The 71529-nt window shown below is 47.6% G+C and overlaps 2 long non-coding RNA genes and 1 other non-coding gene across 4 annotated transcripts; 2 read left to right on the forward strand and 1 right to left on the reverse strand.

Annotated features, from left to right (window-relative positions):
• Positions 1–15705: 15705 nt before the first annotated feature.
• Positions 15706–15778, forward strand: Trnaa-cgc. Its single transcript has one exon. It is a non-coding gene; the product is annotated as a tRNA-Ala (tRNA).
• A 2390-nt stretch (positions 15779–18168) lies between these two features.
• LOC125615603 lies at positions 18169–20325 on the reverse strand. 2 transcript variants are annotated; one of them, XR_007346260.1, is made up of 3 exons: positions 20030–20325; positions 19496–19686; positions 18169–18930 (listed from the first exon to the last, which is right to left on the reverse strand). It is a non-coding gene; the product is annotated as an uncharacterized LOC125615603 (long non-coding RNA). The 2 variants fall into 2 exon arrangements; XR_007346259.1 differs by lacking the exon at positions 20030–20325 and having other exon boundaries at positions 19496–20003.
• Positions 20326–37729: 17404 nt separating this feature from the next.
• Positions 37730–42566, forward strand: LOC125615551. The gene is made up of 3 exons (XR_007346161.1): positions 37730–38071; positions 39235–39332; positions 39749–42566. It is a non-coding gene; the product is annotated as an uncharacterized LOC125615551 (long non-coding RNA).
• The last annotated feature ends 28963 nt before the right edge of the window (positions 42567–71529 follow it).

A 71529-nucleotide genomic window follows, 5' to 3' on the forward strand; every position in this document is an offset into this window, starting at 1 on the left:
TTCACTTCTTTCAAGACTCAGCTTGGATAGGATCATGTGACGGGGCTCTTTGTGCTGGGGGGAGGAGGGGTCAGGTGGAAACCTTCCTGTTTGCAGAGGACGTGGAGATGGGAGCCCCACGGAGAGCGAGTGGGGCGCGGGTCCTTTCTCTTCCTAATCTCCAGGAGCAGGCACACTTGGAGTTGACTCTGAGGGCACAGCACTTCACCAGAGGAATCTGTGGCTGAACTCTTGACCGAGTCTGCTGGTGAGGTCCAGTGTGCATCAGAGTTTCCAGAGCAGCCAGGCCTCGGCAGGGCTGGGGGATGGAGCGGGGCTTCTGCTAGGCTGCAAGGGAGGGCCCAGGAAGAACTGGGAGCCCAGGGACCTCCAGAGAGGAGAAGTACAGGGGAGCTCACCCAGAAATGACCTGGGGCCCAGCACCGGAAGCTTCTCGCCTCTGCCGTATGTATCCACCTGGGCCATGGGCTGATGCCCACAGGTGCCCCCTGTTGCTCAGTAAGTGCTCAAGTCCAGGGATGGGGGACATTCTCTGATGCTTGTTCGGCTTAACGCCCATGGATTCTAGGATACACAGGTTGTTTTGTGCTGATAAACCTGGAGTAGCTTAGTTTGTGTGTCAAAGTCCCTATTGTGCCCATGACTTATTTTAGAGCACACGTTGGATCACATATTTGAAATCAGAGTTAGGGGCCAATAATGAAAAAGTTGGGGGAAAACCGACTCTTCCTTCTGATAAAGGCCATCATGTCATTGTGTCGTGGACGCGTGTCCCTGGTTGAAGAACCTTGTAACCTGCCCGGGAAACAGCAGACTTGTTCTGTAAACAAGGGGCACTGTCGCAGGGGGTGGCAGACACAGGAGTGACAAGGTGGTGATTGTGGAGGTTGAGAGACTTTCTGATCTGAGTCATCAGGTCACCGACGAGGAAGTGAAGTCCCAGGGTGGCGAGTGACAGGTCCTGTTGGAGCAGCCTATGGAGCTGGTCAGGGCCCTTGACCCTGGGCCCTTGACCTTGGCCCTTCGTCCTTTCTATTGCACCAGGCCTTGCCCTGCTGGAACCACAGTCTCAGACGTGGTGGGTGGGGGGGAGCCAGGACAGGCCATGGGGGTCTCCAGGCACCTTTATAAACAAGGAAAAGGGGTTTGCAGAAGAGACGGAAGGGGACGTTGCTGGCACCCATCGGAGCCACCAAGGACAGGGTAGGACAACGGGGAGATCATAAGAAGGTCATAAGGAACCACATCTGCTGGAGGGAACTTGGAGAGTGCGAGGGACATCAGAGTCCTACGGAGAGCAGGGTGGGACAGGAGCCCAGAACACCATGGAAACACTGGAGATGCTTCAGATTGCTTGTTGTCATAGGTGAGGCTGAGAGACTGCTAGGGCTAGCACAGGGCTTTGTGGCCAGTTTAAAGGTGTGTCCATGTGGGTCGAGTCTGTGTTTGAACAGGTGAATACAGTAGTCTTCCATCTGAGGTTTCACTTTCCAAAGTTTTAGTTACCTGCAGTCAACCACAGTCTAAACATAACAAACGGAAACTTCCAGAATATAGAATGCATAGGTTTTAAATCATGAAATTGTGCATTATCCAGCCCTGTCCCTCCTGGGATGTGAGTCGCCCTTTAGTCCAGTGTATCCATGCTGTATATGCTACCCACCCACCAGCCACTTAGCAGGCATCTCGGTTATCAGATCAATGGTCCCAGGGTCCCAGTGCTTGTGTTCAAGTTACCCTTGTTTTCCCTAACAATGACACAAGAATAGGGCTAAGACACAGAGGGACAGATGAATAGGGGATTGTGTGGCAGTACTGTGGGGCACAGGGGGTAAAACTCGGGCTGTTCAGGGTTCGGTACTCTCTGTGGTTTCTGCAATCCCCTGGGGTCTTGGAGCGACTGGAATATAATCAAGCGCATGTTTTAGGAGCACAGGTAGGCGGGCTCACACAGGGCCAGAATGCAGTCTGAGCTGAGAGGGTCTTGTGACAGTTAAGGGAAGTGCCCGTTAGGGCCTGGACTAGGGAGTGGCAACGCTGGTCTTTGGGACATGAGCTGAAATGGAGCTGGCACTTCAGGGAAGGGTGAGTTTGGTTTGGGACCTGTTGTATTTGAGGTGATAACAGGTTGTCCCTATGGAAGTGTCCAGTTGGACGTGCTACTGCCACCAAGGGGTGCACTGAGGACAGCGAGGATGGCCACGTGCTGTCCTGCTGCACAGTGGGATGCATCTGAAGGGAGAGAGTGGCCTTGGTCTTTTCACCAGGGGAAGGTGGGGTGAGAGCTGACAGTGAGAGCAAGGGAGGGGAGATGGGAGGCCCCCCAGGATGCCTAGGAGGCCCCCCGGGACGGGCTGCAGGGTGGGCCGGCTGCAGGGCTGAGGAGGGGGAGCCTGCTTTTCTAGGGAATCCCAATCCCGTCATGACCCTCCTTTGCTTACCTCTGTGGATGGTGCCCACTTCTCTGAGGACAGGATGCTGGGGGGATGGGCGGTCGCTGGACCCCACCTGCCTCTCCAGCCCTGCCTGGCACCCTGCCCCTGAGACCTCAGCCGGGGCCTCTCAGGCTGCTCCCCAGGGCTCCTGCCTGCGCTGTGCCCTTTGGAGCCCTTTGGCTTTGCTCACTGGATGCCTTGGTGGACGGGTCTCTCTTTTCCACCCAGTAAAGTTCTCACCCGTGGGGAAGCCTGGGAAATACCTGCTGAATGATGAAGGAAGATCAGCCTCTTGAGAGTCTGCAACACTGCCCAGCAGCGTGGGCACGAGAGGAGAGAGAGCAGATGGTGCTGACCACCCAGGACTGGGGATGAGAGCTGGGAGGGCAAGGGGCCTGGATGTTGGGCAGATTAGTGGAGGACGGGTTCAGAAGGCCAGGGCGGAGGTGGCAGGAAGCCAGGGAGAGGTGGGTGGGCTGGGTTAGCGAGCACCTGAAGTGAGGGAAGGACGGTCACCCTCATCAGGAAAATTCTCTGTGTCTCGTGTCTGGTTTTCTATGTGCTGTGCCAAGTGGAGGTGGGCGGAGTTGGGGATTTGAACAAAACATAGGAACCCACTGGGACCTTGCGTGGACCGAGAGAAAAATACCCAAAAAAAGAGATGTGGATACCTGTGTTGCTCTGAATTTTGTGCTCTGCAAAGGAAATGAGGGTTTTCGGGCCAAAAAGCCCATTAGATTCTCTCTCTGGATTTACCCTGGGCCTAACACCCAGCATCTGGAACACACCAGCAGTACAAGCAACTACTGAGCCCTGCTGAGTCCACCCTGGGACTTTTTTTTAATTGGTACCAGGGATTGAACTCAGGGCCACTCAGACACTGAGCCACCTCCCCAGCCCTATTTTGTATCTTATTTAGAGACAGAGTTTCACTGACTTTGCTCACTGGATGCCTTTGTGGATGTGTCTGAGTTGCTTCGCGCCTCACTTTTGCTGAGGCTGGCTTTGAACTCACGATCCTCCTGCCTCAGCCTCCCGAGCCACTGGGATGATAGGCGTGGGCCACTGCCCACCCCACCCTAGGACTTTCCCCCTCAGCCCCTCCGTCCTCAGGACAGACCTGAAGGCAAGTGCTTTTCTAAAGATCAGACAGCAAGCGGTGGCAGAGGCCCCACCCAGCCCAGGTCTGTCTGTCCACAGACACCTTTCCCTGGGTTGTCTCCAAGGGCTCAGGGCCCCACGCTCCTGCTCAGAGAGCCCCAAAGCTATTGCAGAGGGGATGGAAAAGGAGGGGCCCTCAGAAGGCCTGAGGAAGACATGTCTGCAGTGTCCTCGTAGGAGACACACAGCATCAGGGGCCATGTTGCCTGTGGCCTGAATCTTGAAGACTGCCCAGAAACAGCCTCGAGTGGCTCCTGGCTTCCCTGCTTGGAGACCCCTGGAAGACTGCGTAGTGAGTCCCACCCGGCCACAGCCACTGTCCCCCTCTCAAGGACCAAATGTTGGCTATGGCACTTGGCAGGTTGGACATGAGGTGTTGCCCTCAGGGACAGGAAGGGAGACTCATGATTCTTATCCCTGTTTAATGCTCTAGCTGTTTTCTGTGATGAACAGTATCAGGCTGCAGTCGTGCTGGGAGCGGCTTTTGGGTGGAGTTCTGTTGAAAGTTCAGCTTGGGAGCTTGGAAGGGAAAAGTCAGATCAAAGGGAAGTAATGTGAGGAAATGTAAACGCTGGGGACAGGGCCTGGAGAGGATGATGAAACCCCGTCCTCCCAACGGCACATTTCCAAGAGCAGCGCCTTTTCATGCCTGGCTCCCACGTGGATAGTCACCGCAGGGATCATGTCTGCCACAGCGAATCCGGAAAATCGACTTGACAGCACCCAGTCAGCCGCCTTGCCTTCCTGCGGATGGGTTTTCCAGCCCAAGGTGCAGGAGGATGCGCAGGAGGTGTGACTCCAGGCAGGAAGGCTCCCAGGTCAGTCTCCTTTGGGGAAGGGAGACCTGGTTCCATTTGGAACCTGCTGCACACGTTGGAATCCTGGCAATCGCAATCCTAGGCCCCAGAGATTCAACTGCACTTTGAATCTTCCTGCCTCTTCCTGACTCTTGCGGCACCCCTTAGCGATCAGCAATGAAGATGTTAATGCACTGGAGGGTCTGAAGCAGCCCGCTGTGGCTGGAGGAGGAGATGTTGGTGTCACGGATCTGGGACATATTTTTCCTTATTTTCATTCACATCTACACTGCTCTTTGGGGAGGTGGTCAGCACAGGATAAAGGAGGTTAAGAACCCAGGAGGATGGTTCTGGGGTTCTCCTGGGCTTAAGCGGACCATCCCATCCTTATCAGGCCACGGTTGTGTGGTTGTGTGGGAAATAAGCCGATCGGGTGACAACCAAGGTGGACACGTCTTCCTCAGAGGGGAGGGACTTTTACGACTTTACATTTTGATTTTATCATAAACAATGAAGAGGTTTATTCATTTCTATGAGACTGTCACAGACTATTCTCGAAGAGCAGAGCTGATCTTGAAACCTGTGGAAAGTTGTCCAGTGACTCTGGTCATTAGAGTGCCCTGCTCACAGGTGACAGGATTTTGAAGTACAAAGATGTATGAGTTTGCTAGGGCTGCTGTAACAAGCCACCCCTCACACTGGGTGGCTTTCTCACACACGGTCTGGGGCCAGGAAGTCCGAGATGAAGGTGTTGTGGGATCAGTTCTTCCTGAGGGCTGTCAGAGAGGTCTGCTCGATGCTCGCCCCCCTCTATGTGGTTGGCTACTAATCTCTGGTGACCTGTGGCTTGTCCAAACAGCACCTGGTCTCTGCCTCTATCCTCACCCAATGTCCTTTCTGTGCGCCTGGGTCTGAGTTCAAATTTCCCTTTTTTGTAAGGACATCAGTCAGGTTGTATCAGGGCCCCCAACCCACAAATGCCCACAAATGCCTCAGTGTAGCTTGGTGACCTCTGAAAGTCTGATCTCTAACTCAGGTGACATTCTGAGGTACTGGGGGCAAAGACTTCAACGTGTGAATTTGGGGGTGAGGATCCACATAATGTAACCCTTAACGGGAGAGTCAGCCTTTTGACTTAGGAGCTGATTAACCAGTTCATTGGTCATCTGGGCTCTTGACTGACCCTTTCCACATCATTTTGCTGCCCCAATTCTTAGGATAAGCATTGGGGGAGGGAGGAGAAGATGGGGCGTTCAGGCCAACGCGTCTCTCTCGCCTGCACTAAGCCTGGGTATTGGGACGGGTTGGAAATGGGGCTTTGACTTCACAGTGTGTGCTGATGGCCTCCTTCAGGTCTGTGTGGGGCGGTGGCTGAATCAAATCTAAAATGCCAGACCTCGATAGCAATGACCAGGACCAAGTAAGGATGGTAATCTGATTTGACATTGGGACCCACCATGTGTAATGTGTTGTCTCGCAGCAGACGCCCACTGGTGGGTGTGCCAGCTTCACGGACAGTGTACAGGTGGCCGGCTCTGCTCTGGGCCCAGGGTGGGGAGATGGGGCCCCAGGGAGCCCACCCTCTGTGGGCAGAGCTGCGACAGTCCTGCCTGGAGGCTCAGGACCCAGGCTGCTGCATGTGCCCTGTGCTGGACACAGACTGGGGCACTGAGCAGGTGGGCAGAGGTGGGCTGCACCTGCCTTCTTGCTTGCAGGTCAGAGGGCGGCGTGACTCACAAGTCCTCCCCTGGCCACTCCACGCCCCGAGACCTCCCTCAGGTCAGGCGGCTCTCTTTGCCCCAGTCCCCACCCCACGCCCTTCTCTTCAGGGAAAAGTTCTAACGGCTTCCTCCGAAGGAAGCCACTCTGAAATCCCAACCACCAGGGTTTTTCCAGAACATTCTAGAAGTCAGCAGTAACTCCTGACGGCATCCAGGGGCAGGCGTTTAGAGAAGGAAATTTCATTTTGCTAACTGCCACGCGGCCCGGCTTCCCGAGGGCTGTGGTCTGGATTGCGGGAGGGGGCAGTGTGGCTCACCACTCAGGGCCGACCCTGCCACCCGCGCGCGGCAGCTCCAGGAGCAGACCACATCCCAGCTGACTAAGCTACCTGCGTCTCTTCTGGGAACACCCCCGAGCGTCCGTTTGTTTGTTTTTAAGGTGGTTTTCTTGCCTGGGAGAACAGTCCTAAACGTAAGTCAACAGGGTTTCCTCGCACTCAGCTCCTGCCTCCTCGGGCCGCTCGGGCCCTTCCTGCCCAAACACACGGCAGGCGCCCCCGATGGCGGTTTGTGCCCAGCCGGGTACGCATCTCAACCTGATAAATGTGAACACCGCAGGCGTGATTAGAGCTGAACAGGACACTTTATCTTTAAAACAGAGGAAACAAAAACAGCAACAAAGAAAAGAAACGAATCAGGGTCCTCTCTGGGCCATCGTGCCATTGTCCTGGTCCTGCTCTCTCTCCTGGTCTCCTTTCCACAGTTGTCATTCTGTCCCAGCTTCTTCCATTGAGATCCCGGAGCTTTAAGGACAAGCTGACTGTCCTGTGGCTCTGATAAAGCCTGTTTCCCTTCCCAAGGATGAAAGGGCGCTGTGGAGACGAGGTGCAGCCGGCGAGTGGAATGCTGTGTGGGGAGGTGGCCCTGGGTGGCCTATTGGTCTGCCCTGCGGGGACAGTGGCTGATGTCTCTTACCCTCATGGACGGTGCTTGCGTGGATGCTTGCCTCTGCTTTACCACAGTACGTAACGGGAGGGCTCCGCTTTGCAAGCCAGGAATTCGAGGGCAAAAGGAATGAGGTGACTTGGCCCCCGCTACTCCCCAGCCCCAGCAAAGTGGAAGAGGAACCAGGTCTTTCTGGCCTGAACATCCACTGTGCCCCACATCCAGTGATAACAGAGGAAGTGCCAGGAGAGCAGGGAGGCGAGAGCAGATTTATTCAAGATTCACGATGGCAGTGCTGGGAGAGTCTGTAGGCTCCAGCCCTGGCCATCCTCCTGGACCTCCAGGGAAGGGTGACTGTGACTCTGTCTACCTGGGAATCTGGAGAAAGGTGAAAACTGAAGGTAGAGCTTCAGATGCGGCACACCATGGAATACTACTCTGTCTTCAAAAGGGAGGAGGTTCCCTTCCTACAATAACGCAGATGAGCCCCGAGGGCATTTGGATCCAGGAAAACATCAGTCACAAAAGGACAAATACTTCATGATTTCACTTATATGAGAAATCTAAAATAGCCAAATACCTATTCGTAGTTGCCAGGGGCAGGGGCAGGGGAGCGGAGGGTGTGAACCCGTGGGTGTAAAGTCCCCTTTAGGCAAGGCCATCAAGTTCTGGAAGCCAGTGTTGTGCCTGTAGCTCACGGCACCAAACTGTCCCTGGAAGCACCTGTCAACAGGTCAGACTCACATCACCAAGCGGCCCACAGACATTCCAGGTGATGGAGTCCTTCAACGTGGCCGCCAGCTCCTTCCAGCCATGGATGGGGGTCGGAGGCTGGCCTGAGGGAGAAGAGCAGGGAGTGGAGCTGGAGGGTGGACCAGTGGGCAGAGCCCCAGAGGGAGACCCTGCGGGGAGGGAGGGCCCCACCAGGGAGGGGAGGGAGCCAGGGCAGCCACGTGGCCGCCATGTCTGTTTCTAGGAGGCCCAGGCTGTCAAGGACACCCCGGCTGACTCCTCTCGGTGGCCAGGATTATGACTCATGGCCACCCCAGGCTGAGGAGGAGGCTGGGAAGACCGGCCCCAGCTGGTCACAAGGAAGAAAAGCAGGAGCAGCCCTCTCCCACCAGCGGCCTCCAGGCCTGATTCACACCTCAGCGTGTCAGTGACTCCTCGGTGGCTCTGGTGACACCAAACTGGTGACACCACAAGAAAGGAATCTTTGACTGTGCTGAGGCTGCAGAGAGGGCTACAGGAGGAATGAGATGGTTGGGCACATTGTATACTTTAAGGGGTCTGTGAGGAGCTCAAGTGCAGACGGTTGTGAAAATGGAAAATAGCCAGGCTGCTGGAGGGCCCCGTGAAGTCCCCAGGTGAGGGACAGCGACGATGAGGAGCAGGGCACGTGAGAGCGGTGACCAACCTGGGTCATCCGGTGATGTCCCCAGGATCGACAACATCCCTGGGGTACCAGTCGCTAAAAATGTGCAGTAGTGTTTTTGCTTGATTGTTTCCTGACACACCGGCCCTCCCAGGTGCCTGCTGCAAGAAACTCACCTGGGGCCATTTCCCCAGGGTGCAGAGACCGGCAAAGTGCAGCTGTTGAGGCTGCAGGTGGGGGCACGGGGGACGGCTCCGCCTGGCTTGGGTCACATCCAGCCAGCCCCTGGGAGGTGTGGCACCTGGACAACCCCCTAGTAGTGGCTTCCCTGAGCTCAGGACGAGCAGGGGTTGACGTCAAAAGCAGGAGTCAGGAACTGGTCCCACCATGAATCAGTGCAGCAGAAAGAGCCAGAGGTGGGAGACTGAGTCCTTCCGTTTCCCATCTGTTCTCTCGCATTGTTCCCGATCCATTTTGTTTTACTTTCATTTTGGAAGTTTTCTGGCTGCGCGGCTGTGGGTTTCCCCTCTGGGGTCGGGCGCTGGGCTCTGAAGGACCCTTGAATTCTCAGTCTTGTGATGGACAGAGCAGCTGGCCGCTCTCAAAGGCAGACAATGACCCTTTGTGGACACCACAGTGGGTGGCACCTCCTGTGACTTGCCAAAGGTCACCGTGCAGGGGGAGGAGCTGCTGCCCCAGGACTCCTGGTGACCTTAGAAGGTTTTGTCCTTTTAGTGTCGCATCAGGTCAGTACAAGATGACTTTGAAAACTTGCCTTATTCCAAGAGATTCCACCGAGTTTTCCTATGAACGCTGCCACTTCAGACACATCTGTCTTTCTTCTAAGATTTTAACTCCTGAACATGGGTGTGTTTTTCTTGTGTGCCCTCAATGAAGCCACTCCACAAGGCACCACCCACCCCCTCTTGAAGTTGGACCCCTCTGCAAGGTGAGGCTTTTGTCCTTGGTAGTGGAATACCACACTCTCAGCCGCATTTACAGCAAGTTAAAAATGTTTTCCAGCAAATAAAATAATTTTATCTAGGGAAAGTCAGATCATGAAGACTGCTCTATTTATTTTAGAATTTTGATATTCAAATGAGGTTGCTATGTTAAGAAAGTTTTTCTTTCAGTTGCCAACAGCTAAGTGCAGTGCTAGAGTGAGATGTCAGGCACCGTAGAAAGAAAAAGTAGGGCTGGGGCTGGGGCTCAATGGTAGAGCGCTTGCCTAGCACGTGTGAGGCACTGGGTTTGATTCTCAGCACCACATATGAATAAATAAGACAAAGGTCTATTGACCACTGAAAAATATTTAAAAAAAAAAAAAAGAAAAAGTACATGATCTTCTTGGAGGTAGTTTTCAATCTAGGGAATAACGTTTTCTGCTCAATTCCATAAAATTGATTTCAAAGCCATTTGGAAATTGTCTTCTTTTCTTCCTCTGCCATCTTTGTAGATATCTCCATTCTGTCATGTGCCACACTGAATTTTAGCAGTCACTTATTTACCATTTTCTGTCCCAGGAAGTAAGTCATGAAATGATTTTGGACAAAAAAATAAATGTCTGGGAATGAGACGGAAAGTAAATTTAACAACTAGTAATGAGTTCAAAAATCCTTAAGAAGGCGGATGTTACGGGAGCAGAAATGCACGGTTCATGGCACAGACTAGGCACGAGCATAAATATGCTTACATCCTATTCCCTCAGATTCAGTGAGGCCCCTTCTACTGGTGGAAGACAGGGTGGCCCCAGGGCGGTATTCGCTCCTGGGACGGCTCCTAAGTCCCACTGTCATCCACACTCGTCACCTCTAGGGGGCTCCAAATGTAACAGCGCCTACTTTGATATCCCTGCTGTGAACTGCTGTGTGTGCACCCCCAGAGTCCCCTGGTCAGGAGGCAGGACCTTTGGGACGACTAGGCCATCATCCTCCTGATGGGGATGAGTGTCCTTGTTAAAGGGACCTTGAGTGCTCTCTGGCCCCTGGCCACATGAGGATACCATCGGAAGGTGCCATGTTCACAAACTGGGCTCTCAGCAGATTCGTATCTGCTTGACTTTGAACTTCCCAGCTTCCAGAATCTTGAGAAATAAATCTGTTTTTATGAGGTGCCCAGTTTACAGTGTTCTCTATAGCTGCCTCACAGGAACCCTCACCCCTCCACTCAAATCATTCTCCGAGTTACAGTCCTGATGCTGTCATCCCTCTATTTAAAAACCACCCAATACCTCATCTTTGGCTTGAAAGAAAGAAGATAAAGAAAATCTCCGATGACTCGCCTGACCCCTCACCCTCACCCGACTCATCGACTCATCGTCAACCCGACCTGGGAACGAGGCTCCCTGAGCCTGCGTGCTGGTCTCCACCTGTGGGTGGACTCACTTCCCTTTGCCCTGGTGGTAACCCCATCCCCAGTCTTCCAGAGTCCACTCAAGGTGAAGGCCCTTGAGAACCTTCCCTTCCTTCTCTTCCTGGCCTCCCCTGGGCTCCTGCAGAGCGGGTCTGATTCCCCCCAAGGTCCCGAGACTCACACAGCGTCTGCTGCGCTGTAGGTGCCGGCTGCACACGTGGAGAATGAGGTGGGAGAGGGATGTTTCCAGATGGGGGATGAGAGGGGTACCTGGACTTCAAGTCCAAATACCGTTTGTCAGTTTGGTAAAGTCCCCTTTCGGGTCCTAGAGTGGGGAGTCACCAAGTGGAACCCCAGTCCAGCAGACAGCCTCACCTGGGAACTTCTAAGAACTGAGAATTCTCCAGCCCCACGTCAAACCCACCGAGGCAGAAACTTGGGGACCAGCAACCTGGGCTTGAACAAGCTCCCCTGGAGATCGGGAGACAGCTCCAATTTGAGAACCTTGGCCCTCGGGATACGGCAGGCAGGATTTGATGACCTGCCATGGTGCTCGCTTGGTTCAGGGCAGATCGCGAGCGGACCCTGGTTCACCTGCGTGAGGAACCCCCCAGTGACTACCTGCGGTTGGCTTTAAGACCCCCCTCCCCTCATTCTGGGACTGGATTTCCCACACTGCTCTGATTCTAAAGGCAGAACAGAGAGTTCTAGAGGATAAGATCTAGAGCTTTTGATTAACGTGAAAAGAGAGACCTGGAATGAAAAACGCCTGCTTATGTTGGATCAGCTCCACTAGCCTCTGGGTTTACCCTGCTCCTTTGGGGAGCGGGAAGGAGACAGCTGTGAGCTGAGGACAGATCCACCTCCGAGCTGGGGACGCCCAAATAGTGTTTAGAAAAAAACATTGGTTGTCCTTTATCTGAAATTCAACTTTGACTGGGTGTCCTGTGTTTCTGTTTCCAAAATCTGGCGACCGTGGGGTGGAAAGACTCTCGGGGCACGGCTTCCCCTCCTCCCTGATGTTTTATTAATAAGGCTACGTTGGAATGGAACCTTCCGGGCACGCCTGATGGTGAGACCCAGCCCTGGACAGAACGGGCAGTGTGGAGCTGGAAGAGGAAATCCATCCAGTTGCTTGGGACTCTGGAGGGGCAGGCTGCTGGTGCAGGTCACCGTGCCTCATCTCCACCAGCAGGACGGGAAGCCACCCCGTCCCCTCGTCCCCTCGCTGCTCCCCCGCCCCCGTACCCCTGGAGGTGGAGCTGTGGTCATCATCCCATTCCTGTGCATCTGCCGCCCAAGTTGAAGGCAGATAAGGTAGAGAAGCAAGGCCTCCCCTTGCAGGATTCTCTGGTGTTTATTTTTATTTTTCAAGCTGGTATTTGTAGGGTGAAGGAGATTTACTACATCTAGCAAGCAGGTTGGATCTTAAAGCATTTGCTTATTTTCACCCCTTTGAAAATGGTTAGCAGTTGAATTATTTAAACTAGAAAAGGAGTTGGATGGGAGGGCCGTCTGCCCCAGGCACGGCCAGGGAAGGGTGCTAAATGTGGTTATCAAGAGATCAAAGAGCCCAGAAGAGACTCCTTTGATCTGATGCTTGTCAGAGTTGCAATTAAATCTTGCAGCCGCTCCCTCCCTTCTTCCTCTCTTCTTTCTTGTGGACACCTGGAGGTGCTAGGCCAAAGCCTGCCCTGGGCGGCTGGGGGAATCCAAGTGGGCCCCAGGGCTCCACAGACCTAATCTCTCCCTGAGAAAAGCCCCTTTTATAAATAAGTGGCTTTCATTCATTATTTTTGAGGGGTAAGAAGGGAAAGGTGACCCGCCCCCACCCCGGTTATACCTGCAAAAGCATGCCCTGGTGAGCAGATTTGGTCACGCTGTGGTTTCTGCCCCTGTCCTTTGATACAAGTAGGAAAGCCATCAGTTGGCAGACACTGACTTTTGGTAGCCTGTATTTTCCAAGTGTCTGTTGAGAGAAGACCCAGAGAGGATTGCCAAATCTAAGCAAAGCCAGCTTCCTTCCCAAGCCAAATGGTACCCTTCTGATTTCTGTGAACTTTTATTTGCTAAACAACATGGAACTACACAATCGCACCGAGAGCTGCTCTGTTCTTGCTGCTACCCAGCCAGGGCCTTGCTTCGGCAGGGCCGAGAAGATCTCATTCACGAAGATCCTCTGAGGATCTCAGCTTGAGTCTGAGGATATTCTGTGAAACTTGTTCTAGTCTAGAAGCCCGAGAAGAGTGGGTGCATTTCTGCAGCCGAGCCAAACACTTCTCTAACAGTCTCTGCGTAATACAGAATGTCTCGCGGTTTCGTGTTTGTTTCTCTAACAGACAAGATTGGATATGTGTATTTCCTAATCCTAAGCCATTGAAATATTGGTTCTCATCCTGACCTGGCCTCCTGGGAACTGAGCCAGCATATCTGAATCTTGGGCTCTGAATTTAGACAGTCTCCTTGCTGACCTGGCCTGTGAGCACCAGGATGAGATTAGATTTGTTTCAGGGGGTGGGGAATGTAAATCCCTGTGAAATAGCTGTCTGGCCTCATTTCCACTGGACAGACTGGGGCAGCCACAGCCGAGGTCTCAGCCCGAGTCACCCTACGTTTACCCTAATATCCTGTCTGCTCTCCTTTTTCCCATTTGATTTTAATGTACGTACACTGTTCCGTGAGAATAAGAAATCCTGGCTGGAGACTCATTGGAACTTCTGAATAAGATTGTCTGGAAAATGTAAGATATTTTATCCTAAAGCCCAGAAAGATGGATAATTTATAGCACAGTGGAGACGCGTGCTGACACGGAAAGGTGTTGGAGGCTCTTCCATGACTTTGTGATCTTGGAGTTCAGAGGACAATGTTTGGAACCATGCGGTCACACCTGGTGCTGGGCACGGCGTCTAAAGGGCCATCATCCCATCCTGTTGGAAGCTGTGGCGGTGGGGAGGGTGTGCCAAGTGACCACGTAGCAGCCGTCGATCCCCCAGCCTCTTTAGGGCATAACAGTGTGTAGGAAACAGAACACAGGCGAGCCCTGAGGAGACCCCTCGGCCTCCCCCTAACAGGCTCCTGTCTTTCCCTCATCTCTGGCTCTCACACACGGTTATTCACCTGGAGCAGGACGTAAGCCCCTAACAGGCCTCCCTTCTCCCAGTCTTGGTGTGCCATGTTCCTCCCCGTTACTACCTCCAGACTGAGGTTCTGAGAACACCTCCCTGTGTGGAGCCTCCTAGGGCTCCCCGTCACTCAGAACCCCATGATCCTCAACTAACATACAAAGCCATCCACCGCCGGACCCTCCTCCCTCCACACACCTGGCTCCCTCTGACGCCATCTTGAACTTCAATCCCCAGAAACTCTGAAGAGCTGTTCTCATGTTTGCCTCTGCTCATGCCGCTCATTTTTCTAGACGGTCCCTTCCTTTCTCTTTCCCTTGACTGTCCTCCTTTGGGACCGCCCTCAAGGATATCTCCTCCAGAGCCCTTTTCCAGTTGTCCCCCCTCCCTCTGTTAAATGCCCATCCTCTGTCCTTCCCCCACGGTCCCTGCGTTGGCTTCCATCACAGTCCTCAACGTATTTCCTGGTCCCTTGATTCATCCAGCCCCCTGACCACAGCACAAAATCCTTCAGAGTAGGAACACGCCTTATTTCCCTTCCCATCCACAGCAACACAGTGCATGAGCAGAGAGGTGCTCAGGGGTGTTGCCAAGATGAATTTAAGATACTTAGAGTAGAAAAGGAATAATAAGTCGGAAGGAAATGGGCCTCAACGCCATTTGATTTTGTTAACAAACCTTCAAGGAAAGATTGTCATCTCCATTTTACTGAAGAAGAAACCGAGGGTCATAGAGATCAGGAGCGGCCCGGGGAGAAGTCCTAACTCGATTGCGACCACCTTGAACATCTCCAGGAAACCCTCAGTAAATAACTGCTAAGTTTAAAAGGTCACTAGAACATCTACAAGCATTACTCCTGAGCGGGCTCATCATTGAATCGCATGTGTGGACGGATTTCCTGAAGACCGTTTAGTTGGTTCTCTTCTAAGTGTAGGGCTTTATCTTAGTATCAATGTGATATAGTGACATTAAGTGACAGTGTCCTGAATTAAAAACATCTCTTCATAAGCCCACTGGGCAAGTCCATGCTGAGTATTTACTGTATGCCAGATACCACGCACGGAGGGATGTTATTTAAAGCAAGAAAACTTGCCCTAGTGAAGCTTTGGTGAATGATAATCTGCCTAGAAAAATTCCTCTAATACTGAGGAATGCGCTAATCCTCCGCTCCCTGTTTGATCCACCAGACCGTGTCAATCACCACGCGGGAAGGCCTGGAGAACTCGAGCCAGAAGCACTCACCAACTGCCATGGGGTTCCTGGAAGTTCAGGGTCTGCTCATGGCAACAGAAAGAACCAAAAGCATAAAGGAGATTCCCAGAGGGCCTCTAGGACAGCTGGAGGACCAGACTTGGGGACTGGGCAGAATTGTGCTGCCCTGGTGTCCTCAGGTCACAGGCTCCTGCTCCGCATGGGTACGTCCCATTGGAGAGCCCTGTGCATGTGAGCCGTGTCCTGCTGCAAGGGATGCTGGCTGGGAACGTGGTACCCAGCCCGGTAGCACCAGAGAGGACGCTGCTGTGCCTCCCCAGAAGGCTCAGGCACAGAGCCACCTCCAAACACAGGAAGGGCATCTGGACGCCAGAATTAGGCCAATGTCCATCAGAGTCACAACAGGTTTTTTTTTTTTTTAAACCTGAGTATTAAGGTATTCCACCAATGGCCACATCATACAATATGAAACAAATATCTTTTTAAAATATTACTAATTCCTGGACTGCTTTTGGTAATTAGGTTCGCCTAATTTTATAAAAATAGTTCCTCTAGAAAGGGTTTTATAAGTAAGAGGGAGGGGCTGGGGATGTAGCTCAGTTGGTAGAGAGCTTGCCTCGCATGCACAAGGCCCTGGGTTCAATCCCTAGCACCCCCAAACAAATAAATAAAAGGGGGGGGGCGGGGAGGGAAGCATGCGGCAATAACGTATCCGGCTCTCCCTTCCTCTCCTTCCTTCCACAAATACAGGGACTGACCGACAGGTGGACTCCATGCAGAGATCTGCTCTGAAGTGTCAGCAGTGCCGGACAGAAACCACCCAGCACTCTGTGGGGGACATCTGGGGTGCTCCTTTTCACAGAGAGAAGAGTCTTCCTGGATTCTTATGTAGGTTGTCACCAGGTCAAAAGCAGAGGGACGGACCCAGGACCATGATGACAGAACAAGGGCACGCAAAAGAGGTGGCTGGTGGGGGACCTCCCAGGGCTTGGGTGGCTGGTCATAGAGCTTGAAGGAGGAGGGTGGTGGCCCTGAGGGCAGGTGTGAGTGACACCCGGAGAAGAGGCCACGGGCCTCGTTACAGCCAAGGGGCAGGGAGCCCCTCTTGAGTTCCCAGAGAACCCCAGGAGCAAATGGCAAAACCAGACTTAGGTGCTCAAAAGATTGCTCTGGTAACAGACAGCGGAAAGGCCAGGACCCATTAGGAGACTGTGACAGAGGACCCATTAGGAGACTACGGACAGACCGAGGAGGAAGGTGAGAAGATCCCCAAGGCCTTGGTGGTGGGAGTGGAGACAGGAGAGAAGGCATTTTTTAGGAGCTGGACTCTAGGACTTTGGCCCAGAGGAAAGGCTGGAGGTGCTGTTCACCAAACAGAGAACCAGGAGGAGGGCCAGCGGTTTGGCTGGGCAGAGGCTGGTGGGAGGGCCTGAAGCAACTCACTGGGAACTACCACTGTCCCTTTCCAGAGAAACACCCGCAGTGATTTATGGAAAGTCTAGAAAACAAACCAAACCCAAGATTAATCTGGACTTGATTGGCCATGTTGCTTTTGAAGGGCGCCATCCTGGGGGAGATAAGGCCTTGCGGTCAGATAAAGAGGGCAGGAGCTTGGGAGAGAGATCCAGCATCAGGGTAAGAACCAAGATTTATTTCTGGAGTTATCTTCGGGCTCTCCTAGTAAGGTCTCCGACTGGAAAACTGGAAATCCAGCCTTAGTCTCCAAATCCCAGTTCAGAGCTAACGTTTGCATCCTCCTAAATCTTCAGACTCTCTCTCTCTCTCTCTCTCTCTCTCTCTCTCTCTCTCTCTCTCTCTCTCTCTCTCTCTCTCTCCTTCTTCTTTCTCTCCCTCTTTCAGCTCTGATGATTGGACTCAGGGATTCTTCTTACTCAGTTCTTTTCAGTTTCTTGGTGAAAGGCTGTTACATTGCTCAGACCAGCCTTGAACTTGCAATCTTCCTGCCTCAGCCTCCCAAGTAGCTGGGATCACAGGCGTGTGCCACATCTCTCACACTCTTTAAAGTTGAAAAGAAAGACGCATTAGGAGGATTTGCAAGTTTTGACAGTGGAAGTGACCAGATTGGCAGCTGGCCGTGTGTCCTTCTGTTAACCTCCCAGCACTTAGGAAGGATGTAGATTAATCTGGACTTGGTTAGTTCTTCTGTGCCAAATCAGAACTAACCCATCTCTATGGTTATTTTTTTGTTTTGTTTTGTTTTTAATTCTAACTTAGCCTGAGTGACCAGAGTCCCACCTGCATACAAGTGAGGCTGTGTTCTTTTGTTCTTCAAATTAAACTTGACTTGAGCTTCCAGAGGTTGGCAGACACACAATCCTTCCCTTTAAATCGTCAGGATCACTAGTTCTGGCAGTAACACCTCCAGGAGAGATACAAGCTGTACGTGACCAGTCCCTGGGCAGCCCACGAGTGGCCCTTACCACCCTCTCACTGCAGGGCCACACTTGCAGCTTGGGGTGCCCTGCCCCCCAGGGACGCCCTGCCCCCCAGGGACGCCACCCCTGCTGGCCCAGACCTTGGGCTCCCCAGGCCTACAGCTCTTGGTGTGCAATTCTGGTGCTCAGGGGTCTCCCCAGGACACCTCTCTTGTCCCTTGGCTGGGCCTGGCGAACTTTGCAGGCCTGGGCACAGCTATGCCAGAGGGCTTCTTTCTCCCTCTGCTGAGCAGGGTTTGGTTTGTTTTCTAGACTTTCCATAAATTACTGCGGGTGCTTCTCTGGAAAGGGACAATGGTAGTTCCTGTGGAGCCTGGAGTTAGTTCTGGTGAGAAAGTTGTTACAAAAAGAGCCAACCACCCCCTCCTTGCACTCTGGCTTCCTGTCTAGCCACATGGTTTCCCCCTGCGCGCACCCCCACCTCTGTGATGTCATGTTCTGGGAAGTCCTTGCCACTGCGGCCAAGCCTTGAACCTCCAGAACCAGGAGTTAATAAACCTCTTTTCCTTATAAGTACCCAGCCTCAGGTGTTTCATTACAGTAATTGAAAACAGACTAACACAGCCAGTTCACTCCAGTTCACCAGAGAGTCTTTGTGGACTCACTCCTTTACTTTAAGTTATGTGTCCCAGATCAAGGGAAACCTCCCAGAGGATTTGCTAGCTCTGGGATAGAGAAGTGATTGACAAATTTTCAAAGGCTATCTTCTTTCACTTAAAATTAAAAGTTAAAAGGTTTTGATTAACAACCATAAGAAAAAAAAAAGGCACAAAAGGTGGAATGAGGAACTCTCACTCCGAGAAGTAAACATTCTGTCTGTCAGAGTCCCACTAAGCAGATTGCAAATCATCTGCCAGAATCCAACATTTCAGCTGAGTCCGTGGGAAATGCTTTTAGTCTGTGGGTAGCAAGTGTCCATCTTCATGACAGAAGGATGGGTGGTGGACACTGCCACCCACCTGGTGCTTCCATCTGCATATGGTGGCCACATGCTGTGGACGGCCCTTCCTGCTTCCCCTCTCCTGGGAGAGAGAGGTGCAGGCCCACCACGGACTGCCCATGGGGGCTGGGCGTGAGCACGTCCACCCACAGCACCACCCTGGGCGGGCAGCTGAGTGATTTTCATAGAAGACAAATGGAAGCTTTGCAAGGCAGCATGGAGAGCAAGCTGGGACCTTGTATCCAAAAGGCAGAAGAATCTAGAAGAGACCACCACGGCCCGATCTTCTCAGCATGTGTGCACCCAGCACGGGACCATCCCCACATGTGCAGGTGAAATGACCACTGGGGTAGAGTCCCCCTCTTCCTGGGCCCCACGCGGCCTTCAACACTTTCTCCTTCCTGACTTGATAGTCTGCAGGACAGGGAAATGTATATTCTTATTAATCAAATGACAATGTGGGCACAGAGCCAGAGGACAGGCTGGTCCTGGATGATTTTTGATGCCTGCAATTTAAACGGCTGGATCTTTTAAGAACGACCGCACTACTATCCTGGTCTACTTTTTGAAATGAAGGATTCGGGTTTTATTGGGAAATCTCTGAAATCTGGAAAATATAGTCTTTAACTTTGTTACTTTCTAAAGAGGGCTTCTTGGAACCCTGGGGGCTTTTCTACAGTGCTCCTCCTGAATATGGGGCCTCCCATACAGGTCTCAGCTCCCACAGCTCCCGTAGCTGTGGTCCCAGGACCCCGCACCCCATCTAGGGCCAACCTAAGGGGTGACTTGCTGATCCCTAGCTTCAGATTAGAAATCTGCTGGAACAAACCAAGTGTGGAGCGAAGGCACATTTCATAACTAGTGGTTTCTAGAATTACAGTTATCAGTTAGGGAAGGGCTGTTAAGACTTGGGGCCGAGCCATGAGAAGGAAGTGCCAGGGATGAAGGGATCTCACTGTGGTGAGGGTGATCCTCTGACCTTCTTTCTGCAGAACAAAATAACCTGGGGCCACTGTCCTCTGCTTCCAAAGAGCACGGTGACTCTGTGGCGGTCAGAGAGCAAACAGTGCAAGGGACCGGTGCTGTTGACCCCATCCTGACGGAGGTTGATCAAGAAGCTGTGAGCGGTGAGAAGCCGCAGGCTTGTCTTCAGTTCCATCAACGAGATCCCTGACATGGGCAGAACTGGTGTTTGTCCAGTACCAGGAGGAACCTGCTGGAGGCACTTAGGGGAAGAGGCTGATAAGGAGATCTTCAGGTGCGGCACGGGACGTCCCATCTGAACACAGCAGAGGGCATGGGTCTAAATTCCAGGTGCCATTTGGCTCCTTTCGGGGCCCAGCTCTGCCCTGCCAGGCACAGCCGTCTGGAGTAACCTCAGGAGCAGCAGCTGGGGCTGGAGGCTGGGTCTGCAGCTAAGGCACCATGTGGTGGGGACGGTGGGTTGGACTCTGCCTTACATAGGGTGTGGGGGCCTTCCCTAGAGTCCAGGCTCGGAAGCACCCTAACCTACCTGCCCGTGTAGCCTCTTCCTCAGGGAAGATGTGTTCAAGTCTCCAACGTGGGCTGGTGGGAATGCACAGCCCCCAGCGCCAGCTCTGCCCTGGAGGGGCTGAGAGAGACGGGTCCACCTCGCTGCTGCTGGGGTCCCAGCAAGGACTGGTGAGGGCCTTGAGAGCAGGCAGGGTTGGGGTTCCTACTTACAGGGGTCCCTGAGGCCAGGGAAGCTCCTGGCTCCCTGGCTGAGCTGTCGTCCACCAGCCTTGGGTTGGCTGTCCCTCCTCTCTCTCCCCAGCCATCTCTCATTCCCCTCCCCTGAGCTTGTCCCTTGAGGCTCCCCCCCACACACATGGACCCAATGTTGGGGACTTGTGAAATTGCTCAGGGGAAATGGAAATGGAGCAGGGAGAGCTGCTAGGCAGGAGTTGGCCTGCACTCTTCCTCCCTCTCCCCTGGGGAGGTCACCACTGGTCCATTCCCAGGCAGAAACTGACCCAGAGCAGAGCCACTAGAGAAGGCCAGAGAGAAGGGAAGCCTCTCAGGTGGCCTAGGAGGGAGGGGGACATGATCCTCGTCCCCGCTGTGGTTTAACACAGGCCACTCGTGACCTCAGATGCAAGTTTGCAGCATGATTTCTTTAGGCCTTGGCTGTCTGCCAGCATCTGAGCGTCTGTGATGACCTCAGTTCTGAATGTGACCCTGTGGGCATTTTTAAAGTCTGGGAAAAACTTCGACAAGGATGAGTTCAGAGATGTAAGAAGTAAAAATAAATTTAAACGATCTTACTTCCTGGGGTGCCTAGGAGCAAGGATATCGTGTGCCTGGGCAAAATGAGTGGAGGAAAGTGAGAGGCAGGAGAGACCTTGTGGGTACATGGAAGGGCCTCAGGGCATCCTTGGGGCAGTCTTCACAGCAAGAGCAGAGGAAAGGGGTGAGCGGAGCCCAGTTGGGGGAACTGAGCCAAGAAAACAGAGCGGGAGAGAGCTACTCACTCGGGGAGATGGAGTACCTCAGGAAGGAGGTGCAGGTCCAACCCAGAGTGCGGTTCTGTGCCCAAGGGGAGGAGAGGGCAGGACCCTTTGAACAGGACCTGAATGCTACGGCTGTCCTTCAGCCAGTGCCCACTCACGACAGGCCGATCAGAGGCAGGGAGAGGGCAGAGGAAGGCCCCACGTGCAGGGAGAGAGGGCAGCTAGTGAGACCACACGTCGTGGTCTTGACGAGAAGCCACACTCCTTCTGAGCACATGAACAATCTATTTCTACAAATTCTTCCTTTCAAGTCTCTGAATATCCAACGCTGATATTCTCATCTCCCTAAACGAAGTCCTGCGTGTCGCTTAGTGTCCACAAAGAGTCTGGCTGCTTTGCCCTGTCCTGGTGAAGGCACTTGCCCTCTAGGTCACATGTGTGACAGATGAACTAAAAAACACAGCCAACCTTGACAGTTCACGGAAGGCCCCGTGGCGACCGTTGGTGCCCGGAGTGGTCACTGCGGGCGCCCTCCAGGGCCAGCTCTTGCCTTCATTCCTTTTCCCTGGGAGCATGCTCTCATTCATGAATCTGCTCATCCCACACAGAGCAGGACTTGTTGGGCAGGTGCCGATAGGTTGAAGAATGATCCAAACCCACTGGTCAGAGATTGGTTCTGGAGTGTGACTCAGATATAGGAGTGTGCTGGAAGCCATGGTGGAGATGCCCTTGCTCTCGAGAGTCAAGGAGAGGGCAAATCTGTCTGGGGACGCTGTTGGGCTTGCCTGATTCCTGGGCATGAGCCAGCCCAAGGGTGGGAGAGCACAGAGGGAAGAAACTGGGTCCTTCGTGGAGCCAAGCTTCAGGGCAGCTTGCTCACCAACAGGCCAGCTCTGGGGACCCTGCCAGGGGGACCCCTCAGAGCCTCACGTTAAATCTGCTACAGCCAGCCTTCCAGCGGTTTCGGCCCAAAGCAATTTACATAGTAACATTTGTCAATTTTGGGTGGGTATTTCCCCCAAGGGTATGGTGGAAGGCGTGGTCCACAGGGTGTGCCATTGGCAGGAGGCGGGGGCCTCATGTAGGGTCCCAGGTGGGCCTTGAAAAGGAGTGTGGAACCCTGCTCTCCACTCTCTGCCCGCTTCCTGCTCAGGATCTGAACAGTCTGCGGTGTCTTGTATGCCCTCTGTCCCACTGCCTTCCCCAGAGGCCCAAAGTAACTTCCAGATCTTAGACTGGCACCTCAGAACTATAAGCCAATCTTTTCTAAGAGCCTCAGGAATTTTGTTTTAGTAACTGAAAGTGGACCAATACACCATTCTACCCTCATTTTCTGTTTTAGCCTCCTGCCTACCTGGAATCTTCAGTCAACACACTTGTGTTTCTCTACCGTTGCCCCCCAAGTTGCCTCTCTCTGTCCAGCTCCTGAAACTGTAGCTAGTGAAACCTCCCCTAAACCTCATTACCACAAAGGAGTCTTTCTTGATAACCTGCTTTCAATTCTCAGCAGCCAGAAAGTCTTCTGATCTTGGAATCCCATGGGCTGATTACTATGTATCCTCCTCCCTCGGCCTTCATGGGAAATTGGTTCCAGGACCCCCAAGGACACCTGATCCAAAGATGCTTATGTCCTTTTTGTAAAATGTCATGGCATTTTCCTAGAACCTATGTACATTTTCTCATGTACTTGAAATCATTTCTACATTACTTACAATAACTAATGCAATGGAAATGCCACATAGAAATTCTTATTCTGTATTATTTAGGGAATAATGACAAGAGAAAATGTCTGAACATGTTCAGTACCTAGGCAACGGGAAAACACTGCGATCCACAGTCAAGTAAATCTCCAGAAGCAGAAACCATGGGTAGAGGGGGCCAATCGTACAGCTCATAGGCACTTTTTTTTGTTGTTGTTGTTGTTACTGGGGATCAAACCCAGGGACACTCAACCACTGAGCCACAACCCAGCCCTATTTTGTGTTTTATTTAGAGACAGGGTCTCACTGAGTTGCTTAGCACCTCCCTGTTGCTGAGGCTGGCTTTGAACTTGCAATCCTCCTGCCTCAGCCTCCCCAGCTGCTGGGATTACAAGTGTGGGTCACTGCACTTGGCCTCATAGGCATTTTTGATATTCTAGTTTGCATCATAGTTATTTGTGTGAATGTCATGTTTCTGTTACCAACTGGAGAGTTGTTGAAAACAGGGACTTTTTTTTCATGTGTATTTCTGTGTGTTCACCCCCACTTAGAACAGAGTTTTGTGTTTAGCATAAAGCACTCAAAGTTGGTTAAAGGGAATCGCCTAATACTCGATTGATTTGCCACTCATTCTCTGTGAATTCAGCAAAAACTAATTGGTGTAATAATAAAAGTAAGAACACTGATTATGCAGCTGATTCTTAAAATGTCACCTCCACATGAGAAGTGTACTAAAATTAAATTTTAGCCATAGATCTCTCTGGTAGGTCTGATGGAATGAAATCTAGAGATCATAATTGGATCACACTGTAAACAATGGTGTGGATTCCCTGGGAGACCTCTTTGCATTTAAACTGTAAAAACAAGTCATCTTGGTGGCCTGGCTGTGGTTTTCAGTGGAGAGAAACAGTCAGAGGCCCAAATTCACAGCAAAATGAGAACAAAAGGCAGTCCAGAAAGTGTTCTCCTGACTCATCTGATGGAATAGAGGCTGATAAGATTTATGATTTGGTAATGAACCTGATGAATTTGGGAATTGCCATCTTGGTTTGAGATACAGATTTTACTTCGTGCCACCAAACAGCAAGAGCGTTACAGCTCTTCAGTCACAGGTCATGAGCTCTGCATTTCTGTTTCATGAAGTCTTTTTGAAACAAGGACGTTATTCGCCCATCTCTGACCTCTGCCTCCCTGGAAGGGTACAAGCTGGGTTGGAGAGACATTTTTTTTTAACTTCATGGTATTTATGACTTTATTTTTATTTAAAACATTTTACACATGTACCTAATCTCAGAGGATAATAGACACTCCACATCCAGCACCCTGATTCAACATGACAATGCTTTGCTATAGTTGCTTTCCATTTTTTTTTAAATGAGATGAAACACTTCAGCTGGGGCGGGCATCTCTCCCTATCTTATTCCTTCTTGCACCTCCCAAAGGTAACGAATGTCCTGAAGCTGGTCTGTCTTCCTGTCCTCACTTTCCTAGATTTGCTATGGAAGGTGACTCTACAAGGAGCACACAGCATGTTTTGTGGGGGACCACGTGTGCACTCTGAACTCATCTGCCTGGATTCACATTTAATCTTATTATTTATTAGTTTTTGTGACTTGGGACAAATTATCTAACCTCTCCAAATCACAATTCTCTAGTTTATAAAATGATATAATAATTTGCTTCCCAGAGCTTTTTGTGATCATTAAATGAGTTAAAATACAGAAAGGGCTTAACACTGTGCCTGCACACAGGAAGGACTATGTGAGCATTTGTTGGATGATGATGTGGACTGTGATGTGGATGATGTCAGTGTGCATATGGCACATGCTGTGATATCCTGTGACAACTTGCTTTTCTGAGATTTATCAGTACTGCTACATGTAGATCTAATCCCTTCATTTAATTATATATTAGTGCATTATTACTTGAATATGCCATACCTTGCATATAACCCATGGATTTTTTTATGTCATTTCTCATTTTTTAACTATTAAAAAGCAAAGCAAGCCAGGCACAGTGATGCACACCTGTAATTCCAATGACTTGGGAGGCTGAGGCAGGATAGCAAATTCAAAGCCAGCCTTAGCAACTTAGTGAGACCCTGTCTCAAAATGAAAAATAAAAATAAAAAGGACTGGGGGTGTAGTTCAGTAGTAAAGTGCCTGTGGGCTCAATCCATAGGACCAACAAAACAAAAGCCTAACCCTTTAGTGGTTATCTTTATACCATGGACATATCTTTATCTTCACATTTTAGCAATAGTTGGGCTGGGTGTAGGATTCTTGGCTCAGAGTTTTCCTTTCTACTTTTGAAGCTATTGTCTATTATATTCTTTCATTAGTATTATCAGTGTCTAATGTGAATCTGATTCTTGTTCCGTTGTAGATTTATATGTTTCTTTCTTGAAACTCTTATGATTGCCTTGGAAATTTTGCCATAAAATATCTGGGTAGAAGGTTTTTTGTAAAAAATGATTTACCATATTCATTCTATATCTGCTTTCACACAAAGACCTAATGTCTTCTTTCAAAATTGAGAAAAATATTTTTTTCTATTATTTTCTGAAACATTGGCTCTTTTAACCTCTTTATCAAGTTATTTAGAAATTATAAGTGAAGGTTTGAATCTGGAAAATTCCCCAACGGCTCCGTGTTGAAGGCTGAGTCCCTTCAGTGCAACAGTGTTCAGAGGTGGAATTTGGGAAATGATTGAGTCATGAGAGCACTGACTTCGTCAGTGGATTAATCCACTGAAGGCTGAATGGACTGATGAAAAGTGGTGGAAACGTAGGCAGGAGGGACATGGAAGGGGGACATGGACCCCTGGGGGTATGCCCATGGACCGGCTCTCCTCCTGGCTCCTCCTGCCCTCTCTTTCCCAGCTGTCGTGAGGGGAGCGGCTTCCCTGTGCCGTGCCCTTCTGCCACCACCTTCTGCTTTCTCAGGCCCAAGCAATGGAGCCAGCCGACCGGGGACTGAGACTCCGGAACTGTGAGCCCAATAAACCTCCCTTCTCTGAGTTGTTCCTGTCAAGTATTTTGGTCACAGTGATGAAAAGCTGATGAACACAACAAAGGTGTTTGTCACTTGCAGATCTGTTATCTCCATATTTTATATTGTGCATCTCTTCTCCTTTTGTATGATACTAAGGACAAATTTCTAGTCAAACTTTGAATTCATTAATGTCTGATTCAGTTATGATCTGGTGGCTTTCTTGAGTTTCATTTCTAATTTAGTAAAAATTTATAGAGTGAAATGTACAGCTATTAAGCACAAGGACTTTTGACAGATGTATATGCCGCTATAAACAACATCTCAGTCAAAAGCTACATCTTGGTCACTCTAAAAAGTTCCCTTATAAAGTATTGCTGCCAACTGTCCTTCCAGAGGCAAACTTTTGATCTACTTTGAGTTTTGTGTATAGTGTAAGGCATTAATTAAAGTTGTGTGTGTGTGTGTGTGTGTGTGTGTGTGGACACTCAATTGTCACTGCATCATGGTTGAACCCATATGGCTATTTAGGTACTCTTTGTATTTTAAAAAAAGTTCTTGCTCTGGAAATTATGTTATGAATTCTTATCAGATAAATGTTATACTACTTCATATAAGATGAGAATCTTGAAAAGGTATAATTGCATCTATCTCTACTCCATCTGTTATGAATTGCCGACATATTTTACTTCTGTATGTGTTATAAAGTCCAAAACACTATGTTTTTATAGTTAATTTAAATATTTGATTTTCTTTTAAAGGAATTTGAAAAATAAGAAGGGCAGCCTTCAATGCTTTCCCACACATTTACTCTGGTTGGTAGCATTCATTTCTTTCTGTAGAGCCGAGTTTCCATCTATTATCATTTCCCTCCAACCTGAAGAACGTCTCTTGTCATTTCTGCAAGTGGAAGACTGAGGAAGGCACAGTCCTCGGGCCCCTCTTGTGTGTCTCCGTGCAGTTCCTCTGCAGTTCTCCCCGCAGTTCTAGTTGTCTCCAAAACACTTAATATGGTAGAATATGGTATATTATACCACTTGGTAGAATATGGTATATTGTATATATATGGTATATGGTAGAATATGGTATATTATACCACTTAATATGGTATAATATGGTAGAATTGGGCAGCTTAATCTCATTTCTGATTTTAATGGAAATTTATTTAGTACTTTGTTATCGATTGGTTTCTGATGAATCTGATAAAATGGTTTCTACCTTTTAAAAGAAGTTCCTTTGACTTTACCTAGAACTTTTCCCACGAATGCCTACTGGGTTGAATTAGATGCTCTTTTGTCATATATTGGTGTACTCCTGTATTTTCCCCTTCATTTATTAATACAATATGCTGCTAAAATTTCTAGTGCTCAGTTATTCTTAGACTCCTGTAACAAAGTTTTACGTTATAGGCACTTAGGTGTGCTTTTCAAATTTTCAGGCCCTTAACATCGAAATTATACAACAGAATAGTAATAAGCTTTAAAACAGACAGTGCTTAAAAAAGGGAAAGCACTTAAACCTATAAAGGTAAGTTGATTGATTATGGTGAAGACCCTTATCCTGCATTTCTCTACCCTCCAAGACGATTGCCCGTTAAGAACGCGGTGACTACTGGGAAGTGAAAGAACTCAGCATCCTTGCTCTGCCCGCTTGGGAGCCAAGGGCTTTGGTTTAATCCCTTATGCTGTCTGAGCTTCAGTTTCTTTCTCTGTAAAATGGGGGTGAGGCCAGACACGGCGGTGCACACCTGTCATCCCAGAGACTGAAGCTTGAGGCAGGAGGAACTAAGTTCAAGGCCAGGGTGGGCAACTTAGTGAGAGTCTGTCTGGAAATAAAATAAAAAGAACCAGGGCTGTATTTCAGTGGTGGAGTGTTTGCCTGGAGAGCATGAAGCCCTGGGTTCAATGCTCAGTGCTGCAAAAGATAAGAAAAGGGGTGGAAATCACACCTACCTGGCCAGTAAGGGCTGCGAGCCTCAAATGTGGCGGCAGATGTGTGTTTTAAATAGTAAGTTACCGGACAAGGTCAATGGTCAGAGCAACCGCTCTCCACTGGAGGGAGAGAGGAAAGGACCCTCAGTCCCTGTGTGGGGAAGTGGAGAGGAAGGTGGAGGAGAGCCATTTTGGGGGATTGGGACTGCAGCCAGGTAGGGTTCTCACTCTGCTTCCGATATCCCTGGTAGGACTATTCCAATCATTTTCCCAAAGAAACAATGAGAAATTGCACGAGGACTCCAATTCGACTGCCTTAAAGTTCCAATCAATTTCCCAAGGCAGGCCTGGAAAATGAACTAACAAAACAATTTTGTTTTTAAGAACAACAACAACAACAACAACAAACCTATTCTGGATTTAAAACATTTTTACAGAGCTCTGACAACATAGCCCACCTTTTCATTTCCACTCAGGTCCTTTAAATGCGTCCAACAGCTTGCACTCAAAGTGCCTGAACGGGTGACAGTGATGCTTAGGAAGGGTTTGTGTGGGAGGGAGCCTTGGAATGGCAGAGAGTGGTGACGGAGCCTCACAGAGGACAGCAGGGGAGCCACGGAAGTACCTCAGAACAGCCTCAGGACAGTCACCAAAGCTCTAGGTGAGCGTTGGACGCTCAGAGCTGCCCCGACACCAAGCCATTCCAGAGCTCCAGGTGCCCCCACGCTTGGCCACATGGCCCGGGTTTGCCTGCACTCAGCCCAGTGGTTAAGCACTCACCCTGCTGAGGCTCTGGGCAGTTGGACCCCTGAGGATAACCTTGGAACTCGCTTGGACGGATTTCCTTACTTTTTTAAAAAAATTTTTGTTGTTGGTGGATCTTTATTATTTATTTATTTATATGCTGTGCTGAGACTCGAACCCAGTGCCTCACTCATGCTGGGCAAGTGCTCTACCACTGAGCCCCAGCCCCAGCCCCAACTTACACCTTTGATAATAGGAGAACCGGTCAGGGTTCTCCAGAGGAACAGAATCAACAGTAAGTATGTTTATAAAAAGGGCATTTATTAGGTTGGCTTCTGCGGCCAGAGGCTGGATAGTCCACAATGGCCGTCTGCAGGCTGGAGAGCGGGAGGAAGCATCAGCATCACAACCCAAGACGCGGAAGCCCCAGAACAAGAGGGAAGGACGTTCTATCCTAGATGAGATGGAAGGCTTCTGACAGAGTCGGCTGGCAAAGAGAGAGTCTGATATCCTCAGAGGATCACAGCAGCAATCATCTGCTGCTGCCTTGTTCTTCCAACTTTTATGGCCTCCAAGCCCCCTCCTATGGGACGGGGCTGCCCAGGCCTAGGAAGTTCTCCGTTTCAGGTGGCTATCCCACATGCCAATCATTCCTAGACACACTCTCATGGCCACACCCAGAAGCCCCTTAAACCTTGGCATCCCTGAATCCAGTGGAGTTGACCTCTCAAATTAACCATGACAATGGGTCAGTGAATTGCTTGGAATTCAACTGCTCTCCCTCTTTTCTTGAATTTAAATTCTTGTACACCTAGGGGTTTCTGTGTTCTAGGAGATGGATTTGCCAAAATTAGAGGCAAAGAGGAGTCCTCTGTAACAGTAACTAGAGCCGCGCATTGTCAACGGTGAGGGGAAGACTCCTGCCCAGACACACTGAGGAGAGCTGGGAGGCACCTAGGCACATGTTGGGGGGATTTACGACTTAGCACACCTTCTGCTTCCCATTTGTGATGTTGCATGTTCGGTTGGTAACGTGGCTTTTTGTTTTTTCAACATAATAGCCACAGAGATAAAAAAAAAAATAAGCTTCAATTTTGCCTGCTCTTGGCTTCCCCAAACCAGGAAACAGGCCTGCCTTGCTTTTTAGTTGGTGTCTCTTAGGAGATTTGAAATTGATTTATTACGTTGGATTAGCTTGAGTTAATGCAGAGAGGTCAGACATGTTGCCAAAATAGTGATGAAAACAGAATCTTTTTGTTTTTTTAATCAAAGATGACAAGAGAAAAAAATAAGGAAAAAAAGTGGAAATGATGATAGATATTGAGGATGTTGTTTTTAACTGAGACTTTTAAAGGCTGCAAAACATTGAGAAATCAAATTAATGACCTGGAAAATAAACTCAGATTAAGAAATGTCAGGTTGGGGAATCATCACGTTGGGGTGGAAATGAGAGAATTGCTGACCTTTCCTCCCTCCCCCCACAGACGACGTTGCAAAACTGCTTTGGATGAATGATTTTTAATTCTTTCCACAAGCCCTGTCATCATTTCCCCAAAGCCTGAAGCAGTGACACAATCTCTCCTTCCGATGTGGGAAGGGGTCCTAGCAGGGAGAAGGCCAGCGGCTTCATCTCTTGTGACTCCGAGGGCTCTGGTTTCCGTGCAGGGGCTGACAGAGCCACCCACTTGGATTGGGTCTAGAACACAGGACTTGGGCTCCAGTTCCGAGGGCTGCCGTTGGGATCACATGCTCATCTGGCCGGCTCTTCACCACATTCAGAACATCCAACTCCCTGGACCAGCGTCGTCTGGATGATTATCTTTTCAAGATCTTGCTGAGTCAAAAAGCTCCTAAGTGGTAAAAAGGGGAATGAGACCCAGAGAGAAAGTGAGATGAAGAACATTTTTTTTTTCTTCTGATGCCACCTGGAGAGTCCCAAGGTCTGTTCTGCAGCCCGGGAGTGAGTGGCGTGTGATTGGCAGCATGGGGCCTGGCACACCATACCATCCTGAGGGTAGATAATAGCAAGCAACTGGGCATTGAGTCGATACCAGACCTACTGCCAGTGCTTTGGTGGTACTACAGGAAGGTCTCATTATCCCCATTTTAAAGATGAGAACAGTGAGCCAGCAAAGGTTGAGTCATTGCCGGAGGTCACTCAGCCATTATAGGAGGGGAAGGATGGTCCCCATCCAGGGTTCTGTGGCTCCAGAATCCACCCTTTCAACCACAGCACTGTGGTCCTGCATTATATATAGGCCCTGAAATTTTAAAAATAACCTATTTCTGGCCAGTTTTGGAAAAATATATTCACTAAACCCAGAAATCGTTATTTTAGCAATAGTAAATCTCCTTTCTGTCACCCCTTCATTTCAGAACAAGCTTAAATACAAAACAAGCCAGAGTCTTGGGTCTGCCCAAAGAGTACACAATAAGGTGTGGATTGAAGAAGAGAAGCCCACGCTCAGGAGGGACTTTGGATTTCCTTCCTGGCCTGAGTGGGGTGACTTTTATATGGTCCTTTTTTGAAATGTGGAGATGAAATGTGAATAACTGATTTCAAAACCTCATTTTGGAGCCTCTCCTTGGACGGGATGCTGGGTTTACGTTAGCCGTGGTGAGTGACACTCAACATCTTTGTGAGGATGCCAGTCAGAGGCGTGGGACTCTCTCAAGTTTCCAAAGACACTCTTGGAAGAAAGCAGTGAGCTGAGCCCTCAGGGCCACAGGAAGTGCAGGGTCTCTGGCATGTGGGCATCTCAGCAGCCCGGGTTGAGAATGGTGTCCATCCCTCCCAAGATGGCCGGAGAGCCTCTACATGGGACAGTGTTCCTTGAGGGTGGGGGTGCTGTGTGAGTCCAAACAGACAGGAGTTCTAGGGGAAGAGATGGAAGGGAATGAGGGGAGGGTTGTGGAGAGCCAGGGACTTGGAAAGAGAGTGAGAGATAGCGGTTCCTGAGCTGGCTATTATACCCCTCCCTTTTTCTTTCTGCTTGAGGGATGACGTTTAGCATAAAAATGGAAGAAATCATCCTCGTGAGCTTGAGAGTGCTAATTGTTGAGGGGAACGTCACTTGAACTAAAAATAATAATTAAGGGGTATGAAAAGCCACAAAATTCCATTCAAAACTCAACAGCAAGAGCTCTCCATCTGCAGCACCGTTACTTGGAGTTGAGTTTTGGGTTAGGTCTCTATACTGTCTCTCCAGGTTGGTAAGAGGGAAAGCGTAATCTTCCTTCTTACTAAGGACACTGGCTGCACGGGAAAGAAACTCCTCAAAGGTATGCATGAGGGCTGGGCGGTGGCTCAGTGGCAGAGCGCTTGCTTGCTTAGCACGTGTGAGGCCCTGGGTTCCATCCTTAGCACCACATAAAAGTAACTACAGGCATCTGTCCACCTACAACTACGATAAATAAGTAAATAAATAAATATGTGGGATGTTCGTGTCCAGAGTGGAGAACTGGGGCCGGGAGGCGGGTCGTGTGGACCCTGATGGAGAGGGTCCACTGGCTCTTCTCAACCTGGGCGGGGGTGGTGGTGGGGGGGGCTGCACAGTCAGTGGGCTGTGTCTTTATTTCCAGAACATCTGAGAGCACAGTTTTGCATATTCTATTTGGGAGGGACATGAGTTCCTGGGAGGAATACCCAAGTAATAAGATAAGAACATGGAAACTTATTCCCTGGAGACCTCTGAAGTCAGAGGGGAGAAAACACCATGGCTCCAGTAGGGGTGAGCCGTCTCGCTCTAAGATGGGCACACGTGGGGATATAGTCACTATTTCTGACCTTAGATCTGTAGGGAATGGGGAAAAAAAAAAAAAAAAACCTCCATAAACCAACTAACTAGAACCATTCGACACACTCCTGTCAACAGCCAAAGCGGCTTGCAATTCTGGTATCCACATCTCCTTCTAGGTGTGGATCTGACAAATGCAGGGTTAGCATCTTTCCTGTCTCCCTCGGTGTCCTCTTGGGACACTCCTGGGAAGTGCGTCAACTGCTGAGTCTTGGGCTGTGCAGGAAACCTCTGGCTACCAACAAAGACGCACGTGTTCCCCGTCAGGGACGCACCTCAGAGGCAAATACACTCTACCGTTACTGGTGCATCCGACTCATTGAACAGTTTGTGAGTTAATTTCTAATTCCGTCTCAACCTCTCTGGCAAAACTGTTGTGATCCAGAGCAGGTCATGAGCCCCGAGTGGCGCCCACCTCCAAGCCCTGCAGAGAGCCCTGTTTTCTGTGCAGCAGGCCCGCCCGGTCCCCTGCTGACTGTCACTCGCCTTAGCATTGGCTAATCACCAATATGTTCTGTTAAGTGAGATTCATAGATGCTGATTGCATTTATTGCATAAATTACTTCATTATTAAAATCAGGTCATTTGAGCCCCCAAACCATTAACATGAAGGCTATTAACATAATTTCATAAGCTAATAAATCAAGCACAGGAAAAGAATTAAAGGGTTCTTAGTGATAAGTGTTTCTTCAGAGATTAAGGAACACAATTTTCTTATGCATATATTAACATTTACGAGCGGATTCATGCAAGAGCAGGTTCTGCTGCCTGGGTGCACGGCTCCCTTCATCTTCTCTGGGCTTGGCCTCTGAAGCTGATTTTCAAAATTAAGGATTTTTTTTTTTCCTTTTCAAATCACAGTAAAGCATTTTTGAATTGAACCCATTAGCCTTCTGTGATAAGCACTACCTATAAAATTCTTATCTCTTTACATTTCTTAGCCGGCCAAAGCTTTAGCGTGGGGAGAGGAAGCCAGGTAAAGTTGTTTTAGGGGAAACATTCCTTGGATCGGCCTGTGTTCATGCAGATTTTATTCTAGGTGAATATCAAATGTGTCCTAGTCTGAAGAGGTTCTAGTACAGTTCTAATTATCTCTCTAATTACAACACATACTGAGGTTAAGTGTTCTTATCAAATGGTGCATTAAAAATGGGTTTTCCTCCCTGGCTGGGTGTAATAGGCTGTGATACCGGCCTGCACACAGAGAAATGGGCTCCCTCACTCATTTCACCAGATTGTGAAAGATTCTGAGGGTCGGAGCCATCATCAGCCAGGGTGATGATGTTGCCTAGAGATGAAGAGAAGTTATGTAAATTAGACTATAACAACTTCATCCTTGGTGCAATTTGTGTAATGTTTTTAGCAAATAGCAACCTATGGATCATAACTGGAATATGTAGAATGCTGCTAGCAAGCATCGCCTGTGGTTTTATAGGTGAAGTTGGGAGGCCGGAGCGGACGGGCGGACGGTTCTTTCTGTGAACAAGGATAGTGACTACTTTCTTCTACAATGACTTTAAACTGTGCCCTGAATGGAGTAAAACTCCCCTGGCCCTCTCATTCTGCCCAGTTAAACCCTTCAGCAGTTCCTCACACTCTTGAATAAACAAACAGCAGCAGAGCTAGGTGTGGTGCCGCACGCCTGTGATCCCAGCAGCTCGGGAGGCTGAGGCAGGAGGATCCTGGGTTCAAAGCCAGCCTCAGCAAAAAGGAGGCACGAAGCAACTCAGTGAGACCCTGTCTCTAAATATACAAAATAGGGTTGGGGATGTGGCTCAGTGGTTGAGTGCCCCTGAGTTCAATCCCTGGTACCCCCCACCCCCCCAAAAAAAGAACAGCAGCAGGATGTGTCCCACTGTGGCCTACAAGCCCCACGTGGTCTAGCCTGCTCCCATGGGTCTAGCCTTATTGGTCTCAGGCAACCTCTGCTGGGCTGTTTTCTTTCAGCTCTTTATAAGAGCTGTTCCTCTATCCCAGGGCCTTTGCACAGGCTTCCCTCTGTGACGCCGAGGCCTTTCCTGCTCTTTGATCCCGTAACTCCCATTTATTCTTCAGATCCAGCTCAAGTGCTGCTTCTTCCAGGAAGAGCTCCCTGACCAGTGTGACTAGCTCAAACCTTTCTGGGCCGTGATAAGACCATGAACGTCTAGTTTGTACCTTTGCCACAGTTGTAATTTTAAATGCTGTTGTGTTAGTCCTTTTGACATTATTAACATATGTAAATAGTAAAGAAATATGAGTAAAATGGAAGAGTCTACGCTACACCATCTAGTTTTGATTCCTTTTCTCTTTCATCCCAAAACTCCATCCTGTAGAGGTCAATATTATTTATTAGTTTCTTATCTTTACAGTATTTTTTTTTCCTGCAAGAGAAAATTCCCCTACTGTGACACCAAAGATAACATATATCTCCATATTCACCTCCTCATTTCCTGCCTTTAACAAACACTCTGGAGTTTGCTGAGTGTGAGGACATAAAGAACCTCCCCTCTCCTTTTCACAGCTGTGTTGTATTCCACAGTAACTATTCTATTCCCCAAGCTGGCTGTTGGGTTGATTTTAATCTTTTGCTATAACAAATGATGATGCAATATTATCTGCATGTGTGCTACTTTGTGCACTATGTATTTTGCACAGAAGCTGGCTTGCTTTGCTGGTGAGAGGACCAAAGCATCAGTAGTGCTGGTCTGAGCCGCCATGTTGCCTGTTCTGTGTGATCCTCATAGTGTTCTGCAAGAAATAATCTCCAAGGGTCCACTGCTCCACACCTTCACCAGCACAGCAGGCTGCTTCTCCTCAGCCTGGTCAGTGACACTGTGCTCCTTCTGGTGGAGGTGAGAATGGCCATCAGTGTTGTTTTAATTGGCTTCTTTCTGATTTTGAGTGAGGTCAAAGATCTTTTCAGGTGCGTAAGAACCGTTTTCTACTTTCCCCTGTGTTGACCATTGGTCCATGTTCCTTGTCCGTTTTCTGGGGGGTGCTTTGTTTTTTCCTTTTGTCATGTGGGCGTTTATTCTTAGGGACATCAGACATTTAGCTGTGACATGTGTTGGAGGTAATTCCCAGCTTGTTATTTGACTCAGGATTTTCCATCTGGTGATATTGATTTCCCTACTAAGACCACTCATATGAGGGAGGGCAGGTGCACATCTCTTCTGCCACCATGATGCCCTGAAGTCAGTTTCTTCATCTCTAAAATGAAAAAAAAAGCGCCACTTGTTTTGGATGGTGTGAGGACCCCCTTCACCCCTGAAAGCCTACGGTCCTGCTCTCTATTTCTGCGCTGTCCTCCCTGGGCAGGGAGGGGGCGTGGTGGCTAATGCAGTGGTCCCCTCCTCCGAGGCCCCGCCTCATTCTCAGCTGACACTTCACCTTTGGTGACTGTCTCTTCCCCGCCCTGCAGCCTGCTCTGGTCTGGGCTGTCTTTTGTCTGGATCAGGGGAGTGTCCCACCTGCCCGCTCCTGACCTGCTGCCTTCAGAGGACCAGCCCTGCTCTGGGTTTTCCCCACCGAACTTTCTGGTGCTGCCGATGTCCGTTGTCTCCACAGTCCCAGGCCCTCCGTGGAAGGACTCCATCCACACTTTGAGTGACGCGTCCCCTCCACCTTCTCTGGACCCTCAGGCTCCATCACCTGGGCTGTTTGCCCTTGTCCCCCTCTGAGCCCTCTGCCGTCTGCAGCTTCCATCTGGGATGACCTGCTTCTCTCCAGGTAGGTCCAGCTCCACCCCTAACTATTGCCATCTCTCACCTCCTTCTCCCACGCTGGGACCGGGTTCTGCTTCCCCAGGGCCCCCGGAATCGTTGAGTGGGAGAACGTGTTGCGTGTTTTCCTTGGAAGGTGTGCATATGGCTCTCTCTCTACCAGAGTAGAACTTCCTTGAAGGCAGAAACGGATCATGTTCTTTGTGATCCTCATAGTGTTCTGCAAGAAATGATCTCCAAGGCATTTATGGACTAGAATGGAAATCACACTCACTCCTGGGAGATTTAATTTCAATTTAATTGGTGCAAGACTCCCGCATGTGTAGCAGCTGCCTTAAGGAGCTGAGAGTTAGTAGAGCAGATTGTTAGAGTTTTACATTATGGTTCATGGAAACATTAGTACACACCTCAGTGCAGGGTGTGTGTGTGTGTGTGTGTGTGTGTGTGTACATGTGTGCACCCACCATTCCATACTGGTGGGACAGCAATCTGTGAGGAGGGGGCACGAGTCAATTAGTATTGAAGGACGCTGAAAAAAAAATCCAAAAAACTCTTTTTACTTTGTTCTTTTTGTCAAAGAGCAAAATCTGCTCATTCTTGAAAGAAGCTTCCTCATTATTCTGTTAAATTTTACCTTTACCTAATCGTTTTATTTTAGGTAAAATTTATCCATGAACGCTTTTCTGGTTAACCCACAGCCACTGGTCACTGCCTCACCCTGGCAGGTGGACGCAGTTGTGCCTGGATGTGTTGGCATTAAAGCCATCTAATATCCCCTAATTTAATCTTGAAGTTTTTCCAGAAAAATATCTCATACACATTGACGGTGGAAGGATTCGTCAGGATGTGTGATCTGGGGGGGATTCCTGGGATCTTTCCCCACAATGTGCCCTTGACTGCCTGAGATGAAGACTACATTTCCCAGCCTCCTTGCAGCCACGTGATTGAGTTCCAGCCAATGAGATGTAACCGGAAGTGTCACGTGACCACCCAGAGCCGGCCTTTAAAGGAATAGGTACCACTTTTCAGGATGAGCAGGAGGCTGAGGTATGGATGATGCTGGAGCAGCCACCTTGGGCTCGAAGATAGACGTCCTGTGCTGAAAACAGCAGTCTAGCAAGACAGAAGAGCCATCGATGGACTTCCTGAAAATGTCCCCAGACCGCCTACCTCCAGCATTTCTTTATGTGAAAAAAGAAAGATTTCCATCCTTTTATTTAGTGTTTTATCATTTGCAGCTTCACCTGATCCTGAGTAAGTATAGTCATAGAAAAGAACAAGATTTAAAGAATTTTGAAGAGCTTTTGAATGAGACCCAAACTAATACCTTGTCTGGAAAACAGAGAATCATTAAAAGAGAGAGGGAAAGATCAGCTTCGTATGCTAACTGGAGCGTAGGGAATGTCAGCTCATGTGCTGGAAGCCTCACAGTCCTCACTGAAGGACCCCCTGGGGCCACTGTTCATAATTCAGATGGAAGATTCTGGATAGGCAGCCAGTACTGGCAGACAGCGTGGTGAGCAAGAGGAAGACCATGGGGTGTCGAGTGGGATGAACACTGGCTCTTGAGGATGGGTTCACAACATGCACGACATGGGGTCTGGGAGCGTGGTGTCTGTGTTCCCCTACCGTGGAGTGAATTCTCGTGGATGGTAATGAGCATAGTAGGGTAGCTTGGCAGTTAGATCTCTCTTCTCTTTAAGCTGTGTCCAGTTGGACGTTATTCCAGAGCACATTGCCCAAGGATGTCCTTGCAAGGACGTGTAACCTGGAGTGACTCACCAGGAGAGAAACTGGGGTCCAGATAGGAAAGACATTCGCCCTAGACTGCTCAGCCACTACTCACGGAGCAGGGCTTTGAACTTGTGCCCTGAGGCTCCTGGGCCAGCTCTGTCTCAGCACCCTGTTCAGTCTGCCCATTGAACTCACTCCTAATCAGGAAAGTTGCTGGTGCCGTAGAAAACTGCGCTGACCTGCAGTGGACGGCTCGTCCTTCCCATCAGTCCAGGGGAGCAAACCTGCAGGCTTTCACGGCCACCCATGAGACAGAAATCTAGCTTTCAAAATTTCTGCTGAAGATTCTTTCAAGTTCCATCTTTCTGGCTGTAAGATCATTTGTAATGAAGCATTTACCTCCTGAGAGGTGCGGTGCCTGTGGAGCACAGCACACCGTGTCTTTCCTGTGGACTCCCAGATCTCCAGGGGACAGGGACGACAGGTGGGCCAATCACAGTGGCAGGTACAAAGTTTTGCCTTGGATAATGAAATGAAAGAATTGGTATCACTAGCATCGTCTTTGGTACTGGATGGCAATTTCCCAAAGCACAGAGCTCTTCAATCAATCCTATTGCCATTTTTAAAAATAAAAAAAAAACCCTTATGTTATTTCTTTCTACTAAATCTTTCAGTGTATTCCTGACTCATTACAAATTTCTCACACCTGTTTTTGTACAATGGGGCTAACTCCAAGCTGGATGCCATTATCAATGCCGGTATCATGGAGCTGAGCCTTTGTGAAAATCACCTAAGTCGAAATCTCAGGTTTTTAACATTGGAAGAAGCCTCTTAGTTCAATGTATAAATAATCCAATCTCCTTGTTTACAAATGAGAAAGATCGAGGTCTCAAGAGAGGATTGTGCCCAAGGTCACCCAGCTACTTGAGGTTTTAAGAAGTATCTCTTGCATTCCTTTTATGTCTTTGCAGAGCAGATTAAAAAGAAAGATTTTCCCTCCCCCTTCTGTTTTCTCACCCTCCAAACATTCCAGATGAGGTTCTAGTTTGCAGCCGTAAATATGGCTTCACAAAGTACCACTATATACAATTTATCTCCTAACTTTTTGGGAGGAACAAAATGTATCATAACCTTTCCTTCTTTCTCACTTGTCAACTTTTGAGTGCACGGGTTGAACTGCCTGTTCTTTGCGCTGAGCTATGTGAAATGTCATGTGTTAACATCTAATTAGGAGATTTCAGAGAAGCAGTTCTTGCTAATGCAACAGGCTTCTGTGTCCCAGAGGTGCTGGAGGCGGCTGCTGCTCTTAGGCGTCAACAAAGCCCAACACAACTAGGGACATTGGCCCAGGGGTGGGAGGTTTCTGGAAGCAGCCAAGATCTTCTGGTGGGGCTGCCAAGTTGCTGTGTTGAGCAAACTGTGCGTGTGTCCAAGGTCCCTGGTAGCTCAACGCTGGCCCCAGCGCCCCTCGCAGACATCCTCTTGGTATAGACTGCTGGCACCCAGGAGGGGCAGCAGATACTTGCAGGAAGGGGCGGGGTGCTAAGGAAAAGAGACGGATGTGGTAGCTGCCATGCTGTCCCACGGGACCCCATCCACCCGGGTTGTCGAAATAGTATTTGACCGAATTTCATTCCATCTTAGCAGGAAAGAGCATGATAAATGAAACGGCGTGCGCTGGTGGAAAGGGGAAGCCGCTCACAGTCAGGGTCACCAGGAGATAAGAAGACCCACGTCCACTGCAGGTGACTCATGTGACTTGCCCCCACAGGGCAACCAGCATGTGACATAGCAAACTCTATCCAGTGCTTTCCAGAGAATTCAATATGTCGCCTTCATTGAAACTGATGGGGAGGTGGGACTTCTCACCACCCACTTAGGACATTTGGAATGAGCGGTGAGCTGCTCCTCCTAGCTTCAACACAGAGAGAAGCAATTAGTGACTCCATCACATCCTTATTTAGCACCAGCTCAGTATACGTGGGGCTGTGCTCAGAGGTATCGGGATGAAGGCCTGGACCCGTGTGTCTCTTGTAATTGATACAAATGCCCCATGGAGCACCTTCCTTGGACCAGGCAAAGGAGGCTATTTTCACATTACTATTTTGAGGTTGCCGCTTGGTAATTGCCACTTTTAATTCATTTTTTTTTTCCTTCACAGGGAATACAAAAACATCTAAACTCTTGTCACTGGTGTTTAATGAGAACTAATGGAAACTGGTGGCCATGCAGAACACAGAGGATATAATTGGTGCCACAATAACTGGGTGCTTCTCAAAGCCACACCGTGGGGACTTCCAGCTAAGGACAGAAGCTTTAAGAAAATGAGTTTTCCTCCAACCTCTCTCAGAGTCCCACTAGGAAGACAGTAAGGAATGAAAAATCACACTTCAACAAGACGGATTAAGAAAAAAGAGGAAAGAACAATATTTTGAAAGCTGAATAGAATATGGATGGCATAACTGGCGCGCTGGACAGAAGGCCACAGGAGAGTCTGTGATAAGCAAAGCCACAGATTAGGCTGAATGGGGTCACAGAGCCCCGGGCAGGCTCAGAAGTCCAGGCACAGGCCACTTCTGCAGGGTGTGGGCAGCACTGGAGATAGGAGGAGTGGTGAGGGGTGAGTTGGACCTTTGGATTGCTCATGGTATCTGGTGCTTCCAGCCACCATCCTTCCCCCTTGGCCATGACTGGAGGTTTACTCAAAAGAGGTTGACTGAGAGGGTCCGGGCTGGGGAACACTGGGCAGAGCTCAGGGTGCTGGTATCATCTGGAAACCTAGGAAACTACCAGGGCATCTGCCAACCACACAGTGGCATCACCAGCACCAGCTACCATCCTAGGATGCTGGCAGCCAGGCTCCTAGGGCACTGCTGGAGGAGAGGGGCTTCCTCCCTGGGTAAGCTGATTAGCCCAGGAGAAAGTGTCTACAGACGTGCGCTAAGCTAAATACTGTCCACATCCCTGAAACCTGGGAGATGGTAGGTTCCACAGCAAAGGGGAATTAAGGCGGGAGATGGAATTAAGGTTGTTAGCCGACTCTTACATAGGAAAAGCACCTGAGGTTATCCAGATGGGCTCATTGCAATTACCAGGGGGCTTAGAAATGGAAGAGAGGGACTGAGAAGGTCAGAGTCATGTGATGTGAGAATCTTGTGACACCTGCTGTGGTTTTGAAGATGGAGGAAAGGAGACAAAAGTCAAGGAATGTGGGAGGCTTGTAGAAGCTGGTGAAGGGAAGGACATGAGTTCTCTTCAGGAGGCCCCAGAACCTTAGGAACACAGCCCAGTCAGCATTCTAATTTTAGTCCAGTGAGACTGTATCAGACTTCTGACTTGTAGGACTCAACTGTAGGATGATATGATTTGTGCTGTTTTAAGGTATCAAGTTTGTGGAAATTTGTTACTGCTGCAATAGAAAGCCGATGCACTGAGAGGGACCCAGCAAAATGCATGATCACCCTACAGTGAACCTCAAAAGTTGAAAATCACATCTGTATACTCTGGGATACCATTAACATTTTAGGACTTCTCTTAAGTATTGACAGTCAAAGAGTAACAGATATTTGAACGAAATGCCCAATACAAAAGGCAAAGTTCAGAATTAATAAAAACAACAGAGAAAAGAAACCATGTAGGGAGCAGAGTTAAAAAAAAAAAAAAGAAAAAGAAAACCCTTCAGAGGTATAGAAGATATTGAACTTATGAAACAAGAACAGAGTGTTCTTAAAAAGGAATATTTGGAAAACTTAAAGAGCTCTTAGAATTGAAAAGAACCCACATCAAATATATTACATTAAAAAAATGAGAAATTAAGTTTAAAAAATTGAAAAACAAAACAAATTGTTTTAAGAAAAAAAAATAAGATTAGAGTATCTATGAAGGACATTCAAGAGGAGTCTCAGAGTAAAGTAAAAAAGTTATCAGATTGAAAGAGTCAATGTACCTTTATGAACACATAAATGATCTCGATTGACATATCACTTTTCCAAAGTCCAGTAATAAAGAGATGATCCTTAAAATGTCTAGAGAAGAAAATGTGGTTATTTACAAAGGATCAGACCTCCTATTGGCCTCAGAGGTCTCAAAAATATTGGAAGGAAGGAGATCAATGCCTTAACAATTCTGAAGAAAATAACTTCCATCTCAGAACTCCCATGCAGGCTCTCAAACAAGTCTGCCCGTGGGGTCAGCATTTTCAGGCATAAAAAAGTCTAAAATAATTTATATTTCTTAGGACTCTCTTGGAAGATATGGTGCTCCAAGATGAGGAGGAAGAAATAAGATGCTAGGAGCCAAGAAATAGGGTATCTAGGGAAGAGATCACTGAAGGGACTTGGGAGTGACTGCCACGTGGCAGGCCCCAGGAGCAGAGGGCTCCGGGAGGGGACCATCCAAGAAGGGATAATGGTGGTGGAAAGAACCTGCCGAGCCACTGACTGGGCTTGTGCTCAGAGCAGGTGTGCTGACCCCAAGGGTGTGGAGCCGACTTAGTTCTGAGCCCAGGCCCCAAACCAAGCAAACAGATAAAACAATTATTGCTCTGTAGATCACAGCAGAAAACCTCAATAAGAAAAGATGACTCTAACGCACCATGAGGTCTAATTATAAATAAATATCATCCTCACAGGAGAGATGCTGAATGCCGGTTTAATCCGGGTGGTGATATCCACTAGGTCATAGCTGTAAAGTAGCGGCACAGGGGAGGGTGGTATGTGTGCGGTCTAGCCTCCTGCCCTCCTGTCGGTGGGATCCACACCTGTGGATTCAACCAACCTTGAATCCAATAGATGTTTTTAACAACTGCACCTGTCCTGAACATCTGCAGCTTCACATCTTTGTCATTATCCCCTAAACAACACAACGTAACAACCATTTACATGACACTTACTCTGCGATAGATATTATAAGTAACTAAAGTGAAGGGGGATGTGTACGGGTTACATGCAAATACTTCACCACTTAGGACAGGTTCAAGGGGTCCCACAGGTGTTCCTGGGATTTCCAGGAGCCAATCCACCACAGCAGGTCTGCATGTTATTTGTGCATGTGGCAGAATATAATTTCTCTTCTCTATATTCTTTGTGAAGAGAGTTAATGGCACCTGTTGAGGGGTGGAACTGACCTCTCCCCACCCTCCAACAGAGCTGGCCTTCCAAGGGAGTTCAGAGTCCCCAGGAGCCAGTTCTGAGTCTGTGCACCTGTCCTCTGGCTCCTGCAACCCTGCTGCCCTCTGTGTGAGCAGGCCTGGCTGTGAGAGGACAGGGGACCCAGGAGCATGGCAAAGCCATCCCAACGGGGGCCACGTAGGTGGTCCAGCTCCACCTACTGCCACGGCTGCATGAATGAGCTCCACCGAGACCAAATTCAAGTTCACGTGGCTGATGGCAGGCTCATGAGGAAATGGCTTCTTTGAGCCCATAGGTTTGGGACTAGATCATTACACAGCACACACTAATTGAAGCTGTATGTGTGTAGAAGGTTTTAATAAGACAAATCTACTCTTTGTGTTCTATCGTGGGAAATCAATACATCAGTGTGAATCTGAGAAGTCGTGGAACAGAGCAGAAGCATGTTATAGAGACACGGGGAAAACGTGACCAACTTTTCAAGTGGATAATCCAGAGAGGATAAGCCGAGGGCCGGGAGGGACAGACGGTGGATGGCACGTCTTAGTGGAATGGTCTGATTTTTCTTTAATGAGGTACACATTTCATTAAGTGGAAAGCAGAAAGAAGAACAGCTTTCCAGCCATTGGTAGGCATCGGTGCCTGGCATCTGCCCACACCAGCAACGTTGTGTGCTTGACCAGGCCCTGGTGGCAGGGGATGTCCAGCTAAGACAGTGCCACAGCTGGCCCACATCTCCCTGTGGATCCGCATCCAGTCTCCATGCTGTGGTTAGAGCTCAGGGTAAACTGGGGCAAAAGTGCATGGGAAAGTGGACGCAGAGTCTTGGGTGCTATGGGTGATCTTCAGGCCAGCGTCTCCCCTCTGCTAGTGTCCAGGGAAGACCATGGACATCAGAAACAGTGGGAGAGCTGGCTGTACCCAAAATCAGGGCACGGAAAGATGGGCCATTAAAAATCATCCCGCAGGGGCTGGGGTTGAGGCTCAGTGGTGCAGCGCTTGCCACGCACATGTGAGGCCCTGGTTTGATCCTCAGCACCACGTAAAAATAAATAAATACAACAAAGGTATTGTGCCCATCTACAACTAAAAAAAAATTCTTTTTAAAAAAAAATCAGGCTTCAGTAATGTTGTAGGATTGGCATCGATGAAAAGTGGAGCAAGCCATCAGGTTGAACGTGGTGAGTCAGACAAAACTGCACCATGGCAGTCAAAATGACGGTTATCAGAATACCACTGTACTGTTCCCAACACTGCTCTCTGTGCTTTAAATGTATTGTTCTCTCTGAAATGATCCCTTTCAAGAATGTCTATTAATTCCCCCTGTAGGTTAGCTTGAGAGGAACACATATTATGGTTTGCAAAAAGTTACAGAAGATCAAAACCAGATGCTCAGTATTAAGTGATGTGTTTTATTAGTCAGGACAGGCGAGTGTATGCCACAGTGAGGAAAAAGCCCAAATCCCTGTTTCTTAGCATTTCACACTGCGGGACACAAAGTGGGTGTACAGAGGGAATCTGATTATCCAGGTGCCTCCGGGATCCAGGATGATTCATGCTGCCATCGTTGCTTTGTCTCAAAGCTGACCCAAAGTCACGTTCATCACTTCAGCTCATGTTCATTAGCCAAAGCCACTCGCCAGGCTTTGTCTAATTCAAGAGGTGGGGAAATGCAATCCTTCCATGTATGCAGGAGGAGCCTGGGGTATTTGTGAACTGCTGCCACTCAGTTGGGAGTCCTCGTTGCTCTTCTGTGACAGGTACAATGTAATTTAGTTAGGCTTTTTTTTTTTATCCAAAGTATGCTTTTCCTCCGTGTGTTCTACTTCAGGGAATCACTAGCTTTAGAGGCAGAGGATGATCTGCTAGGGTGAGGGCTGGAGGTTATCTGAGGTCCTCGGGTTAGGTAAAGCAGTGTGGCTTCTTTTTTTCTTCCTGTGGTTGAACAATGAAGTACAGTATTTGCAGACCAATGCTGGTCTTCCTTAAGTGGTTTCTATAACAAGATAACCGTTTTCTTCACTCATCACTAACCCATTTGTTTTTGTTTGCAAGTGGAGTCTGACGTTTGGAGATGGTGAGTCTAAGGAACACCACCTTGTGCCTGTTTAAGAAATAACCCGAGGTGCCCTGGAAATTAAAATGCAAATGCATGAGGGAGAGAGCTGTATTTATGGAAACCTCAAAGCGGCACTCACACTCTGAGAAGGAGACATGCAGGGGCGCAGGACCTGTTGGGGGGAAGCTCGGAGAAGTACAGTTCCAGGAGGGGACTGTGGTGTGAGAGGGCTGGTGCAGGTTCCCAGCCCTGGGGACTCACTGAGCGAGGGTTTTCCTGCCGGCGCCTGAGGCACCTCTGTGGTAAGCACTGTGCACAAGGATGTCTGAGGACAAGGAGGGAGAAGTGAGGGTTCCAGACCTTTCGCCAAAGCTCCCCAACCCTTAGATCCCCACCTTCAAATACTGGGTGCACCCAATCCAAGTATGTTATTACCTCCTCACTCAAATCCAAACAGCCGGAAAGCTGTAGTGCTTTGGAGGAAGAAAGGACACAAGGCACAAAACCAGCTGAAATCGGACATGCTTTCCAAAGAAAAGCACCTTCCAGAATGTTCCAGGGTGAGGACTGGTTTCAACCAATGTCTTCCTTAAACAACACACAGGTGGAAACAGACTTGGTTGGGATGAGCTGTTTACCAAACTTGGCTCTTTCTGAACTGCAAAATCTTTATTCTGGGAGCTCCTAACCTGTGTGAATTATAAGCAGAAAGGCCTTTAACCTTGGACTTGATGAGACTTTTGACTACTCAAGCCCCCAAGCATGGGCCCCAAACTACAAACCTTTGCCAAGGGGCAGAGTTCTTCCTTGGGCTGACACCGTGCGCGTCACCTTGGGGTCTGACTGGGTGGTCTGAGCTGGGCTTCTCTGGATTCTCTTCTGTGAAGTGTCCCTTTGTCCCATGCCACACACACAGGATGCTTCTGGCCTCAGGCCCTCTATGTTGCAATGCAACAACGTACTTATGGATGGCGGGGTCACAAATAGTCCATGATATTACCACAGGTTTGTAGATTGTCACCTCCACTCATTAAGCTCCTTTGACATGTTATTCACTGATTTCTCTGGACCAGGGTTTCTCACCCTTTGGCACTGTTAATAATTGAGGCAGGTAATTCTTTGTTATGGGGAAGGTTGTCCTGTGCTCTGTAAGATACTGAGCAGCATCCTGGGCTTTTAGCAACTTGCCAGTAGTACCCACTTGCCTCAGCTGACAACCACAGACTGTCTCCAGATACTACCAAGTGTCCCCCGAGGATCCAAGTCACCCCATTTGAGAACCGCTAGACCAGACCACCAGTACCCAACATAACGTACGATGTAAATACAAGCTATAGAAGTAACTTTAAATGTTCTAGAGGATGTGTGAAACAGAAGTTAGCTAGCACAACACATTTTAGTGGTCTTTTAACTTAACCCAATATACCTGAAATATCCTCACTTAAACATATCGTCAGCCCAAAAATGATTAATGCGATATTTTCCTCTGTTTTTCTGTGTACTGAGTTTTCCAAGATTGCTGTGTAGTTTATACTCACGATGCATCTGGGCCGGGAGGAGCCTTGTATCAAGACTAAAGGGACAGAAAATGTAGCAAGTGGGAAACAAAAACATAGACAAAGAGGGTCACAAGAGCAGGACGCTTCCAAACGGGAGCAGACCAGGGAGCTGTGCCAGCCATGGCTGACACCTCTCTCTCCCACTTTTTTTTTTTTTTTGAAAAAAGAAGCGTGGGACTGGGGATGTGGCTCAAGTGGTAGCACGCTCGCCTGGCATGCGTGAGGCCCGGGTTCGATCCTCAGCACCACATACAAAGATGTTGTGTCCGCCGAAAACTGAAAAATAAATAGTAAAAATTCTCTCTCTCTCTAAAAAAAAAAAAAAAAAAGGAAAAGAAAAAAGAAGCGTAAGAGGACTCTTCCTCCAGACATGCTATTTAACTAGCTCTGCTGTAGTGCACAATTTCTGCATGTCTTTAAGGCCTCTGAGTGAGTTTGATGATTGACCACATTTGAACTTGAAAAGGGGTATGAGCTGAGGAGACACGTCCGAAGATCCTCTGTTTTCCCCCTGTGAACCCTTCTCCAGGCTCAGTAAGATCTTGCCCAGTGCTGGTGACATCCTGGACGTAAATGAGATTTTGTGAAAAGAACTTTGAGCTCAAAGTCAAGACAGCTGATTTGATTTTGCATGTTATTGGCAATCTGTCTTGGGCCAAGTCATTTATTCTTGCAATCAGTTTTTCTATCTGCAAAATGGATTTTGTAAGCAATGACTCTTCCTTGGTGTCTGTTGGAAATGTGATTTGGATTGTATTCAGGCTGCAGAGCGGATATTCATTAAAACCATTATGATTCGACACTGGTCTACAAACAAAAGATCAGACTCTTCTTAAAGTTTTCCCCAAACCTGCTCTGACAGGCTTATTTATTGGTAGAAGATTCCTGTTTTTACATCTTAAGACTCAAACCCAGTATGACTGCATAAATAGAGAAGAGATACGTACAAATACATGCAGCTTCCCTGTTCCCAAGTAAGCTCTCAAGTTAACATAAAATTAGTCTCATAAAATTACTACTTATTGCTTCATAATATATCTTAAAATATATTTTTATTTGAATAATATTTCATATTTGATGCATAGAAATTTAAAGCATTCTTTGTTAATATTTTCTAAGTGATAGGGCCAATAGCAATAAGATTATGATTAATAACTAAGTATGGAAACATGGCTAGTTAGAATTAATCTGCATATGTACACTTAATTAATGTTCATTTTATTCAAATTGAGTCATTTGCATAAAATTTGAAGGTATTTATTGCATGGCATGTTTTCATTTTGCTGAAGCTCTGCTACTTTGTAAATATCACAATGGCTCCAAACAGTTATTGTTTTGAGCTAATCAGGATGGTCTAACGGTATCTCAAGTGTGGTGGTAAATTTATTTCCGTGGATAGCCATTATTACACAATCCATCAAGTGTTTTAGAGTTTGTCTCTGGAGATAAAGAGAAAAACTCATCCTTAACTTCCTCTAGAAAATCTTGGGGATCTAGAGAGCCTGAAGGTTTTCTCCTAGCTCTGGGGTGCAGAGGATACTTAAAAGATAAAAAAGAGGATTGCTTTTTTATCTGGCCCAAGAAGAAGCTCACAGGTGGAAACCACCCCAGGTCCCATCCAGCACCATCTGCCTCTCCTAACACACCGGCTCTCAGGCCGGTCCCCAGCCTTTTACCTGCAGATTCCGGGAAGTCACAGAACTTGGGGGAAGAGAGATTTTTCAACATCTGGGAAGCAGGAGGAGATGCCCGGCATTGCCACTACCACTTTGATCTGCCACCTCCTGGTGAACTTATCAGCCACGGGTGATTCCAGCCAGTACAAATCACCTTGTCCACTGGACGGAGGAGGCGAATAATGGAGAGGGAGCCCTGGCCCAAACCCCCCTGGGCTGCTTCTGTTTGCTACCACATCCTGTGCAAATGCCTCACACCAACTTCCAAGGCTGCCCTGCCTGTGTCTCTCCCTGGACAGATGCTTGAAGAGACGCCACTCTGCCTCTTCACTCCTCTTCCCTGTGTCCTTCCAGGGGCCAGCCCAAGTCTCACACAGCAGCAAGATCTTCCCCGACACCTCTAGTTCACGCTGCTAGATGCATTTTCTGACCTCACATTTTCTGACCTTTCATCTCTAACAATTAATTTCAAGACTAATCATGTGCGAGGCTATATTGTCCTTTGGTTGTCGTGTGTGAACTTTAGCTTCCTACCGAGATTCTTTTTATTTATTTATTGTTTTTTCTCTTTCCACATTTTTTATAGTTGTATCCCCCCCCCCCGTCTCTTTCCTCTACTGACCTCCCGTTGATTTTCATGAAAATCCTCCCAACACCTTTCTCTTCCTTTGTCTTCTCTAGCTTCTGCATATGAGAGAAAACATACAATCCTTGTCACCAGTGAAATTCTCAGCTCCTTAAGAACAGCTTCTTTAAAATATTTTTCACATATTTTAATTGACATAAAATAATTGCACATATTTATGGGGTACAGTATGATATTTAAATACATATACTTTTTTTTAGTCAGCTTTTCATACCTGTGACCAAAATACCTGATATGAACAACTTAGAAGAAGAAAGGTTTATTTGGACTCACAGTTTCAGACCGTGGCTGGCTCAATGCAAGGTAGAAATGTCATGGCAGAAGGGTGTGGCCAAGGAAAGTCGCTCAGTGAGAGGGAGGGAGACCAGGGCATATTTAAATCCTTCCAGGGCATGGCTCTGTGACCCACCTTCTCCACCTAGGTCCTACCTCCCAGTAGTCTGTTCAGCCATCAATGGATTAATCCAACAGGTGGATTAATCCACTGATGAGGTCAGAGCCCTCATGACCCAGTCATTGCCTAGGCTCCCCCTCTACACATGAGATTTTGGGAGACATTCCAGGTGAAAACCATCATCTATACAATGGTCAGATCAGGGTAAATGGCATATGCCTTGCCCTGAACATTTATGATTTCTTTGTGCTGGAAACACTCAAAATCCTGTCTACTAGCTCTTCTGAAATGCATATGTGATGTATCCTCGTGGACCACAGTTACCCTGCTGTGCCACAGACACAGGAAGTGGTTCCTCCTGCCCAACTGCACCCAGGGAAGCTGTGAACCAGGCCTTCCTGGACTCTCACGGCTCCACCCCCATCCCAGGCCCTGGCTTCCACTCTCCCGCCCTCGACTTCCATGAGATGGACATTTTTAGCTTCCATTATAAGATGCTCCATGTAAGTGGGAACTTGTGGTATCTGCCTGGCTTGTCGTTCCCTTAATGTAACGTGGTCCTGTTTTGTGACTGATGCCTATTTGATAAACTCTTCTCTTTTTTTCCTGTTCTTCTTACTGGACACCTACCATCTTCATTGATGTGATTGAGATTTTTCAAACCCAGTTAATAAGCAAATAAATGCTGCTGTGTTCAAGAGGTGACAGCTTCCGTGGCCCTTTCTTGTGCCTCCTCTCCTCCCCCTCCCCCTTCTGCAGTTAGACAGCAGGGAAACCATTCCCTCTTTACCTGTTATTCATTTATTCGTTCAACAGTGAGTCTTAAGCACCTGCTGGCGGTAGCCTCTCTCGTCTCTGGGGCTACAAAGGTCACTGAGTCCTGGCACAGTCTCTTGGAGAGATGAGCCAACAAACACAGTGCACTGTGAAAACCGCTGCGCTAGGGGCAGGTTTCAAGTTGCTGAGAGCACCTGGCTGCCTCGGTGGCGTCAGCTTTGTAGTCCGCTAAGTTCAAAGTAGACCATTGCTGGGCTCAGCCGGTATTGGTGGAGTCAGACCTGCTCCAGGCCCAGTGAGGGAAACAGTGAGGCTGACTTACTATCACACAGGAAGTTGCAAATCAGGAGCCAGCTGTGCCCTAACAGTTCATTGCTAAGAATGTTTTTTGGAACTTTGGAACACCTTTTCTAACTCAAACAAACTTTTGCATGGTGATTATGTCCTTGGTCGAGGAGCACATAAAAGCCTATTATATCCACTGTGTACCTAAAGTGCAGCGCAGTGTAATCTCAGTGCGTTGCCGTGAACCACAGGTAAACTCATTTGTTCAGACGCTGATAGGGTTCCAACTCTGCACCCCGCCCCTTCACCTGCTCTGCACCCCGCCCCTTCACCCCTGGTCTCCTTGGGCTCCCTCACCTACCCCTACAGACCCAGGAGGTCTCGCCGCTGTGTCCTCCACGTGAATGGCATTGGAACAGGAGTCTCCCAGCCTGCGACCAAAGTTTGAAGGGGGCTGCTGGAGTAGACGGAAGGAGATTGAGAGCTCTATACCACATTTGGACATCGTAAAAGGAGGCTACACAGTGTGACAGAAGACTTACACGGTTTGCTGGGTGGAGAAGCAATCTGGAGATGTCCTTTTGTCACCAACTTGTAGAATCGCAAACCATTTTGTTCCTTCCTGGAACAAAATGATTATTTTCCCACAGAATTCAAACGACCCATTTAAGTTTTTTTTTAAAAAAGACACATAATGCAGAAACACTGAAGAAAGATCAGGGGGACTATTAATCTAGATGATGCTTTTTCTAAACTATTTTTAGAAAAAGAGTGTTACAAGAATTGGAGAAAATGTATGTCAAGGATTTGCCGGTGTGGAAATGGTAACTGTCAACCAAACACGTTTTGAATTTACCGAGAGCTTATTATTACTGACAGTTACTAATTAGGTAGTATTAAGTATCAGAATAGATGGGTTCAATTCTAAACTTTCTATTAGAGTGTCACTTTTAATTTTCAAAGCCAGGAGCTGGGGGTGCAGCTCAGTGGTAGAGCGCTTGCCACCCATGGATATCTGGGGCCCTGGGTCCCATCCCCAGCACTACACACAAAGAGTTAAGTTTCAAAACAACTGAGAAGGTTAGGAAAGGTCACCAAGCAAATCAGTAGCAAGACTGAGATTCAGACCTGAGCAGCCTGAGGCCAGAGTCCAGCATTCTAGCTTTTGGTACTGTTTGTAGGGCCAGAAGAACGGGATCTTTAACGTGGGGAAGTTCTCTTGCTCGGCTACAGCACCTGCCTGACTTCACACTTCCAGTTTCTGCTTAGGTGGTGTCTAGGAGCCCGAGTGCCCTCTCCTTGATCTCTCTCCTTTCCTGTGTTTTTATGCCCAGAGCAAACCTGGTGTGTTAGTGTGATATCACTTTCAGCCAGGGAGGGAGACAGGTGCCCTCACTTACAACATATAACTGAGGGCTATTCTCAAACTCCACCCTCTAAGGTCGGATACCAGCCACAGGCACGACTGAGGACTGCTTCCAGAAATTTCCAGAGGAAACGAGGCTTCAGAGGCTATGGGTGGGCCCTGGGAGAAGCTGCAGGCGGAGTGGAGGAGCAGGCCCGGCTTCTCCTGCACCTTCTCTGTTCACACGTCACACTTGTCCCCTCGCCCAGCCTGGCTGTGATAAGGGGTCCACTGGCAGCAGCCACCAGCATGAGGAGAGAGCAAGTGCCCAGGCCTGTGCTCGGGGCCTGCTCGTGGGTGAGGAACAGATACAAACTGGACCAGAGAGTCGCACTTCTCTGCAGGGTTTCTTTTCCCACAGAATTCAAACGACCCATTTAATTTTTTTTTTTAAAAAAAGACACATAATGCAGAAACCCTGAAGAAAGATCAGGGGGACTATTGATCTAGATGATGCTTTTCTAAACTATTTTTATCCTATGCAAATAATGGAGTCTGCGGTCATCTCAGCTGCCCTCTCCTCATGTGTGGTTTTATGGTAACTTCAGATTTGAGGGATAATCTTAGATTTAGATTGCTGTGGGCTCGTGAATGTAAAGGACTTCAATAACTCTTTTACTTCTTGTGGTCCAGGCAAAACCAGGAAACAGATAAAATCAGTAAAAATAAAGCTAACAAGGTGAAGTTCAAGAGCCAGCATGTCCACAGCTTGGTCTCCTCTGTCTCTTCTCTCTCTCTCCCTCTCTCTCTTCTCTCTTTCCTGCATCTCCCACTTCTCTTGGTAGCATCGATAATGGATTTTTCCAAACCGTACAGAGATCATTTGTCTTAGAAGAAGAATTTAGTCTTATAACTGATAGCCAGACACAGAGGCCTACATCTGTGATCCCTGTGATCTGGGAGGTTAAGGCAGGAGGATTCCAAGTTCAAGGTTGGCCTAGGGAACTTAGCGAGATCCTGTCTCAAAATAAAAATAAATGAGTCTGGGGGTGTAGCTCCGTGGTAGAGCTCCCTTGGGTTCAATCCCCAGTATGGCACACACACAAAAACATGATAACAGATAACGGGGAAAACTGAAGAGGGGATTTTATACAGCTGGAAAATGCTTCCATTGGGGGCTAGAGGATATTAGGACAGGTGAATCCTGGACTGGCAATGGGAGTTGAGTTCAGGATTTGAGCCCCCAGAACTCCTTACAGCACAACAGTAACAAGTGAGGTTGGCTGTGGAGAGAGGAGAGAGGGACGTGGCACCCCGGCTGGCCATTCAGCAGTTTCAGGGCACAGGACACCTCAGGACTGAGGTTCTGGGGGCTCCTCCCTTGCCATGGGTAAAGGATGGGGTGTGAATTTGAGGAGGTCTCGGTGAGAAGAAATGAAGTGAGACCTCACCCAGCTGGGAAGGCACGTGAAGCTCACAGAGCAAGTTTGATTCCTGTATTTCTGCTTATGAAGTTTGGTGACTGTGTGTGGAGCAAGCAGAGATGGTCTAGAGCTGCCTGTGGTTTGGAAGTGGTTGGTCCTCCAAAGCTTGGTGTGTTGGAGGCTTGTTTCCTAGGGTGGGGTATTGGGAGGGGATGGGACTTGTAAGGGGTGGGGCCTACCAGAAGGTCTTTAGGTCATTGGGGTGTGCCCTCTGGAGGGATTGAGGCTGCTCTCATGGGCTCCCCTGGGTAGCCCTCCAGGGAGAGGTGTTATCAAAGGCTAAGGCTGACCCTGTGCATCTGTCTCTCTGCTTCTGATTAAAGGAGTGACCACACAAACCCGTGCTCCTGCTGTGATGTGACACCATCCACCACTCTCAGCAGAGGCCCAACCAAAGGGACCACCTGATCTTACATTCTGAATCCCTAAAATGGTGAATTAAATAAATAAGCACCTTTTCTTCTTAAGTAGATTGCCTCAGGTATTTCATTTTAGTAACGAAAAGCTGTCTGATCCATTTCCTCATACAACTGCAGTATCCTGACAGGCATCTCAAAAGCACTCACTCACTATTCAACCCAAAATAGTGAGACTGCTATAAACTCCAAAATAAACACCTTTTGTTCAACTGGGGCACACTGTGAGGCAGTTCCAGGCACCACATTTTGTTGGGTGCTGCGGCAAATGAAAACCGGGGTTTGTTGTCTTAAGTCATCGTGGCCCTAAAAGGTGTCTCCTGGATCTTGATTTGCAAAATAAATGTGAGGCTACCTGCAGGAACGCGAGGACTCGGCACAGCCTGAAGGAAACCATCTTCCCACCGTCAGACACGGCGTGCTTAATTGGAACCAAATCAATCACAAGCCTGCACTTGGCTTCTTAACTAACGGCAGGTAACCTCTAAGAAAAAAAAAAGACAATTAATGGAGGCAGAATGTTACAAAATTAAGATTGTTTGCAGGATGGGACTTGTTTCAGGGCGACTTCGTCCCAGAGATCTTTGATGTTCATATTCTATAGCTGCTTTCCCACTGCCCAAAAGGTAATTAAAAGGTGATAATGATATGGGCCCTCCTGATCAAAGTCATTAACACATCCTCACCGTTCATCCAAAGCAGCTAGCTGTTGCTGTGTGGTGACCACGTGCCCCAGGCAGTCAACAGTCCACCAGGATGTCTGCCATGGTGACAGAATTGCAGCTTGGGGGTGAATGGGCAGGTCACATTCCCCTGACCTGGTGTCTTGTTTTCTGAAGGTTTGCAGTTCTGAGAACCCTCCAGGGCCATTCTACAACTTTCCTCCTTTCCAAACTGACCTCTGTGAACCAGGAAGGGAACGGTTCCTTCCTGCCCATTAAATTGCACATGTACTACTGTACTTAACTGACCTGTTCCTGGGGCCTTCCCTGTTGGAATCAGACTCCATAAAGACACCCCAGGTTTTTCCAACACCCATGGTTTCCCTGCCGCCACATACGAATATTCATTCAGACGATGGTGAAGACTTGGGGGTTACTCTTGAACATCTAGGGAAAATGTGGGGCTATCCATTTAGGCAACCTCTTTGCATTTGTAGTGTTTCTTCAAATCGATGAGGCAAATACATTTGGACTGATTTGGAAGTCTCCTAGGCTTTGTAATATTAGAAAATAGTCCACACGGTTTCCTTAGACTTGTGTTTACATGGTATGACCCTCTAGAGCAGAAACATACCTAATTTATTGGTCACAAGTCTTCTTAGTAATCAGTGTTATTGTGGCTTAATGTTTTTGAAAATCAGTGTAAATTTATATGAACAAATGCACACAATTTAAAAGTAAAATTTTACTAAAGGGCTGTAACAAATAAAAGCAAAGAAAAAAAACAGTCATTCCCCTGGCTCACTCTCTTTATCACCCTTTCTACTTCCTAGAGGCAGCTATTTTTAAGAAACTTTAGGTTTCTTCTGGTATTTACCTCTGAATTTTTAAATGATTTACATACCCTACTGGTTCATTGTTTAGTGACTATTCTAGTTGGTGACAATTTAAGTCTCATTTCCTCTTGTTCCTCTTTTTGGTTAAATCAATATTCAAGGTTTATATTATTATAACTATGTAAATACTGTTCTCTGCCGACCCAACACTATGCTATAATTACTTTTCCTTTCTTGTACAGCTTTTTGTTTTTGTTGGAGTTAATAATTGCCTTGTTTTTCACCAGCTTGGCTTTGCTTACAGCTGTCCCTAAGTCCTACCACAACTTTCAACACTCTTCCCCAAATCTTCCACATATTCATATATGACAGATAGTCTCTCAGTGTGTCCAGATCTCCTTTCAGAGACCCTTGTCTTTTGTCCAACCTCGACTGTTTTTTTGGGGTGCACACCACTGTTGTCCCAGGACGTCCCCGTGCCATCAGACTGGTGACCCTCTTGGCTTCCTTCTTGCGTTGGAGCCTCTCCCTTCTGGTTCCCATGTTTTTTGTGTGCCCTCATTTTGGTGGCACACCCTCCCTGAGAGAGAGTGCATGTGAGGTAAGTTTACTGGGAACTTTCCTGCCTGAAAGTATCTTTATTCTGCCCTGGCATTTGTTTGGAAGTTCAGCTAAAAATAACTCTCACTTTGAATTTAAAGGCATTGAACCTTATCTTCTAGCTTTCAATGTTTCTCTTTACAAGTCCAATGTCATTCTGATTTCCTATGACTTTTTATTCATTTATGAAGTCCCTTAAATATAACAGTCATAGCCCCATTTCCTGTTAACATAAACAGTGTGTTATCAATGGAAAAATACTTTAAAAATCAGTGGGAAGAGGAGTATTGCTTTTACAATTTCTCAAATCTCTTTAATGCATGGTTTAATGGAAGACAGCTGGATTCTGCTTTCAATCTGTTGCAATTTGTTGCTTTAGTTGAAAAACAGGAAGGAAATCTGGCCTCAGATAGGTAGTTGGAAAATGGAAGAATATTTTAATAACCTTTTCAGATAGTTGTGGGATTCAGTCTTTGATACCTCACCAAAACTCAACGTGTGATAGTGTGATAGTTTCTTAAATGTGAGTTGTCATGAGGAACCTAAAGTCAGATCGATGAACTTTTCATTTTGGGTCACATTAATCCTCTGGCCTGTTGTGTACTTCAAGGGGATTTTGAGTGATTTTGTAACATCATGCATTTATCACTTGGAAAATAGTGCTTCATGGATTTCTGCAGATCTTCCAAGCACCTAAACTGTTTTTACGTGAGCACTGTGTTTTTTTTTTTGTTTTTTTCCTGGAGTTTTGAAATTTCAAAGATATGTGCCTTGGTTGGATCTTTCTTCCTTACTGTGTGGGGCGCTCTGTGGTCTCACTCCAAAAACCTAGGACATTTTCCCTTACTGTTCCTGGGTCAGCTTGCTTCCTCCCGTTCCTCCGTAGCCTGTTATGGGTCATCTGTTGGCCCTTTAGATTATTAAACTCACATTTTCCTATCTTTTCCGTCCTAATGCCTGCTCCATCGTCTGAAGGATTTCATCCACTTTATCTCCCCAACTTCCTATTAAAGTTTTAATATTAGAGCTTCTATTTTTGATTTCTAGGAAATCTTCATCTTCTGGGATTGTTCCAGTTTTCATGGCCCTATTCTGGTTTTATGGGCGGGATGTTTCTCATCTCTGAGGGAATCAGCGTGCTCTCTCTGGAGGGTTCTCTACCCCCTGCCTTGCATGTCTTCCTCTGACTGCCTCTCTTGCTCTTTCCTTATTTTTGCCTGGGCTTCTTTCATGTTGGACACTCTTCTCGGATCTGCTGGTCCTTGGCTGGGAGGTGTGAGGTGCTGAGTGAAGGTTTCCCAGGGCTCGCGACTGAGGGATTCCGTAAAAGGCAGGGAGACACCCGTTCTTCCTAGGCCCCCTGAACTCTGCGTGTCTTTCCTTGAAGCCCTTTAACTTCTCCACAGAAGGAACTTCCAAACACCTTGGGAATCACCAGCCTTTGGGATGGCGGGTGGAGGAAGAGGTCTAGGAGAATTTGATAAGCAGACTTCTAGGAATGGGCCCTCCTTCTCTGTCTTCTGTGCCTTGGGTCCCTGTCCAGGGCCTGTCTGTTCAATTTTTGGAGAGTATAAACCACCTGGTGATAGGAAGTAATGGTGAGAGCCGGATCTAAAGAGTAACCACTGGACACTGATTTTCAATCCACCCTGACCTCGTGCCAGCAGCTCCTGCCGGCCCCTGCCTCTGTTCCTGAGCCTTCCCAGAGTTCTAAAGAATGACAAGTCTGTTTACTGTTGTGCCACCTCCGTGGGCTCAGAGCCGCTTTTTCTGTTGTGGATAAACTGTTATGGCTCCTTCAATAGCTTTCCATCCAGCAGATATTTGTTGATGTTCTTGTCCATGGATGTCCTTCCTCTTTGCCGATCTGTTCATTCTTGTGGATTTATGTTTTTGTATTCTTTTACTGACACCTAAGTGGGCTTGTAGGATGGAGCAGAGATAAATGAGCGTGTGTGTGCGCGAGTGCATGTTGGGGGGGGCATGTGTCATTTGTTCAATGTCCCATATTTAAGCGGCTATGAATTTTATAATTTTGTTGATGATTGTTTCAGAATTATAGCTTTTTTTTTTCCTGTGGTGCTGGGGTTTGAACCCAGGGCCTTGTGCATGCGAAGAAAGCACTCTACCAACTGAGGTACGTGCCCAGCCCCATTAAAGCTTACTTTTAAAAGGATGTTGGCCTTAACATTTATTTGATAAATAAAATGGGGTGGGGGGGTTAGATGCCATATTTTCATAGCACTTATTTCGGGGTTGATACCAGCCAAGACAGGTTTCCTTTGTGAGTTAAGCCACTAACATGGGAAAGTTGGATGTTCTGACCAGGCCTGGGTTTGTCATTCAGTTCTGTGTTGACCATTCTCCCAGGACTCAGCATGAACCTGTATAAATAACCTTACAAACAAAACAAAAAAGAAAAGAATCAATAGGACCTTACTTTTCCCCTCAATGAACATTTTAATGGTTACCTACTACGTGTGGCGGACACTGGGTGAGCTGGAGGTTCCCTGTGAATAGGAGAGTTCTCGTCTGGAGAGCTTCGTGATCTAGTGAGGAAGCCTGACAAGAAAACAGAAAAGGATTATGCAAAAAAAAAACAGTATTGGTGAAGAAATGTGCACCCAAAGCCACGGAGGAATAAAACCACTTTAAGGGCATAAAAATGCCCAGGTCAGTTTTTCTTGATGCTGCTCATATGGGAAGCATTGGAATCCAAGGGCCCAGGAAGGTTGAAATGGGTGAGTAGCTGAATGTCCTAGCAGTCCTGTTCTTTACAGAAGGCATCACCAACGATGGCGGGAACACTAGCCACACATCTGCCCATCTTTGCCCTTCAAACTTGATCCAGTGGCATGTGTGGCTTCCAAAGCCATCTGCAGTGCCAAGAATAGTCCCTAGGAAGTGATATGGTGACATTCCTATTGCTGTTATTGTTTGTGAGTGGGTCTGTGTAATCTCTGAGGGCAAGTTGAAGGTCCTTAATTTTGGGGATAACACGTGGGGCAGGAGAAAGAGCCTGGTCTTTGTAGCCACTAAGGCTGAGCTTGAATCCCGTGTGTTGAGTCTGTGACTTTGGTCAAGTGACTGGATCTTGCTGTACCTCCATTTCCTATTCGTTAGACTAAGTAATAATACCAAACTCGTGTTTTTTTTTTTTTTTTCCCCATCAAACAAGTACATGTTGGTAAAGGGCCAAGGGCAGTTCTTGAGAGGACATGGGTGTAAAATAAATGGTAGCTATTCTTTCTTCTTTTACCATCCTGGTGTGAACTTCTCAAATGCAGAGACCTCTTGCTATCTCGTAGAACCTCCTTAGTGTAACACCGGACTTGATGTCGGCATTTAGTGCATATCACTGAATGGATGAGTGAATAGATATTTGAATTCCATGGGCTGAGGCATTTCGCTGCTATAGAAATCACTGTGGGCCCCTTCCTTCCTTTAGAGTGCACTCCCTTCATTATTGGCTTGTACTAATCAGCCAGTATTCTTCTTGGAGCCCCTGGATTGCAGTTTTGTGGGCTGCTCATAGAGGTAAGGAGCACTTGCCCTTTAGCTAAGTGCCCCGTGGTGCTTCAGACCTGGCCATGCTGGTGCACACTGCGGCGAAGAACAGGGAAAGTGCGTGAAGTAAGAGGCGTCCCAAGCCCCAGGTTGTCTCCATTCGTAGTTCAAGAGTCCATTTGGCAGACCTTGCCCTCGGCAGCCCCTCAGATGGTACAAGAGGCTCTGGCTGGGGACCCCGCACGGAGGGGCCAGCGGAGGCTGTGTGTTTTCTCGTGTGCTGGCGGCTTTTACCACGGAGCTGGCCGTGGTGTTTTCTAGCCACGCCTTCCATTCGCGGCCACATGGTGACTGGGGGAGCAATGTGTGGTCAGACCATTCTGTGTCACCATCTGGCTCAGGCAGGTATGCCGTAGCTGGACGATGCAAGGAAACCCTGGCCTCAGTGTTGCTCTCTCAGCTGCAGTCTGGACAGCGATTGTTTCTACTCACCACGGGTCAGAGTCCTTGGCAGCCCGCACCGCGGCCACTACAGAATGCCCCAGCGGCTGTAAATGGTAGCAGACAATGCGGTGTTTAACACTGAACTTTAATGCATGCTTTTGGCCAGTTTTGTCCACTCAATTAGAGGCTTAGGGCTTATTTTCCCTTATTGACTCCCCTTAGTGCTCAGTTCACCTTGCTCCCAGGGACCCACAAACCCATGGCTGCTTCTCTTTTACTGATTCCTCAGTGCTCTGTAGCACCTGGCTCTTTTAAATACCACCACTCTCCCTTTTTTAAAAGTAAAGTCCCTTGTGGACTTGCCCATCTTTGCCCTTCAAACTTGATCCAGTGGCATGTGGAACCTATGCTGTTTGGTTGTCCTCTACCAGCTCTGATATTGCATGGTCTTGGCTTTGGTTTTACTCTCCCCCCAGGGGAATCTCATTTATTCCCTGGGCTCCACGTATTACCTCTGTGCTAACTACTGTCAATCTGCAGCCTTTAAATAAGGTCGGGCCAGAGGGCCATGCTTGAGCAGAAGGTCCTTCCAATCCCACAGGAAAAGGCAAGCGCAGCATGTGTTCTCCAGAGACTAGTACAGAGCTTCAGACAAAAGAGGTATAAAATGAAATTTTAAGTACATGAATATACAACTTTTTAAAGTTGGCTTTACAAGGGAATTCATCAAGCCAGTGTAACCATGTCAGCTTACCTGGTGTCTCAGTTAGCTCAAGGTTGGCTTTTGGAGCCAGCTGGTGCTGAAATTAGAAAAAAATTGTGAGCATCTTATAGAAGATGTAAATTAAATTATCTTTTTTGTGTGTGATTAGAAAAACTCAAGTATAAACAAGCTTTTCTCCTTTAAGAGCAAGGGCTGTATGGACTCTTGTCATCCAGGGTCTTGGTGAGCAAGACCTTGCCATGCGGACCCCAGCCCTGCGGGTGCCGTGAGCACCCTCGTTCCCCTTGTTACACAGAGCAGAGCTGAGCTTGCTGGTGGAGGACCCCAGAACCTCCAGCACCCGCCCCCCGCCTACAGTCACCCCAGAAGCTTCGGACTCGCCAGTGTCTTAGGTGCCCAACATCCCAACGGTGGAAAGACGGACAAGGGGGGGGGGGAGCAATCTGCGGGTCCACTCTGCAGGTCTCCTGGAGCCTGCGGTCCGGCCTCTGTTTAACTAGGGCTCATGGGCTAAGTGGTGCCGACCCCCTATAAGACCCTCCAACAGGGGGCTGTGAAGTTGACAGTGCCTCTCGTATCAGGTGCAGGATATTTTACAACAGTGGTTTCCATCATGGAGGAGCTCTGGGTGGTCAGCCAGGGTTTCTGCTGAGGTGGGGTCAGGAAGAGCAGGCCATGCGTCTATGGTTCTGAGCTGCGTTATCACAGACCTCGCTGCATCTTCAAACCACTCACGTCATAAATGACTTCTCCAAGAGTCACAGCAAGGCTCACCTGGATCTTTCTCTTCTCGCTTTGCATGCAGTGATCTGTTGCTGACATTGGAGAGCCTCTGGGACTGGCTTTCATCTAGCTCCTAGAGAGGAGCAGTCGTCACGATGAGTGGGCTGTTGAAGTGACTCATGCTTCTCCCCGACATCTCGGTGCCCTGAGTCCGTGTGCCTTCGCCTAAGTTGCCTCAGCTCACTGTGTTTGTGTCCGTGAGCTGTGGTTGGGGTCTCAGGCCTGTGAGCAAACACTGGGTGCCACGGATCTTTTCTTCACACTGGCAACATCTCCAGGTAGGTCTTAGGATTTTGATTTTAATGGAAGAATTTAGAATCCACCGAACTTTCCTTGAAAGAGTGACTGGAGATGATGTATTAAGGGGGGGTGGCAGTTGTCTGGCAGTGCACCTGACAGGAATCCCTCCCTAACCACTGATGGCCAAGCAGAGAGGCTGATGGACTCCCGGGCCTTCTGAGCCCAGTTATCCCAGAGCCTACCTCACTGCTTCTCTGAGGCCCGCGCTGTCTGTAACTAGACATAATTAAAAGATTAAAGAGACATTTGGCAATGTGAAGCTGGGCACTTTTTAATCAGGGAGATTGATTTTTCAATCTCGATGTGAAGGTAGAATTTTAAATAATTTATAGGGTAGGAATCAGTGGCTTGTCACAACTTGGCTCAAAGAATAAAGCCGAGGGGGGAAGAGGGACTGCACTTTCTCCTTCTCTAAATGCCTCATGGAAAGGAGCAGAGGAGGGAACCAGGTTTGGTTGTGGTGGAAGAGACGTTGTCCAGCCTCTGTCTGCAGAATGAGGGTTCGTCCTGCCCCCTTCTGCCCTCCTTCCCCTCTCCCACTGCCTGGGGGTCTGGACAGGCTCTCCTGACTGCTCAGCACCATTTCTCTTTTATCCTAAGATACGTCAGCTTCCAATCAGGACTGCGGCACCGTGGTGCCTTCATCACAAGCAGGGCACATGCCAGGGGCCCAGCTTATCACACCCTTCATGATGATCAGAGTAGGAAACTCTGTAGGCCATGCCACCCAAAGCGTTACACAGATGCAATGCAATCCCCGTCAAAATACCAATGACACCCTTCACAGAACTAGGAAAAACATCCCTAGAGCTCATTTGGAAGAAGAAAAGATCCAGAATAGCCAAAGCCATCCTGAGAAACAAGAGCGATGCTGGAGGCATCACAATTCCTGATCTCAAACTATACTCCAGAGCTGTAATAATAAAAACAGCATGGTATCAATATCCAAGTAGTCACGGAGACTGCTAGAGTGGAATAGAAGACACAGAGACAAAGCCACATAGGTACAGTCATCTGATACTCCATAGAGCTGCTGAAAATATATGTTGGAGCAAAGACTGCCTTTTTAACAAATGGTGCTAGGAAACTGCATATCCATATGTAGATGAATGATATTGGTGCAGGCACTGATCTCCCCATCAAAACCCCTAACACTAAAGAAATAAAACCAACAATCAGCCAGGCACAGTGGTGTACACCTGTAATCCCAGTGGCTTTGGAGCCTGAGGCAGGAGGATTACAAGCTCAAGGCCAGTTTCAGCAACTAAGAAATGTCCTTAGCAACTTAGGGAGATCCTATCTCAAAATAAAATATAAAACAGGCTGGGGATGTGGCTCAGTGGTTAAGCACCAGTGGGTTCAATCCCTGGCGGCTCCCCACCGAAATACAACAACAATCAAAAGTGGGATGGCATTAAATCAAAAAGTTTCTTCATGCAAAGGAAATGATTAACAGCATGAAGAGAGAGCCTACGGAATTAGAGAAAATCTTTGCCAGCTACCCCTCTGACTGGGGATTAATATCCAGAATATATAAAGAACTCAAAAAGCTTATCACCAAAACAAACAAACAAACAAAACAAATCAATAAATGGGAAAAAGAACTAAATGAATACTTTTCAGTAAATGTTCAAAAAGTATATGAAACAATGTTCAACCTTGTGAGCAATCAGGGACATGAAAATCAAAACTACCTTGAGATTTCATCTTTCTCTAATCAGAATGGCAGTCATCAGGAATACAAATAATAAGTGCTGGCGAGGATGTGGGGGGGGGCGGAACTATGCTCACACATTTTTAGTGGGACTGCAAATTAGTATAACCAGTCAGGAAAGCAGTATGGAGATTCCTCAGAAAACTTGAAATAGAATCATCATATGACCAAGCTGCCCCACTCCTACATATTTTTCCAAAAGAAATAAAATAATCATACTGCAGGGGCTTAGCCACATCCATGTTTAGAGCAGCACAATTCACAATAGCTAAGTTATGGAACCAGCCCAGGTGACCCTCAGCAAATATGAAAAAGAAAATCTGGTGTATATACACAATGGATTCTTACTCAGTCATAAAGAAGAAGGAAATTGGGTCCTTTGCTGGTAAATGAATGGAGCTGGAGATCATCGTGCTAAGTGGGAAATAAGCCAGGCCCAGAAAATCAAGGGTCGAATGTTTCTTCTCACATGCAGAAGCTAGAGCTAAGGAGGAGGAAAACTGTGGAGGAGGGATCAGTTCTCATAAGGACGAGGGAAGAGCAGTGGGTAGAAGGAGGAGGTCGAGTGGGAGGAAGGAAGGGTGAGACATGGGAGGGAATTTGACAAGACCATGCTGAGGGCATGTGTGAATATACCACGATATACCACGCATCCACCATCTACGGTGAATTCCACCCGTAGGTATATCATAAAAATAAATAGATAGATAAATAGATGTGAAAGCAGTCAAGTAGAAGAAAGGGAAGAGAGGGAGGGAGGAGGGGAGAGGAAGAGGAGGCACCAGATACTGAAATGGAGCAGATTAAATTCCATGCACGTCTCATCATGTCAAAATGAACCTGACTGTTATGTATGACTATGATGCACTAAAGAAATCACTTTAAAAAAAGAAACTATAGTGGAGAATGGAGTGTTCTGTGATGCTAACTCAGGGAACTTCTGATACTAAAAGAAACAGAGTTGTCCAGTATTAATGTAGGTTCCAGTAGATATCTGTGAAAAAATATGAAACATGTGTCTAGAAGTCTTGGTGCAGTGACAGGCAGGTTCACACCTCATCCGAATGCATCCACTGGACTATTTATTTTTAGGAGATTTTTCTCCAGAACTTACTGACCACAGGGCACTGCACAGGATCTCTTCGTGTGAATGGGCATCTCCTTGTGGCTACCGAGGCGGTGGCAAATAGATCAACATTGGAAGTGAAAGCTGACTCTTCAGATAGCAGGCTGTGGGCCCGGAACCTAGGGATGAATTTCTAAAGAAGAACAACATTCAAGGGCCACATTTCACATTCTTCCTTTCTATCCATTCCTTTCTGTTTGTGAGCAAAATATAACTAGACATTGCTACGCTACTGGTCTATCATTTCTGCAAGTCTGGCCGCTTGCCCGTGACTCTGACTGTTTCTCAGCGGCGGCACCGTTGACATCTTGAGTCGGAAAATCCTTCTGGGGCAGAGGCTGTGCGTTATGGACCCATATACCTCCCTCTATGCACCAACCTTAGGAGACTTCCCCTGCCTCCCCCAGGTGGGATAGCCCACAATGTCTCCAGAGACGCCAATAACCTTTGGAAAGCAGGACAAAACTGGTCACCATCTTAATCACGGCCTAACAAAACCTGCAATTCGATAATTAGTGAGCCAGGGACAAGCCAGCTTTCATAGAAACAAACTCTGAGATTGTGATTATGTCAAAACGGATCCAACTATTATGCCTAACTATAATGCACTAAAGAAATCATTTTAATTAAACTATAGAGTAGAATGGAGTGTTCTGTGATGCTAACTCAGGGTACTTCTGACACTAAGGGGTGGGAGCTGCAGGAGCCACCCTCTGATGATTGCTGCCTCTGTTGCACCATCACCACGGGTCAGCCCTGTGAGGTCACCTGGACGTCACTCCCTCCTTTCTGTGGTGTCACCCGCACACCATCTTGGTCACCACAGTGACTTCAACATGATGCCCTTTTGGAGGATGTTTCCCAGAAGGCAAAGCTTAACGTAAAGCAACGGCTCCGTGGCGACCTGCGGCAGCGTGGGACCTCTCCACTGTCCTCAAGTCGCTCCAGCCCCGGCCCCCGTTCTTGCCTTTGAGTGGCCAGCTCTGGGAGAGCAGGTCCTGTTGCCAGTTCCCGTTAGTCGCTGGCAATGAGGCCAGAGCTTGCGTCGGCTCTGCTGAGCAACAGATCTGGCTCCTAAGACAAGGACCCGTCTAAAGGATAAGGAAGAGTGTTGCCCCAGGAAAGGAATAAAAGCAATCAGTGGTTCTTGCCGAGCTTTCTGCCCAAGTAATTTTGGTCCTGTTAAGAGGGTCAGCAAATTAAAGTGCTACCATCACAGACAATGAAAGGCAGAGTCTGATTTTAACAAAATTACCAGTAAAAGCGGGAGCTCTGGGTCAACAAAACAGAGCCTGTGCAAGTAGGAGACAAGAAAGGGGGAAATTAGTAAGAAGGACCCACCGACACCCTGCAGGGAGCCCAAAAGAGCTTTTTCCTTGAAACCTTCTGAGAAAAGGCAGCAAAAGCAATCAATCAATCTCTCCCTCTCTCTCTCTTTCTCTCTCTCTCTCTGTGTGTGTGTGTGTTGCAAATGCAATTAGGTCGTCAGCTACATGTTGGGGTGGGGAAGCCCGGTCCTAAGGGTCCTCTAGTACTTGGACCAGTTAGAAGGGAATGGGCATTTGGGGCCACTGTTACCTCATTGTAGCCAATCATCAAGTTCATTATAGCTGGACCTTGTCAATCTGCTGATTGAAAAGAGTAAGAAATGACCCTGTTGATTAAAAAATCTCATGCTGTGGGTTCTGCACGTTGTTTTTTTTTTTTTTTTTTCAAAATCTGGCTCGAATGCACGTGTTTATTCCAGATAATAAAATAGAATTGGAACAAACACACAGGTAACAGGTGCCTCCACCTTTCGTGAGCTGGGACTCGGTTGCTGAGTTTCCCTGGGTCCGTGCAGCAGATGAGGCCATGCAGGAAGCCAGCTGCCATCAGTGACCGTCCCACCTCTCCCCGCTGGATCGGGCGGTCTGTCCTGGGAGGTCCGCCATCGTCCTGTTGCATGTGGGTGCCCTCTTTCTTGCACCATTTCGAGATGCCTGGTAAAAACTGGATCTGGCCTTATAAACCTTGCTCAGTCTCCAAAGCTCTGTTAGGACTTCTTCCCTCCTTGCATAAATGACCTGCTTGGTGTAGCACTTGGGGCTGTCTGGTTTTTAGCTGATTTTTCAAACATGCGGCCACTTGCTTCTGGGTGATCTCATTTGGTTTTGTGACTTAACTGCCATCTGATGTCCCCTGGGCATCTTGAACCTGACACATTTGGAATCTTAGTTCCTGATTCTCATCCGGCAAACCTGTTCTTCCTGCAGTCTCCCCACCTCAGCAAATGGCAACTCTACTCTTATTCCTTCAGGCTATAAACTTTTGTATCACAATCACATTTCTCATGTCCAATCTACCACCAACTGTTGGCTCCCCGGTCCAAGAGCGTCTGTGGAGGGTCTGGCCATGTTGGCTGCTCCCACATGTGTACCTGGCCCAGCCACCTGTCTCTCTCCTGTCACACACAACAGCATCCTCACTCACCTCCCCACCTCTTGTTAGTGCCTTTTCTCAGCAAAGCGGCAAGAAGAGTCCTTTGAAGATTGCCATTCTGCTCAAAATCATCCCAAATCCTCCCATCTCAGAGTGTCAGTGTCCACTGGGTGACAAGGCCACAGCTATGCTCCTGGGGACATTTCATGACCCTCTTCCTCCGGCTCGTGGTACTGCAGGCCAACAGTCCTCCTGTTAGGCCTGAGTCACCCTAGAATTCTGCATCCGGGTCCTGGCCCCTGCTCCTACCTACCTGGGCTGCCAGGCACCAACCTGGCTTCTCCCCTGCACCACGATTTCATGCCTGATTCACGAGAACTCCGTCTGGGTGGGAGGCAGTCTTTTTCTTCACTGGGGATAGTTGCAAAGTGGCTGCTTTGACGTTGGCAGGCAGATGTCTGTTAAACCCAATATATTTTATATTCAATCCAATATGCATTATAGATAACAAAACGGCATTTTGGGGGGGGGTTCTAATTGTTAGAACCTCATGTGCATTGTAATGATTAAGCTCCATTACAGGGAGCTCTCAGTTATGAGTCCAGATTCTCTTCTCATCCTGAGAGGTTTTCTGTTTTGTTTCTGCACCTGTGAAAGGTAGAGTTAAAATTCACTTAGCACAGAATCAACCGTCTTAAACTATATATGAGTTCAATGGTATTTAGCACATCCACAATTTGGTGTGACCATCCCTTCTGTCCAGTTTCAAAACATCTTCATCGCCCCCAAATAAACCCTGGTGCCCAAGACACAGCCACCGCTCTGTTCCCTTGGCCTGGCAGCCACTACTCCACTTCCCATTTCTGTGGACCTGCCTATTCTGGATGCTTCATCTAAGTGGAATTGTATAAGATGTGACGTTTTTGTCAATGAGGTTTTAATATATGTGACTGAGAAAGTCTCTATTCTAGCAGGACTTTGTATATTTAATCCCATGGACGTGTGCGGCAGCAGATTCACCCAGCTCTCTTTCTCTGAGTACAGGCCCCTTGAGAAAGCCAAACAACTCAACATGGAGAACTTTCTTGCAGGGTGCTGGGAGCAGTCAGTGAGCCGTGGCCTGTGTGGTACCCAGCGGGCCGTCACCTGGCCGCCTGGCCTCAGTGTCTCCTGTTCCCTTCTCCCTCCCAGTCTGCCCTCTCTGCCCACCTCCGGCTCCATCCGGGACTGAGGCATCAGCCGTCAAAGACAAAGAGGAGGAGACTGGTGAAAGTCCACGCCGTCACGAGAGGAGGGGGACACGTGTCAGAACTTGCTCCCCAAATCTCAGAATCTTTTTGAAGCTTAAAAAAGCCAGTTTGAGGGGAAAATAAAGAGAAGCCCTATTTATGTAGTAGACTGTGCGCATACCGAAGTTGTTGCCATGGTGACAAGATAAATAGCTCTAGGGTCCGGACAAGCATACGGATAATAAATCAATAACAGGCAAGAGAGAGGGTCTGGGAGAGGGATTGACATCCAGGGTGATTACCATCGTCCCCTGCAAAATGCCCCTCGTGGGCAGGGCTACAAAATGTCCCGGGCTACAGTGGCCCAGGGCGATGCCAGCCGTGGATCTGCTACCCTGTCTCTTGGGCAAACCTCCCTGGGGGTACACTCAGCTTCAGTGCGGGGGAGGCCCAATCTCAGCTGCTGTGAATGAGCCTGGCCTTCCAAGGGGCACTGATGTTTTTCTAACTTTTGACTCTTTCAGAACTTGGATGCAAGAGACTGACAGAGGGGAGAATTTCATCAAAACCAACAAATTATTTTCCTTGTTATCAACAGTTGATTAAAAATTTTTATTTGGAAGGAGACAAAAGTCAAGTTTTTGTATTTCCTTAGTTGTTTGTTCGTTTGTTTGAACAGCTCAGTTAATTACCAGGGAGCATTTGAGAATTAGCAGAATAGTTTCAAAACACTGTGTTTGATTAGATACCCAGGGCAAAACCATACCTTCCATTTTATCATTTCACCTTAGTCTATGTTTTTACTTTGGATTTTAGAGTGATTTATAATTTGGGGGTGGGGATCAGTGCACACAGTATCAACTTGAACCTGCTATGCTGGAACATCCCCAGTGCTACCAAAACCCATTTGATACAAAACACTGCGTTATTGGCTGAGCTAGTGGTGATAGGTGTGGTCTAAACTTGAACACCACAAGGCTCCTCTGAGCAAATGAATGAACACTAAGCAAATACTGTTTCCTTTTAAAAAAAATTGTTTTAATTAGTTAGACATGACAGTAGAATGCATTTACGCACTTTGATATATCATACATAGATGGGATATAATTTCTCATTTTCCTGATGCACACGTTGCACAATCACATTGGTCATGCAGTCACATGTATATATACACAGTAATCATGTCTGTTTCATTCTACTAATCTTCCCTATCCCCATATCCCCTCCCCTCCTCTTCCTTCCCTTCCTTCTACCTAATCTAAGGTAATGCTATTCTTCCGTAGTGCCCCCCACCTTATTGTGAATTAGCATCTGCATATTAGAGAAAACATTCGGTCTTTATTTTGTGGGATTGGCTTATTTTGCTTAGTATGATATTCTCCAACTCCAACCATTTTTTGGCAAATGCCATGATTTCACTCTTTAAAGCTGAGTAATATTTCATTAAGTATATATACCACATTTTCTTTATCCATTCATCTTTTGAGGGACACCTAGGTTGGTTCCATAGTCTAGCTATTGTGAACTGAGCTGCTGTAAACATTGATGTGGCTGTGTCACTGTAGTATGCTGATTTTAAGTCCTTTGGGTACAAACCAAGGAGTAGGATAGCTAGGTCAAATGGTGGTTCAATTCCCAGTTTTCTGAGGAATCTCCATACTTCTTTCCAGAGTGGTTGTACCAATTTGCAGTCCCACCAGCCATGTATGAGTGTGCCTTTTCCCCCACATCCTCGCCAACACTTGTTTTTGCCTATATTCTTGGTGATTGCCATTCTGACAGGAGATGAAATCTTAGAGTAGTTTTGATTTGCGTTTCTCTAATTGCTAGAGACGTTGAACACTTTTTCATATATTTGTTGATCAATTGTATTTCTTCTTCTGTGAAGTGTCTGTTCAGTTCCTTAGCCCATTTATTAATGGGGTTATTTATTTTTTTGTTTTTTGTTTTTTTTAGTTTTTTATATATCCTAGATATCAATGCTTTATTGGAGGTGCATGTGGTAAAGATTTTCTTCCAATCTGTAGGCTCTCTCCTCACATTGTTTCCTTTGATGAGAAGAAGCTTTTTAATTTGAATCCATCCCATTTATTGATTCTTGATCTTACTTCTTGCACTTTAGGAGTCTGGTTAAGGAAGTCAGGTCCTGGGCCCATGTGGTGAAGATTTGAGTCTATTTTTTCTTCTTTTAGGCACAAGCCCTCTGTTCTAGTGCCTAAGTCTTTGATCACTTTGAATTGATTTTTTTGCAGGGTGAGAGATAGAGGTTTGATTTCATTTTGCTGTATATGGATTTCCAGTTTTGCCAGCATCTTTTGTTGACTAGGCTATCTTTTCTCCAGTGAATGTTTTTGGCACTTTGTCTAGTATGAGATAACTGTATTTATGAGGGGTTTTCTCTGTGTCCTCTCTTCTGTACCTTTGGTCTATAAGTCTATATTGGTGCCAATACCATGCTATTCTCATTACTATGGCTCTGTAGTATGGTTTAAGGTCTGGTATTGTGATGCCTTCTGCTTCACTTTTCTTGCTAAGGATTGCATTAGCTATTCTGGATCTCTTATTTTTCCAAATACATTTCATGATTGCTTTTTCTATTTCTATGAAGAATGTCATTGGGATTTTAATAGGAATTGCATTAAATCTGTATAACGCTTTTGGTAGTATGGCCATTTGGACAATATTAATTTTGCCTGTCCAGGAGCATGGGAGATCTTTCCATCTTCTGAGGTTTTCTTCAATTTCTTTATTTAGTGTTCTGTAGTTTTCATTGTAGAGGTCTTTCACCTCTTTTGTTAAATTGATTCCCATTTTTTAGGCTATTGTGGAGTAGTTTTCCTAATTTCTGTTTCAGTGGATTCATCACTGACGTATAGGGATGTGTTTGATTTATGGGTATTGATTTTACATCCTGCTACTTTGCTGAATTCATTTATTAGTTCTCAAAGTTTTCTGGTGGAATTTTTTGGATCTTTTAATTTCTTTTAGATATAGAATCATGTCATCAGCCAATAGTGATAGTTTGAGTTCTTCTTTACCTATTTGTATCCCTTTAATTTATTTTGTCTAATTTCTCTGGCTAGAGTTTCAAGGATGATGTGAATAGAAGTAGTGAAAGAGGACATCCTTGTCTTGTTCCAGTTTTTATCAAGAACCAGAAATAAATCAAAATGACAGGGAATACAAATCATATCTCAATAATAACTTGAATGTTAATGGCCTAAACTCATCAATCAAAATAGACTGGAAGATTGGATTAAAAGCAAGACCCAACAATATGCTGTCTTCAAGACACCCACCTCATGGGCAAAGACATCCACAGGCTAAAGGTGAAAGAATGGGAGAAAAATTTATCTCTCATATGGATTGGGTAAACAAGCAGGGGTTTCCATTCTCATCTCAGATAAAGTAGACTTCAAACCAAAGTTAATCATAAGAGACAAAGAGGGACATTTCTTACTTCTTAAGGGAAGTATATATAAGCAGGACATAACGATTATAAATATTTATACCCCAAACAATGAAGCATCTATGTGCATCAAACAGACCCTTCTCAATATCAAGAGTCAAATAGACCACAATACACCCATACTGGGTGACTTTAACACACCTCTGTCACTACTGGACAGATCTTCCAAACAAAAACTAAATAAGGAAACTATAGAACTAAATAATACAATCAATAATTTAGACTTAATAGACACATATAGAGAATATTTCATTCATCAATAAGCAAATATACTTTTTTCTCAGCAGCACATGGTTCCTTCTCTAAAATAGATCATATCTTATGCCAGAAAACAACTCAGTAAATACAAAAAAAAAA

This window comes from Marmota marmota, unplaced genomic scaffold (genome assembly GCF_001458135.2).
Source record: "Marmota marmota marmota unplaced genomic scaffold, marMar, whole genome shotgun sequence".
NCBI classification, from domain to species: Eukaryota; Metazoa; Chordata; class Mammalia; order Rodentia; family Sciuridae; genus Marmota; species Marmota marmota.